Source organism: Vigna umbellata, chromosome 3 (assembly GCF_029865625.1).
Source record: "Vigna umbellata cultivar VRB3 chromosome 3, Vumbellata_1.0, whole genome shotgun sequence".
NCBI lineage: Eukaryota > Viridiplantae > Streptophyta > Magnoliopsida > Fabales > Fabaceae > Vigna > Vigna umbellata.
In genome coordinates, this window is record NC_142167.1 from 2,660,726 (window position 1) to 2,731,972 (window position 71,247).

Genomic DNA, 71,247 nt, shown 5'->3' on the forward strand with positions numbered 1-71,247 from the left:
AGCCATTGAAATTATAATGTATTAATTGATTCTTGAAATAATTACTATGTTAAAAACGATACTTAAGAAATTAGTCATGAGCATGATAAAAGATTTTGAATGGATAGGTAAGGAATTCAATTCATTTACAAATATATGTAATTAATAGGTAAAATAGGTTTAGTTTTACCTTATATTTGAATTTTTTTATAAAAGTTATTTTAAGTATTATTATAAAATTTATTTTATAAATTGATATTTCAAAGTACATCAACCATTTATTATTAAAAAAATATATAAAATATAGATTAAACCAAACAAGTTTGGATATAAAAGGGAGAAAACTTCCTAAAATGAAATTAAACACAATTGGTATCTATGAAAAAAATCAAAAAGTTATTTTAGATAACATATTTATGTTGATTCTTATTTTTTAGATGTATTAATCCTAATTTATTACAAAGTTACTTTAATCAAAATAATATTTGATAGTCTATCCCTCAAAGCTAGGTTTGACCTAAGTAAGAAGATGAAACTATGAAGGTGAAAGTGGTCTAGAAGTTATGGAGATGGTGGTGGTTGATCTCTGTTTGGAGGTTTAAGTGGTGGAATTGAGATGATTGATGGTATTCTTAAAGGGGTTGGACTAACTCTATATATGAGTGACTAGAATGACCTCATGGTATGCTGTAGCCATGACATATAGACAAGTTAAAAATGGCTCAATAATTTGGCAACATTTTATTACAAATCTCAAAATAGGTTTACAAGGAGAGATGTCTTTATTTATAGACAAAGGTGTCTCCAAAGTGTATCGAAACCTTAAAATGTTATCTTCCACCAATCCTAAAAATCTTATCTTGGTGAAGAAGAGCTTAGCATGTGACACTCTAACTTTTAGAAAAACTCACAACTCCTAGAGTGTCATATGAAAAGTCACTTTAACAAAAGTTTTTTCACTTGAAAAATGACACATGACCACACTACCTTTGTAAGAAAACTCTCCACTAAGACCTTACGATGTTGAAATCCACTTTAGCAAAAGTTCTCCGCTAGAAAAATGACACATGACTACTACTTTTGTAAGAAAACTCTTCACTAAAAGCTTTCCATGTGGCCACCATGTCTCATGTGGGACACCTCACTAGTGCAAAAATAGTGTATAACGTCGCGCGTTCAACGTCCAATCACTGAATAGCCAACGTTAAAAATGATCGATGACATTTTTGTAAATAAATGCAATTGTAGAACATCGAAGCCCCATTTAATTCGATGTTCAATGATGGTAATTATTTAAACCAGCACGTCATTCTCTTTCTTCTTCCTTTTAAACCACCTGTACGGTTCGACATAATATTTGTCAGTCAGAAGCCAAAGAGTCACCCTTTTTAATTCTTTTTTATTTTAAACAACAAATAATACGTTGAATTCTATAAGGGCTTCGACGTATTATTTGTCAGCCATAAGCCAAAAAGTAACATTCAATGTGTTATCATATAAGGAAAATTTTCAACAACTTCACATGAAAACAAACAATTGTAAGCAAATGTAATTTTTTTTTCTCACAGAAAAGATTAAGAATGAATATGATTTGTTTACTCCTGGTATAATAAAGTTTTTCTATTAATGGAACACTTTGATGAGTTTTTCAAAGAAAAAATAGATTTAGGACAAAAGAGTTGTGTCTATCAATATAAAGTAGTGAATGAATATATTTATTGAAAAATTTATTTTGTTCATAAAATTGTTTCAAATTATATTTAACCACAATTGTCTCTATTATTGAATGTCTAATTTTCTTATGTTTCACATGTCATTTGTTTCCAATGCCTTAGCTTTATAGTTGTCTCCACCTTCATCATTTCTACCTAACTCTTAGATAGTCATACATATATTTTTAATTGATTATATCTAACAAAATATGATGGCATATCATACAGTGATGACCCAAGCACATTTAAGAAGAATTAAAGTCATTTATGCAAAGTGGAATAAAACTCTTTCTCTTAGGTCATCATGGAGCACCTCTAGTAGATTAAGAATATTTAAACCTTGTATTAGGGGTCAAGTATTGCAGGATTTCTTTTTAGGCCTTGTATTACAGGTCAAGTAGTTAGAAATTTTGAACAATCTTACTTAAGTTGTAGGAAAATATTTGTGTCTAGCTTAAGCTAATCTTGGTGGAGGCCTCCACCAAAAGCCATGAAATTTTTGCTGGCCCCACTCATTTCCATTCCCTTTATAGGTTTTTCTTTTTCAGAATTGTAAAGATACAATAATACTAAATGTCACTAGACAACTTTGCATGATTAAATGAATCAGAGAAAAAATAGATACAATAAAATCAATGCATGGATGAATTTATTCATTTCTATTAGTTGTTTCTCAAAATATTTTCTTTAACTCGCGCATGAGCTAATTTTAAGAGTAATGATACCATAACACACTTTTACATTCATTTGACACAGAACACAAATCCTCATCATCAAATTATAAAGTCGAGAATGTTTCTGAAGAGCCCACTAACAAATCTCGTCCTCATTATCTTTCTCACCATTCCTCTTCCTAATGTAAATCTCCTTATAGACCAAGTCATATTAAATGCTTTAAATTCTTAGGACATGATTATATAACTTTTGCCTACCCGCAACAAAAAGACAATGTGCATTAGGGGTGAAGTAATTGTCAATAAAGAGTCTACCCTTTTTCTTTACCTTCACAAACTTATAACTTTTCTTTCTCGTCAAGTGACGCAAAAGAGAAGGTCGTGCTTAATTGTTTAAACGAGGACCTACAAGATAGAAAAGAAGAAAGAGTAAAAGAAGAAAATGAGAGAAAAAAAGAAAGAGTAAAAGAAGAAAATGAGAGAAAAGAAAGAAATGAAAGAGCAAAAGAAGAATATGAGAGAAAAGAAAGAGAGAAGAAAAAGTACATATTTTAAGGTAAAAAAAAAATTATATTCTTTTAGAGAGATTATGTGATTTAGATAATAAAATTCATTTATAATAATTTTATTTATATTTTAAATTTTTATTATTAAAATAATTAAGTTTGACCATTTAAGAATAAGATTCTGAAACATGATTTTTTAAGCTCTTACAACATACATTAAAAGAAGAAATTGTTTATTTATTTTACAAATAAATTGAGTTTTAAAATTATTTTTAGATATCTTGGATTAAATTGATTAACTAAATAGCTCTTTAGAGAGAGAAGGTTTTATATGACAATATAAACAATTTGTATGGTTAACAAATATATATTATTTTTAAAATAATATTATTTTAAAAAAAGAAATAAAATACATTTTTCCAAAATTTATTTTATTAAATGATGAAGTAATTAAAAATTATAAATAGATAAAACTAAAAGTAAAAATAATTTGTTAATAAATATGTATTATCTTCTTAAATAATATTGTTTTAAAAACTAAACACTAAAATTATAATGTATAAAATTTTATTAAATTATCAAGTGATTAGAAATCATAAAAGAATAAAATTAAAAATAAACAATATAAAAAAAGAATTAATATTTTAAATATAAGTTATTTTTTATAATTTATTAAAAGACAAATAATTAAAAGTTATAAAATTTAAAATTAAGAATAAAATATTATAGAAATATATTTATATTTTAAGTACAAATCAATTTAAAAATAAAAAATTACTAAAAGAAAAAATATTTTCTATGCACATGTGAAAATAAAATAAATAGAAATAAAAAATGACTACAAAAACAATTGTTAAGATACTTGTAAAAAGAAATAAATCTAAATAAATTAAAATAAATATAAACAAGAAAACAAATTACCAATATAAAATGACTAAAAAATTTATTTATGATAGGTGTGTGTTATTGTGAGCGTGCAGTTAGCATTTATGGAGATGTAAGAAGCAAAACTTCTATTTATATATTAAATAGTTCCGGCCCATATTAAAAGCCGACCATCATTTCTAAGTCCAAACCAACAGGTTCACATGTCCTTGAGCGCCAAGGAAAACCTAGTCACTCTGGTCGAGCTCGAATCATAAATTCCAAGACGAAGCAAGTGTTGTCGGAGCTTCCATTTTCGGATAACTGCATACAGAAAAAATTACGAGCTGAGAGAACCGCAACCAGAGAGTACGACGTACCACCACGCAGCGAAACGACGAGGAGTTTGGGGTGACCGGAGAAGAGAACGACACGTGGCGAGTAGAGACCAGAACAGCGAGTTGTAGGAGAAGAACGAAATTGCAGGTGAGCTTTTTTATTTCCGCACGAGAAACCACAACCAATGGCGTTCTTTTGGGTTAAAAAGAAAACCCCTATAGACTCTCCAACTCGATCGCAAGCTCGGGAGTTTAGCCGAGCTCACCGAGTTCACAGCGAGCCTACCAATCCTGCTCCAAAAATGAGTTTGCTTTTGAGTCAACTCGGATAATGGGTTTGCGAATGTAAACTAAACTGGAACGAGTTTACGAGTTAGCAAGCGAGTTTGATAATCACGATAGTGATCCATTATGTTGTTGCCTATGTGTTAATTGCTTTTGGAAATTGAAATCATGCAAAAGGAAAATTATATTGCTTCTTGTCTATTTTGAAAAGACTTTTAAGTATTTTTTTTCAGTAAATTCATCTTTAAGCTAATTCCCAATTCCGCAATCTACTCAATTTTCTTGCAAAAAAGAATGTGTGAAAAAAAGCTGTGCTTGTTGGGATTTGGTGCCTGAACTGAAGGTTGAACAATATATTCATAAATGCTACAAATCTAAAGGGTTTTCTGTGCACCATTTTTATATGTTAGAAAATTATACCCAAAAGCGTTGAACAATATTATTTTGGACACACTTGTAGTATTTAATTTTATTTATTAGAAAATAATAAATCTGCGTGAAGTATACATATTTTATCCCTCACCGGTGAGGGGTTGTGGTAGGATAAGACAATAGAGGATTAGATTCTGTCTAATGTATGTAATGTAATACATGTACATTTCAAGATGTACAAACATGATAGATTCTGATGCAGGTTTTTTGTTGTCCCGTGTTATATATACATGCAGATAGTTTAGTTGTCAAGTCACAAAACAGTTTCGCCACTTAAGATCCCATCGAAATCTGCCAAAATGTCGCGGAAGGGTTTGATGGAGCAAGACCTGAGTAAGTTGGATGTGACAAAGTTGCATCCACTTTCTGCCGAAGTCATATCTCGGCAAGCTACTATTAATATTGGTAATATTTTCGCACATTTTTGTGGTTTAGCGCATATAATGTAATTAAAATGCACTGATTGTGTGCAAGTTGTTAATATTATCCAATCATAGATTACCATGTAGATTAAAACTGTTCACTTTTGTTAAAAATGTATTTAAGGTAATACATAGGGTAATTTCTAATTGGTTGGCAGTGTAGAAATCTTTAAGCTGATGCCATGGAAATTAAACTGTACAAGATAAGTTGTGGTAAGCTTCTCTTTCCATCTGTGACTGTTGATATTGATGTATAGAATTGCATCCTGACAGGCACTATTGGTCATGTGGCACATGGCAAGTCAACAGTTGTGAAAGCAATATCAGGTGTCCAGGTATTCCTTTGTCTTGAAATATTGCTTATGGTCTCTAAATAATAATCGGTTCATGAAATATATGTCCTCAGTCACATTTATTTAATTAAATCATTTTATAATATGCTAATAAAATACGATGATCCTAACACATTTAATGATTTGTTATATATATGAATGAATGACCCAAAATTGCTAACATTATGGGGTTGTTTGCCTTTTGCTGTTCTTCTGTTTTAAAAAGCAGGTTTACCCGTAAAGATGCCATGTTTTATCATTAACATGCACCGTTTATCTTTAGACATTTAAACTATTTACCTATTGTTTCCATGAATGTTGTGCAGACTGTGCGTTTCAAAAATGAGTTGGAGCGTAACATCACAATCAAGCTTGGCTATGCAAATGCAAAAATATACAAGTGTGAAGATGAACGGTGTCCAAGGCCTATGTGCTACAAGTGGGTGCTTATTTTTACATTAGCCATTATGATATCAGGTTATTTTAACTTTTGGTGGACTGATTAATTGTTTCTTACAGGGCTTATGGAAGTGGGAAAGAAGATGGTCCTATGTGTGATGTTCCGGGGTTTGAAAACAGCAAGATGAAATTGCTGAGACATGTTTCATTTGTGGATTGTCCGGTAAAGTTCTGGACTCACATTATTATTTAGGACTGCATAATGCATATTTTTCATTAGATTTTAATTTAGCTATAATATTGGATATACCTGCACATTTGGTAAGATATAATATTGAGACATTTTACTTGTATACATCATCTCTCCTTAGCATATTTTCTGTCCTTAAATAGAAGGAATATATGAGATATCGTGTGTGTATGTGCATGATGTATGAATATACACACAAAATGAAAAATTCTTAGGTGCTCTTAATGAGCAATAGAGATCTCTTGCTCGTATAGATGTATTCCCCCATCTTAGTTAGTCATTACTGTATGTAGTTACTCTAGTACTGCTATAAAAGTGGTATAGTATACATTCAATCTTACATAGTAAGATAAATGTGATGCTCAAGGAGCATAATAGGTACTGGTTCAGAATATTGAAAATTTGTGTTTATTGAAGAAATATGAATGTGGCCACAAGAAGGGGATATTTTGGTATGGCTCATCAAGGAAAAATGACAACTTTTTTGTTATTAGAAGTACTGCTTATGAGAATAGATCATGTTGCATTCTTTTCTTTAGCCATGTGAAAAGAGGTATGAGGAGACCAAGGGCATTAATAAAATGATCTCATGGTGAATAGTTCCTTGAGAATATTGGTTTCTAATCGAGTCCAATGACAGTAGGCGATCTATGTGACTGATCTTACGTAGTGGGACAATTAATGCTGTCATTTGTTGATAGAAAACTGTTGTATTGGTGGCATTCAAGATTTATGTTTTGTTCCCTTTTTGAATTATTTTTCAAATCTAAATATATCCCTTGCTATTAAGGTTTCATTCTCTTATTCATATATCACCTTAATCTGCTCACTAACCTAGTAACTAAAGGTGCTGCAAAGAGCACCTAAGATTTCGTCATATATATTTTTTGCTTTTACTCTTGGGTATCTATAAGCAATGTAAGGACAGTTCTCCAATCAAATGGCTAAATCATTTAATATATATTTTAGTTTGCTTTTACATGTATGTGATATTTGTTTTTACTTTACCAATTTCCGTAGGGGCATGATATTCTCATGGCTACTATGCTTAATGGAGCAGCAATCATGGATGGAGCTTTATTACTCATAGCTGCTAATGAAAGCTGCCCACAACCACAAACCTCTGAGCACTTAGCTGCTGTGGAAATTATGCGTCTACAGCATATAATAATCCTTCAGAACAAGGTTGACTTGATTCAAGAAAATGTGGCAATCAATCAGCATGAAGCAATTTCAAAGTTTATACAGGTGAGTTTTCTTTAAATAGATTTCTTTTACACAAGTGAATTCCTTTTCAATAGCCTACATGAAAGTTTCCCCCTTTTTGTGACTTGCCAGGGAACTGTTGCCGATGGTGCACCAGTAGTACCCATTTCAGCACAGTTAAAGTATAATATTGATGTTGTGTGCGAGTATATTGTAAAGAAGATCCCAATCCCTGAGAGGAACTTTGTTTCTCCACCTAACATGATTGTAATCCGATCATTTGATGTCAATAAACCTGGTTTTGAGGTTGATGAAATAAAAGGAGGTGTAGCTGGTGGAAGCATTCTGAGGGTAAGTCTTATGGCCAATTTCCTATATGTCATGCTTGATTTGCGCTGTTGTCTTGACTTGCAGTTATTAAGTCAGTAACGATGTCTGGAATGCATAATTTATATAATGTTTGATACTTGCTATTTTTATTCCGAGATCAAGGAATGAAATAAACCTTGTGTGGTTTTATGTAACGTGGCTTAAAAGACTAAGGTCAGACTCACCCGACAAATTTTTCTTTACAGGGTGTTTTGAAGGTGAATCAATTCATTGAAGTTCGACCTGGGATTGTTGTTAAAGATGAGAGTGGAAATATCCGATGCACACCAATATACTCAAGAATAGTTTCATTGTATGCCGAACAAAATGAGCTTCAATTTGCTGTACCCGGAGGCCTAATTGGTGTTGGGACAACAATGGATCCCACACTGACACGTGCAGATAGGTTGGTAGGTCAAGTTCTAGGAGAGGTTGGATCACTACCTGAGGTTTTTGTTGAATTGGAGGCAAGTTATTCTTAATTATCCATTTGTGCTTGCTGCCAGTAATGAGTTATCAATGAAGTTTGATTTTTGCAATTGAAAAGATGAGATAAGATAGAGATGTTTGTAACACCTTTATTTCTTCTGAACCTTATTCTGTATTGATCGTGCAGGTAAACTTTTTCCTGCTTAGACGGCTTCTTGGGGTCCGAACAAAAGGGTCAGAGAGACAAGGGAAGGTATCGAAGCTGGCGAAGGGAGAGATGCTAATGTTGAACATAGGATCAATGTCAACGGGGGCTAGAGTAATTGCTGTGAGAAATGACTTGGCAAAGTTGCAACTTACATCCCCTGTCTGCACTAGCAAGGGTGAGAAGATAGCACTTAGTCGACGTGTTGAGAAGCATTGGCGTCTTATTGGATGGGGCCAAATCCAAGCAGGAATCACCCTTGACGTCCCTCCTGCCCCCCATTTCAGTTGAACGCAGACAAGGCACACCACAGGAAACAACAGCAGCAGCTTTAAAAACCCGACAACAATTTAGATATGTGGGAAGGGAGACAATTGTTAGGAACAATTTTTTTGAAGTGGCGAAGAAAACATTTTGATTGTTCTCTATTTTAGTTTTCACATCGTTGTTGTTTTATTTTGCCCATGTACCTATTATTGAAGTTCATACCTAGCCTTATCTAGGACATACCGGGATCTTTAGTTTGTTGTTATACTTGAGATATCAACATGCTACCATAAAGAGAAGATTGTTTCTCCTTACACCATTTTTTTAATGAATTTCGAAATTTAAAAAAAAAATTCTTTAATGAATTTTAAAATTTGTTAAAAGATTTTTGAAAGTTTTAGCGGATTTTGAAATTTGTTAAAAAAGTTATTTTTGAAACGTGGAAGTACAAAAACAAATGTGAGATGGTATAGAAAGAAACACTCTAAAAAAAATATAAATGGATTTATATATATCCCTCTTCAAGAGGAAGTTGCCCTAAAGGTCCAAATCGGGTAAGCCTCCTTAATGGCATTATGCTCACAACGGAGTCTTAACACTCAAATTTTGTCCGATGAATAAATTTCTAATTTTTTGTTTTTAAAAAGATAGTAAATAAAAATGGGTGAGAAGTGTTTTCTTTTCCCATTTTTGTTTTGATTCAAATTTTTTTAATATCTTCATCATCCATAATTTCTTTTTATATCATCTATTTTTTTTAATACTAACCTGTCTGTTTTTTATTAATTTCTATATCCATTTTCACACTTGCATATTGTTTTGTGTATAAATACAATTATTTATGACAACTTGAAAGACTTAAATTCTTCAAATTCTAAATATAAACAGTGGTGTTTGTTTGTCATGTAATTGGAGCTTAACAGAGTAGTCTAAAGTAGGGATGTAAAGGAATATGTTGAACTATTCTCGTTTGTGTCATTTGAAAAACCCAATCTTATCGGTTTGTTCCGTCTGAGCTGGAAACTGTGATATATGGATAAATTTGAAATTTTAAAAGTAACACGATGTTTTAACAAATTTTACTATTTTATCGGTTCGTATATTTAAAATGAACTAATCACAGACTATGTTGTTAGAAAATTATTAAAAAGAGTTATTAAAAAATCTATTTACATTTGGAGATTTTCCCTTATCTCCTAACATGGTTTTAAGGTTGTATCATAATTTTAGGAAGATGACCTCTCTCATCAACAATACCACGTTGTTGTAAAATTAAAGATATTAGATAAATCTATTAAGAAGACATTTTCATTTTTAAATAATTTAAAAATAAAACTTGTATATCATAATCATATATATAAATATATAACTAATGTTTATAGAAGGAGTTGGATACTAAAATTCTAATTCGCATAGTTGACCAAAAATAGTTAAACGGTTAATTCTTCTTTCTTTATTATCCATCTACTCAGCAAAAGCGTTTGAGATTGAAACACCAAGTAACGGAAACCCTACGCAAAACCTTTTAACGTTCTCAAACTCAATAATTTACGATATTTTTTTCTTATTGACAACAAATCTTTATAAAGTAACTAAATAAAAAAATAAATGAATTCAGTGTACAACATAAAAGAACGACATTCACCAAATGGATAAAAAATACATGTGTGTCCTGTAGAGGACAAAGATCCTTATTCTTACACTACAAAGAATACAATACAGGAAACTCGCAATGACTAAAAAAATGGTGCGATGATTGAATCAGAAGCAACAATCCAGGATCCAGCAGCAACATAAAGCAGCACAACTGCAAGTAAAGAAGGAAAAGATTAAAAGAAAAGTTTGATTTCATGAAAAAAAAATAATACTTTCACACAGTTTTAGTTTTGAACATTCATTTAACACCGTGTGAGACTATCTTCATTGAATTTTCAAATCATCACAATTGCTGAATTTTCAAATCAGCACAATGTATAATTTTAAAATTTAATGATACTTGATGGCGTAGTGATAGCATGACACACTTGTACATACACTTTTATATTCATTTGAAAGAAAATATAAAGATAAAATGATTATCACTTTTATATTCATTTGAAAGAAAATATAAAGATAAAATGATTATTTTATCAAGAAAGAAGAGAATAGAAAGTAAATCAAGATGGTGTCAAAAGTAAAAAATTTAAATGCGTTAAAAAAATCATTTTCTTATGTTAAATGAGTATTTGTGACACTTTGATATGTCAAGGTATTGCTACTCTTCATGAAAAGACAGAAGCAGTTAAAAAAATTTCAGTGATTTTAGCTATGATTGTATTATGATACAATTTTACGTTTATTTAACAAATAATATAGGATTAAAATGGTTATAAAAATATAATTTTTTTTGTATTTTTTTAAGAAAAAAAGAGAGAATAAAAAGTAAAAAAGATAGTATACATGAACGTAAAAAGCTTTGAAATATGTGAAAGAATATTTTTCAAGAACTTACCATCCTTTCCAAAACCCATCTCCTCTGGTCGTGGTTTCTTCTGGAACCCTCTGTTGAGGGTACCCCACAGCTGCAGGTTGATCCTTGGAAGGATATCCCATAGGTGGTGGGGCATTAACATATGGAGCTGAAGAATAGGCCTGAACCTGTGGTGGATATGATACTGCAGCATCATAATAGCATTCCCATTAAGAACGATCTTCAAGTTAAGCTTTATGTAAAAACTGAAAGGAAAACATAACATTATGCTGAATGATAGAATGAAAACATACCAGGGGCTTCTTGCTGATTGAAGTGATTCATGATGATCGAAGTTACTGTTTTGTTATAGTACGTAACGAAGGGTTTAAGAGGTTTTGAAGTTGGAAATATGGAATGAAATATGCATATGTAGTTGTAGTATATATAGATTTATCTGGGTATGTTGCTTAATGCAGTGGAAAACGAAATACGTGTGGGAAATATACAAACGCGTTGATGTTATTATCGTTACAGACAACAGAAGGAAGTCGGTGTTTGGATATGAAGCTTCTGTGGCAGATGGATTCTTCTCGAGTTGCCACGAATTTTGACATGTCTTTTTCATTCTAATGTTTTTCCGAAATCTCAACTTCCACGCGTATGGCTCATTCTTGACTGCGTCGTCATTGGTACGTGCCTTTTTTTTTCTTTGACCTACTTATGGGTACGTAACTTCTTTTTAAAATTTTCTTATAATTATTTTAAATAAATGGTATCACGATATATTGATACAGAGAATAAGATAAAATAATCTTAAAAATATAAACTTTCATATTTTTTTAAGAAAAAAAATAATATAAAAAATTCAAATGTATTAAAAAATATTTTTTATTATTTTATATTTAAATATGTTTGTCTAGATTCATAAGAGAAACATATAACAAAGTTTTTTTTATTGAAGACGATGGAAAGATGTTGAGAGAAAAAGTTATATTTATCGCAATCAGAATTGCGACATGATAACGAGCTGAAAAATAAATGAGTTTGAGGAAAAAGTTTTAGAGTCATTACCATAATTTATTATGTAAAAACTATGAAAAACAAAAGAATAAGACAATGAAAAGAAGTTGAGAGAAAAAGTTATACTTATAAAGAAAACTAATAGTTCTCTCTTATGTTTCTTTCAATTTATTCTGCTGGTTTGCTTTCGTTATTCACAAAAACATTACGGTTTGTGTAAAATTTTTTATACGAATACTGATTTATGGATTTAGTAAATTTGTAAATGTAAATTCAAGAGCTAAATGTATATAATATTGAAAATTATTAGAATTCACAAAATCAAAAGTAAAGTTTATTAAATATAACATGATATCGAATAAAAATGAAAAGTGTGTTGTTATTTTTTTTAAGCATGAATTCTTTCTTAAAAAGGATAAAGATAACATTAAAAATATTTCAATTTTTGTAATTACTTAGAATAGTTGAAGATAATTTATTGATATATAAACTTGAATTTATAACAATTTATCAATGGATATCATAATTTTAATTATTGACGCATATTTTTTTGTTAATAATAAATATGTGATAAAATTTGTCTAATAGTAAATTAGAATTTGTATTTTAGGTGAATATTTTCTTTTAAACGTATCCAATGACCAATTTCATCAATGACTTATAATTCTTATTACACTACAAAAAAAAATGAAATTATCAATTATTAGTATTTATCATCATTAAACAAAATTATATCGTTAATGAATGTTTTTTATGGATTATTAACGGACAAAAATCTTTCGATAGAAACATTGTCGAAAATATTTACTAACTAATCTAAACCGTTGATAACTACCGATGGATATTAATTGTCAGTAATTACTGACGATTAAGATATGTTGATAAATACTGACGACCACTACGGTCGATACAATTTATCGATAAATACGATAACAGATACAAGTGTAATGGACAATATTTTCTACTCCACCACAATCAAACTTGGACATAAAACCAAGCAAAAAATTCACTGAAAATCAAATCCATAACATTAATACGCATAGAAACATGTTTATGGTGTGATTAATACAAGCATAAAAGTTTTAAAGTAAATGTTTATAAACTAATAAAGTTCTAATAATCAACATAGTCATCCGAATCATTTTCTTCTTCTTCATTGTGTTGTTGCTATTGTTGCAGATGTGGCATAATTAGGGTGGGCTAGGCTAGAGAGGATCATTGTTGGGAAGATCTTTGGCAGAACTGAGGCAAGACTATCATGACCAGATTTTGGAGATATGTAAACTATTGTCTTAGATAATAATAATAGCAGAGTCATGTGCTTTAAATGCTTAAACGCTTGACTTAATAAATATGTATGAACAATATTTGATGTGTTATTCAAAATATGTACTGCAACATTTTGTAAGAACTTCCTTTATGAACAATAAATATTTTAGCTTGGAAGATTCTTATGTTTAGAAATTAAAGTGCAACTGCAGGTTTTTAGAAGAGGATCGTTTAGACAAAAGAAGACATAATTGATTGCTCAAGAGATTTTATATTGCTTCGTTCAAACTGAGCTACGTCTAGTCTCCTCCGTAGAGGATTCCATTATAATCTTCACACGATTACAAATGAGTATTAGCATCACTCCTGCTACTCAGCAACCATGCCGAGATTTCCATTGAGTATTTGCACCACTTCTGGTATTCAGCAACCCCGTCGACATTTCCTCTGAGTATTCGCACTACTCCTGGTACTTAGCAACCTTAGCCGATATTTTCTTTGAGTATTTGAATCACTCCTAGTACTTAGCAACCTTACCAAGATGCCTCAACTCAGACAGAGTTCAGTTGTAAACAAGTAGTTCAGACTATATCTCTCGCAAAGAGGATTTGATTACAATACAAATAAATCTAAACACTCGAAGGTGTTTCTCTCTTTTCTCTTACAACAGTAAGCAATATGACAGTGAAGTGTGATAGCATTTACTTTTCTCTTTTTCTCTTTTTTTCTCTTTTCTTCTCTTCTCTTTTCTTTGGCTCAGATGTATTCTTTTTCTTAAGCTCTTTTTCTTTTGTTTCTCAGGATGAATATTTTGTTGTAAGTTTTGCTTCACTATCCTCTTAAGCTATCCTCTTTATTTTCCTTTCAAGAGTTATTATACTTAAAGGCTTCATGGATATTTGTCCGTTAGACTGAGTTTGTAGTCTTTATACTCGTGCTTTCTTTTTCTTCTTTGAACAACGACCATTGGGTAAATCAACTTGTCAAAGCAGGCATGCTTTTCAAAACTTTTCTTGAAATAGGTTGTACGATCTTTTTAGGTATGACTTCAAGTGAAGAACATTCGGTGAATATCTCCATTGTCTCTAACATCCATTTTTTGATATATGATTTATAGCTTTGTAAATGCATGTAGAATAGCTTATCTGCAAGAATAGAGTAATTTGTGCATGCAGTAGATACGTCTTTTCTTATCATTTTTGTTATTTTTGAACATTGAGCATTTAATGTTTACTCAGAACAACGAAGTGGTTTTTGATTTTCTACCGTTAGGTAGCGTTTTACAAATGGGCTCTTTTCTCTTATACTAAGCGTAGTATAGATACTTCATCGTTAGATGAGGTATTGATTAAGCTCATGGTATCATTTAGTCAAGTAAACACTTCTTTTGATTTTGTCTATTTTTAGACATGTAGTGTTTAACTTGTTAAAACTTTCTTTTAATATTTTGATAATTTAAGTCTTTTAAGGTGTTTTCTCAGAGACATTGTCTCGACTGTTTTGCTTTCGAGAGTTATGTTGAATACCTTTTTCAGGTATGATAAGCATCAAACATTTAACTTCAACTATCTTAGATGCTTTGGGCACAACATCGTTTAGTCATGCGTCTAGGTGTTTTAACCTAATATTTTTTGATTTTCTAAGAACCTAAGTGTTTTCCTAAGTTTTTCTATGTTAGAGATTTTGTTTGTAGGTTTTGTGTGTTTGGGATTTAGATTTTAAGTCTTGTGTTTCCACCCTAAGTTATTTTCTTGTTATTATCCTGTTTTAATATTATTTGATTAAACTTCAAAACATGAGAGCGTTTATACGCATAGATGATTTTGTCTTAACATACTTCGGCCATTATCTCCTGAAAATATTCCCAAAAAAGCCTAGAAATGTCCTTTAATTCTAATTCTGCAGCTTTTGGTTCCTCCAATTTTCGTGACAATGCATCAACCACCTTGTTAGTGGCATTAGATATGTATTCAATCTCAAACTCGTAGCCCAAAAGCTTGGCCAACCAATTTTGTTGATTTTGAGTGGTTATACGTTATTCCAACAAGTACCTTAAATTTCTTTGATCTGTATGCATCAAAAAAATTTGCCCCAACAAATATGATCTATAGAAAGAACCAAAACCATAAATTCCTTCTCATATATAAATTTGGACAAGGAAGAATCATTTAAGGCTTGTCTAAAATAAGCAATAAATCTTCTATTATGTGATAAAAACCTTAGAGACATTATTTATTTCTTTACATTGAAATGACACGTAACAAAATATGTTTTAGACCTCCTCAGACAAGGTGGAATGTTAGCTTGAACTCCTAGACCTATATTTATGGCTCATTCTTTTTATCTTTCTGTTGACAATGGTGATGAACTCAATAACAAAGATTCTTCTATGTACAAAAGACTCACAAGATGACTCGTTTATCAACTAACACTTGTCCTAATATCTCCTACGTTGTTAACCAACTTAGTCAATTTATTTCTTCTCCTACAGTGATCACCAACAAGTTGTTTTATAATCTTAATATATTTGAAAGGAACTTTGAGAAATTACCTTTTTCTTAGCAATCAAAGCATTATTCAACTAAAAGTTTTTAATGACTCAAATTAGGCTAGTTGTCCGTAAACAAGATGGTTTATTACATGATATTCTATCTATCTTGGAGATTCCGGAAATCAAAGAAACAACCTTACTATATTCAAAAGTTAATTGTGTCATTGCTACTACATGTTATGATAACCAATCAACTATACAAATTACCTCTAATAAAATTCTCCATGAAATGAAAAAGTACATTAAAATCGACTATTATTTGATTGAGAAAATCAATGTTAGTTTAATGAAATATCTTCCCATTACTTCTTCACCAAATTTCTTCCTTTTGCTGCCTTTAAAGGAATGTGTTCCAAACTGAAAATGATGAATATGTATTTCCAGCTTGAGGTTGAGAGGGCGTGATGAAATCTTTATTTCCTGCACAAGCATTGTTGTTACCTTCTCTAGTTTTTCTATCTTCAGTCGTAAGCCCTTTTAGGGCTGACTTATGTTGTCTTATTATGGTTTCTATTTCAGTTTCTAGTTGTTAGAGCTTTGCATGTATAGATACTCTTTCTATAGTAAAATTCAGCGATCTTATCTGGTTATATCTCTTTGTTTCTCTTATCCTCCCTTCTTTTGTTTCTTGCTATGGAGAAAGACTTCACAAGGAAGTTATTTGTTGTACGCGTATCAAATATCATTCTATTATTTAGTTGCGATAAGTGAAGGTAATTTTTTGAATCCCAAATATAGAGATAAGTATTATCTTCTAGCCAATATATTGTTAATTGTACTCCCTCTCTTCTCTTTTTCTCTCTCTCTTTTGTCTCTTCCGTCTCTCTTTCTCTCTTTCTTTCGTCTCTTCTCTCTTTCTCTCCTTTATCTCTTCCTTCTCTCTTATCACTTTTCAATTTTAATCCAATTACACTGACATTACTCAACACAATCGGCGACTTACAGTACTAAAATTTAACGCCGGGTTTCCTTCAAAAAGTATAAATATTACCAATCTTAAATTTTCTTTTCTAAACTTGAAATTACACTACACATCTGTTTTTCTTTTTCAAACTTTAAATTGCAATACACATCTGTTAGCTTTATTACTTGTTTTCTCAAAATTCACCTTCACACATACATCGCGGTTGGAACTGACGTTAAATCGTAATTTTTGTATCAAGCTTGCCCCATATTTGCATGTCGTGCTAATGCTAGGAAACCAGATCACATTGAACATTTACTACTTTATTCGCATACTCAAATTTCTAAAGAAACTCAGTTACAAGGAATTCCAACAAATTTCTAGAGATCCCAACAGATTAAAGCAGACAGAACTATTATCTCCAGAGTTATTCAATTTTTTAGCAACGAAACAAACCAAACGAAAATTAACAGAACGATTAGTTTCCAAAACAATTGAGTGCTAATAATAAAAAATGCGTTAATAGACAACAAAAGTAAACATATCCCCAATCACATCAAGCTAGAACTCGGCTGGTACTACAGAATCTCGATAAATACACATCAACAGGAAGAGACAACAGATGTACATGAAATATCTATGGTTTGCGAGCTGGTGGTGGTGAACTGCTGCTGCTACTATTGCTACTGCCTCTTCCTCTCAAAGGCCTACCCATTATTAGTAAACATTTTTCCATCAGCAAATGGCCGAAATGAACTACTAAGATACAATTCAATACAACAACCAAAAAATTACAGAAAACATCACACCAATCACCTAAGCAGTTTCCAAGTTATTTAAAGCCGACGGTGCTTATCAATATCATTAAATGAAAATCTACAAATACCAAACTATTTTCACAATCCAAACAGTTTGCTATTGAGACATGTGCACTCGAATTAATTATCAGACCAAGGACGATATATCTTATTGCTGAAAAAATATATCAGACCGAGGAAGAGAAATTGATAAAATTTACGGAAATGATTAGTAGTCAATTCTATTTACGTGAAGCATATTTTCAGTGTTTGCTTAAGATAGCATCCATATGCCATTGGGGAAGAAGCATTGATGACAAGCAAGGAGGCAAATCAAGGCCTAAATACGGAGAAAACAATTGTCTGACAGGAATCCAAACCATATCAGTTAATCTGCTTCCATATTATCTTTTACACAATAAGTTTTGGCCTTTCAATGGAGTAGGTGATGTTTAATTTATATGATATTTCAATGCGTCTTTTTTGAAAAACAAACCGTTCGCTACACAATTTTTAAGAGGGTCACTAGTGAAAACCATTCAATTATTTTATCTTGCTTTAACCCATAAATGATTGTAAGAGGGTCACTAGTGAAAATCATTCAATTATTTTAATCTTGCTTTAACCCATAAATGATTGAACAAATTTGGACGCCGGTAAAAGAAGAAAAACACACCAAGCATGCAGTGAACAAAATATACATGAATCTTCCCAAGAAAATCCAATAGTACATGTTACTGACAGAGACAAGGAATCAAGATACTAAACAAGACAACATTATATCAAATAATATAATTACCTTCTTGGGCTGCGACTCTTTGATCTCCTGGAAACCTGCCAAAGTTATGAAGGACTAAGCCAGAGACTATTCCAAGTAAAAGATAACACCATATAAGCGAGAAGAAAAAAGCATACCTTGCGTGGACTTGGTGAATCTGAGTACGATGATGACCTCCCACGCCTTACAGGTGGCCTACCTCTATCAAGGAAATAAAGTTCAAAAAGTGCTCAAATATTTTTCAAATTGCATCAAAAAACGCAATAAAAAAGTAACTAAGAAACTTATAAAACTTCTCGTGTATTATTTTGCAAGCAGATGTTAGTTGTAAGAATATGAAGAACATTGACAATATTCTGTGAAATAACATTTTTCAACAAATACAAGTCTAAGAAGGGCCAAGTTAAATTTCATCAAGAGCGTGAATGATCTATTGAAAAGATCTTCATAACAAAAACCAAGTCCAAGCATTATATTTTCCATTATCCTTAAGAATTTCATGAACTTTTACTTCAATATAAACATCCAATAACGAAAAAAGCAAACAAACTGCAAAATCTAAGGCATGATACATGGAACAGAAATGTATACTAGCTCATTTTAACAACCTGACTACTGAAACATAAAAGCATGAACGAAAAATACCTGCGAGGTGAGAAAGACCTCGACCGTGAACGTGCTGACCTACGAATTGGAGAGCGAGTGCGTCTATGACCAATTGGAGACCTTCTAGGAGGACTGCGAGCACGTCTAGGTGGTGGTGATCTAGAGAAAAAAAATATCATTTTTTAAGGGAAAATATGTGCAGTCTACCAAAAAATGCAAATTAATAATTGAGGGAAATAATTATAAGAAAGGTACCGGCGCCGAGGAGGAGGAGGAGGAGGTGAACGTCGCCGCCCTGGGCTTCCACGCATCCTTCTAGGTGAGACCCTACAGCAGTTATATATGAATGAGTAGACCTATAGAAACAGTTACCCAAAGTATGTGTGTAACTTTGAAAGCCAACCTTGCAGGGGATCTAATGCGTCTTGGTGGAGATGGAGAACGACCTCTTCCAGGAGATACAGGCCGCCTCCTAGGAGGGGTATCTCCTCCACGACGATAAGGAGAGTCTAATCGACGACGAACAGGAGAATCTGCACGGCGGCGAGGAGAATCTGGTCGTCTTGGAGATCCAGCTCTTCGAGGTACAGGAGATCTCCTCCGTGGTGAGGGAGGCTTTCTTCGAGGTGCTGGAATTGACAAACTGAAGTTCAGTATATATAAAAATTGACCAATAATATAATTAGAAACCAAAAAAATGTCCAAAACATCACATATATACATTCTCTCTGACGCTTTGGCCCATCCTTGTCAACATCTGCACTAGCATTATCAGTCCTGGGGGTGTCTCTCTTTGGAGCAGCAACAGAAGCCTTTGGGGGTGGTGAAACTTTCTGTCTAGGAGGTAAAGTAAATCTTGCCTTGATGACATTGCCATCTATTTGGGCCTGCATTAAAAAATGAAGGCTTCAATTTACAAATGTAACAGCCAGTAGTAAGCTTGATCAGAAATCATTCCACACCAGTCACAGAAACCTACACCATCCATGTATAATAATGCTTTTTCAGCATCCTCTCTAGTCTTGAACTGCACATATGCATATCCCTTTGGAAGATTGACCTAGAAATGAGATGAAAGGAATGAAAATTCCATATCACACTAAATTGTCATAACTATGCTGCTAAAGTAAATAAAACTTACAGTTCGATCTATTGCCAACTCCACACTTACAACCTCACCAAAGTTACCTGAAAAATAATGCACAAGGCTGGATCACTAAAAGGTCAACAAAAGTGGATATGAGCACTTTAAGTTATAAAGATTACTTAAAGATTTCTTTGAATTACTGATAAGGTCACTAAAATATCTCATATGCAATAAGAGATCAAGCCAATTTGCCTTAACAGTTGATAATATTATTATTACAAATATTGAAGTCTCGATGATTGAAAGTAAGGTTTAATGAAGGAACATGAATAAAAATGAAACAAAAAGAGAGGTTGCACTGGGCTTAATTCATAGATGCTATCCCCGTATTGGATCTGACCAATTAGCTAACTGTGCATTGCCCAATAATAGCTATTCCCAAGTACTTGGCAAACATAAGTAGCCTATAACATATTGCATTCACAATGTAAAAACACCATAAAAGAAAAAGGTAGAGATAAGCAAACATGAATTGCCAATTAAATCTTTTCCCATGTATTTGATTATCGCAAATAGTATATTGCACTCACAATGTAAATGTAAGATAAAACTAGAAAGTAGAAATAAGTAAATATGCATTGTCAATTAATAACTCTCTTCCCAAGTATTTGGCAACCATAAGTACCCAATAACATATTGCATTCAAAATGTAAATCTAGGATAAAAGTAGAAGGTAGAATAAATTAAACATACTGAAAATTTCCTTCAAATGACTCTCATTGACATTTCTGCTGAGCTTTTCCACATGAAGAACTAGTGATTCCCGCACAGGAGAAGGTTTCCTGAGTTCAAACACAGGAAACAAGTCCATAAGCAAGAAGTTCAATTAACAAAACTGAATAAAGATGTGAACAGATTGACTTTAGAAGAATCACATCAAGAGAACCCAATAGAATTTAACATTATGAAGTGAAACACCAAAGTTTAAATATATTATCATTTCGATGATTTGAAGTATATAGACAAAAGGAACACTAGAGTGCTAATGCCAGAGACAACATAAAACTCGTCAACTTCGTTTTCCGAATACTAATTAATTTGCACCTTGCCGACTCGCTAAAACTCGTCAACTTCGTTTTCCGAATACTAATTAATTTGCACCTTGCCGACTCGCTATACGGTGTTAACTTTAACGAGGAACACATCCTAACTTCATCAATATTCACTATTGCACTAGCCTTCAAATTATACGTTGAAATAATAACTGGCAATACATCCAATAACTATAACAAGTAAGATAAAAATACCTTGGGGGAGGTGAAGCTCTCTTTGACTGAGGTGGAGGAGACCGACCACGCCTAGCTGCTGCTGCTGCTGCTTCAGCGGGACTGTAGTACAAAAAAAATTAAAACAGTAACACTATATCACAGCGCAACTCATAAAACACAAATAGAAAAAAAGAAAACCTAAGAGACCCTTAACAAAAGGTCCACAACCCCGCAAAAATAAAGAATTATACACACATACACGCATCGACCATAATTTAAAACATTCATCATTAATCCTCTCCCAAAAAAGGAAAACAGAATGAACAATAAACATTACCGCAAAACTCCATTAAACTCAATTTTCACATATCTTTCAATCACACAGCACACAAATTCAACAGCACAGGTGAATAAAAGATAACAATTAAGATCTAATAAGCAGTAAGCAGCTAAGAGAACAGCGCATGCGTCAGACACAAATTAAAGAATGTTGAGTTCTTTCGCCGCTCGCTCCGATGGAAGAAATCAACCGTACCTTCTGCGCCTCTGGGGCGGAGGGCTGCGGCTGCGGGAGCTGCGGGAGGGAGAGGAGGAGGATGAGAAAGATCTGGAGCGCGAGGGAGAGCGGGAGCGGGAGCGAGTGTGCGAGCCAGAGGAACGAGAAGAGGAGGGAGATGAGGAGCGAGAGGAAGAGCCGGAGACTGAACCGGAGGGAGAGCGACGACCTCGCCCAGGTTTCGCCATTGTTACAGAGAGGAAGGAGGAAACCCTCTATAAACCCTAGCTTCTCCAAAACTAGCTAAGGTGTGAATGAAAACTAGAAAGAAACGAAATATAAGAAGGGCACGAGTAAGACAGTGAACAATGAGTGTTTTACAACATGATATGCCTTGGACAATGGATTTTCTAGAATATATTATTTTAATTTCGGATTTATTTTTATGCAAACTACCTTTTTATTACTCGAAGCAACTGGTTTAATGAATATAAAAAACAATTAAATAAGTTAAAATAAATAAAATGCTTCATAAAATTATAAATAAGTTAAAATAAATAAAATGCTTCATAAAATTATAAATAAGTATTAGATTAATATAATTAATAATATATTTTATTATAAAATTATATAAATTTTATGAAAATTACAAAATTATATATAATTTTAAAAATATAATGTTGTATTAAATTCTAAATTTATACAAAATAATTAATATTATATAAATTATATTAATCGTATAGATTTATATTGCATTAAAAATTATAGAATTCAAATCATTAAAATTATAATATTATATTAAGTAAGGAAATTGTATTTTAATATTATATATTTTTTATAAAATTATATAAAATATGTACAATTATAAATAGGGTAAAATTATAAATTTCTATGGTTTAAGCAATCAAATTATTTAAAATATGTTATTTATATAATTCAAACTGTGAAAATATTTAAAGTATATTATTTAATAAGTTAATTTATCATTGACAGATATTAAATTTTATTTTATGTGGTTTTCTTACATAACATAATTTTAGTTAAATAATTTTACTGATTTTTTATTTTTTTTATGCTTTTTATTTATATTTTAATATAATTAGAGCATTTTCCAGAATAACAAAATATGTTTGTATTTTTTAGTAATTATAATTTTAAAATAAATATATTTCCATAAGACTCGGATTTTAAATCGTATATATTATCTATAAGTTTTATCCTAAATATTATTATTTTTAATATAAGTTAGTAATTTTCGATAAAATAATGAAAAGGAATAGGAAACAAAATTAAAGTTAAGAAATGTTCAAAGAGATGTCTAAACATGCAAATAAATATCATTTTTAATATATTTTTTATCCTATTTCTCCTTTTCTAAATATTAAAGTTTATATTCCTTCATCTTTACACCTTACCAAATAACCTAATAAATAGCGGATAGTTACTATATAATCTTTTACTTTAAAAAAAAAATACTCTATTTACCTTTTGATACTTTTGAGAAAACTACATACATATGAATATGATAAAGTCATCTTATTTATATTTCAGACAAAGAAATGAGAGATTGCTTATTTTCAACTACTTACTTTTAACATCAATAATTTTTTTATTGATAAGAGAAAAATAAATTCTAAAATGGATAACATCATGTCGTAAGAACAGTGGGTAGATTAATACATGTAAAAGCTATAAGTGAGGTATTGGATTTTTTTTAGGATAAGTGAGAGATTGGATTTTGTTTTAGCAATATAAAAGAAAGATATCATCATTCTACATACTCAACAAAATCTTATTAGTGAAAAACAAAATTACGATGATTTACTATGATAGGTGAAATTTACCGCGTTATATTTCACGCATTCTCTCTTCATGAATTCTCTCTTTCTTAGTTTATTGTTGTTCTTATCTTTTCTGATAATATCCTCTATTCTTCTTTTCACTTGTTAACATCCCTACATTGCATCGACGTCGTGGCCTTCCACTGTCGTTTCCACGTCGTCGTCCCTGAAACGCCTTCTTCAATTTGTGTACAATCAGGTTTTCTCTCTTTCTTCTTGATAGAGAGATAATATATATCTTCTTTTGTATTTCTTATTGTAATCGTTTATGTTTGTTTTGCTTTGTATATAACCCATGTTTTCTTTCGTTGTACACATTTATTCTATTTTCTTCAATAATAATGAAATATCTTCTCTTGAGCATTTTGTCAAGCATTATCATGGTATCAGATTGAATATCTCTTATCCTTTCATGGCCACTCTGATTTCATTCTCCTATCATCTTTTTAACCCTGCCCACCCTTTATTTCTTCGTCCCGAAGAAAACCCAACCCTAATTCTTGTTACCCCTCCTCTTTAGACACCAATTTTCAACAATTGAGGCATGATATGTTTGTGGCCCTTGAAAGCAAGAACAAAGAAAATTTGTTCTCAAATATGTAGTCATCGGAGTGGTTTTGGGAGTGGACAAAGAATAGATAATCGTGTGTGAACAAATTATGAGTTGTCAAGAGTATAAAGTGATTTGATTTGGTTGGCGGTAATTAAAGTTAGGGGCTCTCTTTCGCTTGGGCGATACAATAGAAAAGGCTTTTTGCGCCTGTTCGAGACAGGGAAAGAGGATGGGGTATGAGAAGAGTGGTAATGGTTCCCACGATCATTTTGAACTCAATGAGAGACTCACGAGGTTATACCTTTCCTCTTTCGAGAAGGTAGAAAAGGTAGTAGATGGTTATGGTTTGAGTATGTCTTCAAGTTATACTTCGTTAATCCGGGATTGTACCTTCTTTCGAGGGGGTAGAAAGGTACCTTTTCTCTTGCTATGGGATAAAAAGGTGGATCTCTTCGTCATTAAGAAATGGTGGAAGAGATGAGTCTCTTTGTCCATGAGGGACGGTAGAAAGGACTAATTTCTTAGTGTTGCCCTTTCCTCTTACGAGGGGGTAGAAAGGGGTGAATATCTTGCCCGTAGGGTTTTGGCTGATGTTGAGTTTATGGTTGATGTGAACAATTTTAGGAGCCGGGGAGATAAGTCCAATGTTGCGGTGGAAGACCACTCAAATTGTCTTGTTTTTGATAATCAGAAGGGTGGGATGAAGTATAGAAGATGACATACGTTTATAGCGATGATGGGTACTGACATGAGTTGCATTTAGTGAATAGGTTGAGTAGAGTTAAATGATGATCATGATGCCTTTTAAGGGAATGTAGGGTTTGTTATTGTATTGCTTGTCCTAGCCTTACTGTGTAATTTTATTTGTTGTGGTAGGAGTGTGGTAAGGACTTAATGATTGTGATATTACTATTGTATTAGTAATTGGTTGTTTATACTTTTAGCTCACTCATGCTTGTTTGTGTTTGTGTGTGGCGATGATACATTTGTGTTATATAAGAGCATATGCATGTATTACGGATGTTGAGTAGAGGTTCAAAAGATGAGAAAAAAATCATGGATTTTAATACAAGTTGTATTCTATTGAAACATAATTAAACAACTATGTATTGGTTTACTTTCGGATGTAAATGTTGGGTTCTATAAATGTTAACTTTTACTTGGTTTTTGTTACAACATCTTTAAGAAAAATTATTCTTGAATTTTAATGGTTAACCATTTTAATAATCAAAATACTTTTACAATTTTTTTATATTTTAATTTATTTTTGCATTCATCTCCTAAACAATATATTTTAAATTCTATAAAAATATAATTTTTCTTTTATAATTTATCGTCTAAATAAAACACACAAGTAATTATTGTAAAAAACTCTTTTTTTATAATCTAGATTAGGAAAATTGGTATATTTCAGATCCAGAGTGTTTATCCCTGTACTTTCAAAGGTTCTCCTTGCACCTTCAACTTTTCAAAAAAAATACCAAAATTAACCTTGGTTAAAAATATTTTGACTTAAATGCTTACTTTGTCCCCATGTTAAGAGGTGAATTTTTATTTAGTACCCAGTTTTAAAAATGAAGACATTGGGTCTCTATGTTATGAAAAATATATGAATAAGGTCCACAAAGAAAGAACAAGTTCAACAAATCATCAAAGAAAAAGCTGAACAAGAGAGAGAAAAAAGCTGGACAACAGAAGAGAGAAGAGAAAAAGTACGTCCACATCAGCATGGACTTAACGCCGTTGTTATCAACTTAACGGACATGACCTTATTCATACACTTTTCATAACATAGGGACTCAATGTCTTCATTTTTAAAACCGGGTACTAAACAGAAATTCACCTCTTAACATAACGGCGAAGTAAGCATTTAAGCCAAATATTTTTAACTTAGGTAAAAAATTTAACTTTTTCTTTGACCTAATAAACTCACACACCCACCCACTATGACATACACATTTCTTTTGCAAACCCTAGCCTTTTGCACCTTCAAAGGTTCTTCTACATTTTGACCACACACCCACCCACCACGACACATACACTTCTTCTTCTGCATTTTTTATTCCACTCCACCTATGAAGGTGATTATAACTTCTTTATGTTAAGTTGGGCCAAAACTAAGAGATGTGAATGGAGGGGTGTTTCCTTGGATGGATGGTGCAAAAATGTGGTGGTAAATGGTCCAATGATGATGAGTTAAGGTGTGGATGGTGTAGAAGCTCACAGTCTATTGAGATATGGAGGGTGATGGTGTAGTGTTTGGTGACTCCAAGAGAGGTGATGCCAACTCAAGGAGGAAGATGACTAGAGGGACCTCTAGGGTTACTTTAGTCTTGATTTAGGAAATGTATGGCCAAATTTGAGCAACATAACATTAATAAACTTCCAAGATGATTACAAGAGGGGAGACATCTCTATATATAGGCAAGGGTGTCTCTTAAAAACTCTAAATGCATGATCTCCCACATTTGCACTCATTGGCCGAAAATGAGACCTTTTACGGAGTAGACAAAAATGTCCACAAATCCTCTCCAATGAGGGAAGGACATGTGGTAATTCACAAAACACTATTTTTTTTATTCCTAGAGTGTCATGTGGTCACTACTAAAGCTAAATCCTCTCGAATGGAAGCATGACACATGACATGTACTTTCCACATATTTTGGATGTCTAACTTAAAAAAAACTATACTAATTAGGCCTTAATACAAGCCTTAAACAGATCTATACTATATGGCTAAATACAATGGCCTAAACAACTTACTATAAGCTATGCTCCATGATTGCTCTAAAGGTGGTCCACAAGGTAGAGTTGACTTTCACTCTTCTCGAAAGTGCTTGATCATGGACAGGAGATTTGCCATCAGAAAGTTGAAAGTTTGAAGGTTGCACAAGGTTGGTTAAACTTTAATCGTATTTCCAAATATGTTTAAGAGCTCAACAATTTTCGAAATTCATTTAAGACCTTAGACAAATTTTAGAATTTGGTTAAAGATTAAATTTATATCAAAATTCTTTAAACTCTTAAACAAATTTCAAATCCATCGAGTTCTTAAGCAGATAATCCATTTAAGGGTTTGATAAATTTTCAAAATCTATTTAAAGGTTTGACGGATTTCAAAATTTGTTTAACCCTTAGTGAAATTTACAAATTCATTAAAAAAAGATCTCTATCATTAAACCCTTAAACGAATTTCAAAATTTGTTAAGTTCTTTAACAAATTTTAAAATTCATTTAAATGTTTGATAAATTTTTAAAATTTGTTCAAAGGTTTGACAAATTTTAAAATATGTTTAATCCTTAATTAAATTTCAAAATTCATTAAAAGAATACCTTCGTCGACAAAGTCTAAAATAAATTTTAAAATTTGTCGAGATCTTCAACCGATTTTGAAACTCGATAACACCTCAAATTTTTGAATTAAAATTAACATTATTTCACTATTTTAACCTTTTTATTTTTAATATTTTCACTTTTTATTTTTATTTTTTTAAATGTCTTTTAATATTTTAGTTTAATAAATTATATTTTAAAATATTAAAATTTTAACATATATTAAATTATACTAAATATCTATTAAATTTTAAATTAAAAAAATAAAATTTAAAAGAATATGTTAAATGGATCTAGAAATCCGTTTAAGTTATTTTTAAAAATTTGTTTTTTAATTTAAAGTTTAATAAATATTTAATTTAATTTAATATTGTTATATAATTTAATATAAGTTAATATTTTAAAATATATTTTATTAAATTAAAACAATAAAAAGACATTTAAAAACATTAAAAACAAAAAAATGTAAAAAATAAAAATTAAAAATTAAAAAAATGGAATATGTTAATTGGATTTGGAAATTTATTAGGAGTGTTATGAAATTTATAATATTTTTTAATTTGATTTCGAAATCTGCTGACTTTTTTTCATCATATATTTTGAAATTCAATTAGTTTTTATGTTAATTTCATTTTTTTAACTGAATTTTAAAGATCTGTTAAATTTTTAATCTGATTTTAAAATTTGATTAAAGAAAAAGTTGATGGTAGATGAATGAAAGTAATTATAGAAGAAATTTTTTTTAAGGTACTTTAAATATTTTGGAGGTGCATAGAAACCTTGAAAATTCTGGAGAAACACCCTCTGATCCACATAGGAATAGCCCAATACATAAATCTGGACTTTGGAACAATATTTCGGCCCAATCCATTTCCTCATCCGCCAGTGCCACCGTGTCTCTTTCTCTCTCTATGTTTCAGTTTTTCCTGCAATTTCTGTTTAGGTTTTCCATTTTGAAGCTTCGTTCGAAGAACATTCATTCCCAAATTGGGCTTTCTGTGCGCGATTACTGCTTCCGAAACTGAACAAGTTGAATATTTGCAGAATGGTAAAGAAGGAAGACACAGCGAGGTAACATTTGGGTCATCACATAATTATACAATAAAGCTTTTACTTTCTTCTGACATTATTTTATTCAATATCTTGAAGCTTTAATTTTGTTTTTGGTCAATGTATAAGAGCCTCATTAATCTCCAATTTTACTGAAATTGATTCAATTTCAAATATTCATTGGGCTATTTTTGATATAGTCAAGTTCTTATGCTTATGCAGTGTGGGTATGATCATATTAGTGTCTCCTGTATTGTTAGTGAAGTAGAAGAGTTGGTAATTCGGGTCCCAGCTAGAGCTTTGAACCTGCTATTGTTATTTGCCTTTATGTGAACTCAATTTACTGTTGTCTGTTTGCATTGTTATTTGCATTGCACAAAACCGAGTTTGGCTCCCATTTTATCCTTAATTTCCCTTGATCATAAATTTTTTTGTGCTGTTGTTTTACTCAAGATTAAATTTCCAGATTGCACATGAATTTATCAATTTTTTTTTTCTATGCTGACAGTTTGCTTGGTTCTTCCTGTCTAGATTAAGGTAGCAGGCAGAGTAAGGCATTTCATGGCAGGCAGTGGCCTGCAAACTTTGGGTCGTGTGAAGCTTACTGATTTAGTCCCTTCTGACGGTTTACCGTCTGATTCTTATAAAATATCCGTTTCAATTTTGTCACAATCTCTGGCTCAGTTTTCTGCAGTCATCATCCAGTTTCCGGCAAGTGAAGGTGCCCTTCTGAGATCTGGTTTAGAATCTGCTCGCCTTTATTTTCATCAAAGGGGAACATACCCACCTGAAGATATAATCCATAATAGTGAATCTCGTGAGTGGTGCAAAACATCTGGTTATTACGCAGATCCTCATTTGTGGCAAGAAACTTATGACTATAGACCCGGATTGACTCCTTCAGAACCTAATAATTCCATTGAGTTACCCCCGCCAGGTTTGGCAGACACATTTGCCTTATTTGGAAAAGCAGCAAGGGATATTCTGGATGCAATTAGCTACCATTTGAATTTGCGCAGCTCTCCATTTGTAGAAATACTGGATAATGTTCCCCTGAGAAATAGGGAAATTTCATCTTCAGTCTTGTCTGTTTGCTGTCATGCAAGGCCATCATTTCAGGGGCCACAGCATCATAATATAACTGCTCAAGAGGATGGCCAATTGATTATGTATCCTGACCATGATCACCAGGTTGATAAAAGCTTGCTATCACTTGTCAAGTCTGACAGGGCAGGTCTACATGTAAGAGACTTTCAAGGCCGGTGGATTCTTGTGGATGGAGATCTGGGACCTCAAGAAGCTGTTGTTTATCCAGGGCTTGCTCTTTATCAAGCAACTGCAGGATATGTAAACCCTGCATTGCACAAAACCGAGATTAATGTGGAGGCTAATATGTATGGACGATGTTCTTTAGCCTTCAAGCTTTTGCCTAAATCAATGACCAGCTTGGACTGTTCTGAAATGCGAGCGGCAGGTTTTGGAATTGAAGCTCAGTTCCAGCTTCCTGTCCCAGTGGATGATTTTATGCAAAGATCTCATCCAATAGATCATCTCTTTAACCGGCCTAGTTTCCAGTGCTTCAATTTCCAACCAACTCATGATGGTATGTCATGTACTTTTCAGAACTTCATTTAGGAACATGCTTAATTTTGGATAATTCTTGGGTTAATTAGTGATATCTGTAAGCTTTCAAGAGTTCTGATAATAATTTGGAGAAAAGTTACCATTCCTTTTTCTATTATCAACTGGGATTGTGAGGAAACACGTTATATTCTGTTCTCTCCTAATCATTCAAGGAACTATAATGAATTTTAAAGCTTTCCTTTTCCCTGGGGGGGTGGGGAGTGAATGTCACAGCAAATTATTTGTCTGCTAGAAGAATGTGCAGAACATTTATCCTCTTTCTTATGTGAAGAATGTAGGTATCTTACACACCACACGAGTGCATGTTGGTTTCCTCAATTTTCCTTTAATTGAAAATCCCAATATTGCCTGATTCTTAGGAATATTAATCTATGAGAGAAAATAGGAAAATAAAATTAACAAGGTACAACTTCATTTTCTTTATATCATTGAGTATGACCAAGCCTCTCAAATATGACATTACTTTCTTTTGTTGTGTATCAGCTCCCGACACAAGTTAGGTGATGAGCTGGCAACATGTTCATTTGCTTTTGGGATAATGCTTATTTGCTTAAGAATAAGGAAAAAGTCCATAATTCATTAAGTTGGCACTTAGATTATTTATCTGGCAGAAGTGTACCTTTTTGGCATCCTGATTCTTTGAAGCATAAACAGAAATTTCAGTATTTGGTGTTTCATGAGAATTTTTCTTTTTCATGGGAATTTTTCCGTTTCATGAGTATGACTGTATTGTTGTGATTGAATCAGTGTCAATTCTACTTTGAGCTTTTGGGAAAATGCTTATTTGCTTATTAGTATGGAAAAGGTCAAGAATTCATAAAGTTTGTACTTAGATTATTTTTCTGGCAGAACTGTAGCTTTTCAGCTTCCTGATGGTTTGAGATTTAAACAAAAGTTTCCGTATTTAGTTTTTCTTGAGAATTTTTCTGTTTCATGAGTATGACTGTATTGAGATTGAGTTAGTGTCAATTCTACTTTGAGAGTAGTCCTTAGTGGAAAGTTTTTAACAGCAGGTCCTTGGGTCGATGAAATGCTGGTACAGGATCTTTGAAGACTTTGATGAGGAGAAGGAAGCAAACTCCCAAAAGCAAGCCTTTGCCACCTTCCAAGAGGTTAAGGCTTGAGGCGCAGAGAGTTTTGAAAGAAAGGGTCCAGGATATTGCAGATAAGAAAGGCATCAAGCTTCGGTTCTGTAATCTCAAGGAATGTGAAAGTCACGTTCACAGTGTAGACAGCCCATGTGCAAATATACGAATGGAGATAGGGTGGCCTCTTGGTGTTCCTTTTGTTCATCCCCATGATTTACCTAACAAAGCTAAGCTGGGTTTTCTTGAAGCATATGAACCTGGTTGGACAGAAGCCCATCTAAACTCAGACAGGCTAGTCAACACTCGGCTAACTTTAACTGTAACTCCTTTTGCAAGTTTCATGTCCATATGACTATTCATATTCTTCATTTCATCTAAAATTGTCTGGTAAAATAGTTGTAGTGTATCTAAAGCCTAAAATATGGTAATTTTTTCATGGTGATAAAATGATCAAGGTTAAGGAAAGTTGAACATAAAATAGTTGTAGTGTATCTAAAGCCTAAAAAATGGTTAAGGAAAGTTGAACATAAATGATTAATTTACATAATTATAGTTTATAGACAAAGTCTTCTCGTTACCCTATCAACGTGTTCAATGCTATGATTAGCAACATGAAGAATGTTAAGCTCTTTAAATTACATATTGAAAACCATGGAAATTGCTGATCCTTTGAAATATCCTTTTGTTGAAAGACTGCGAGCTGTGGTCCTTTACACTAAACATTCTTTTTTGTGTACTTAGTTACTAGACTTGGAGTGAACCAAATTGCCATATGTTACATAGCAATGTTTAAGACATAAAATACGTAGGCTATGTAATGTCAAAAATAAATAAAAAATAAAAAAACCTGAAGCTGAAGCTTGATGATGAGCACTTGAAATCTAGTTATATAATGATCAGTGGTTGAGAGAAGAGCCAGAAAAAATGTTGTGGTTGGGTAACTTAGATATAATGATATGCATTGCCTTGATTCTACGATTTTGTAGAGTAGTACTATTCTGATTCATATGTTTTAGGTAATAGGTCCTCTAGCATCTACGGAGTTCACTCTCTATGTTAATTTATGATTAATTTAACAAATTAAGTTTAATATGTTTATATTTTGGTGTCTGCAGGAATCAGTCCCCCTGATTTCCAACATATGGGCAACATATGACCAGGTTGTGAAGATAGGCCTATATAGTTCTCAAGAGGGCTCTGAACCTATTCGTAGCTAGGTTTTTAGAGTTTTATGCCTGCTGTCTATATATGCAACTTTTGAAACAGTTGAATGAAGGAAACGTGCTGTTTTGAATTTCATAGATGTTTGTTGTACATTTCTTAGACTCTTTGGATTATTAGACGCCAATCCAATCAAAATGAAGGGTAGACTAAAGCCGATGGAGGTGTTGCTGGCCACCATCGATCAACCATATATAAAATGAAGAATACAGTTTACAGGTCAATAGAACTATTTTAACCTGGAGGAATGCAATGGCTATCAAATCGCAACAAGTTAAGGCGTAACTTTCTGTCCTTGAGTTATCTCATGCTACCAGGAAGTGCAAATATGAGATAGCACTGTAGCCTTTTCTTTTCGTTGTGGAGCTGTATTTTGTCATTGTGCTATGTTCAGCTATAGCTTGACCTGGTTACTTATTTTGCACAATTATTATTGTGAAATTAGAGGCTGTGCATATCAAGAGGCATTATCTCTCATGGAGTGTATGAAAATAATATGATTTAGAAAATACAAAAGGTAAATAATTTGTTAAGATAAAATAGTTATCAAATCCTCAAAAGTGCATAATATCTGACATATATACCATTTTACATCATGCATAAAAGGAAAAAAAAAGTCCTACATGGCAAAATATCACCAACATATTTGTTTTGGAGAGCTTATCCCTGCACCTTGAACCATTTTTCCCTCACCTCCAACTTTTTAGAAAATGGCAAAAGTGACCTTGGGTGAATTTTTTTTAATTGAAAAGTAAATGTTTTATTACCATTTGACTGTTGACCATTTTATTACCATTTCTCCCATCTTCTTGCCTTTCCTCTTCATCTTATTTCGTTCATTCTCTTCTTTTTTTGTTCTTCGTCCCTTTCTACATAGATGCTATCCCTCTGCATAGATGCTGTGGACTTCATCCCTTTATTTTCCTTTCCTCTAAGCACTCCCGTTTCCTCCTTCATTACAGCACACCACATGTTCGATTTTTGTGTTTCTTTAAATATATTTGAGATTGTTTGTTGCGTTGTATTATATTTTTGTATTATGTTTAAAATGAGATGTGTTGCTAAACCAGTTTTGAAATGTTAAATGGATTTCATGAACCATTAAAGTCATTAGCGAAACTCGAAATATGTTGAAGGCCAAAATAGATATGAGTTGAAAGTCTTGTTGGATTTCGAAATCTTCTACTTCGATAAATTTACAGATTTTGAAATTCGTTTATTGCGTAATTTTTTAAATTATATTTTAGTATCTTTTTTAATGATTTAATAAGATTTTATAATTATATAATTTTATTAATTTATAGTGTTTTTTAATTTTTGATGAGTATTTATTATTTTATGAAAAAAATTTCAATAAATTTTATGTTAATGGTTGTTGTGTATGATAGAGAAAATATCAAGTTCATCTTCCATTGTAAAAATTAAATAAATTTAGATCATGTCACAAGGAGATTCAACAATTTTTCTGTTGAATTCTTGTTTAATGTCTTCCTCTAATATTTTGTACGACTATGCTGACAAAAGTTTGTTATTGGCGTTTGTTGAGAGATGACATTTTGAGACAAACATTTTCCATCTTCTGGTGTGGGTGAGATGTCCGTGATACTGGATGACTTATCATCGCTATTACACCTCCTTATAATAGGACAATTTTGTTATATCGAGGAGTTAAAACTTGAAGAAGCTTAGTCGACTATTATGGAGCTTTTGGGCGTGGACGTTATAAGGCATGTAAGACCGATCTCTATATGATTTTGCTGGGAGGTACCTATAATGGTTCAGAAGAATATCTCATTCATACGTTATTACTACTGCCGACCAAGACCAAACTAGTCATGCTCATCGACTCCGACGACATAATCCAGATAACATGCTTGTTGGTCGTAGATCACCCATAGATTCTGGTATGTTGATATGTTATCCTACATTCTTTATGTTATAAAGTTCATTTATGAATGTTTATTAATTTTTTGTCACCGTTAATACGAAGTTCTTTGAGACACATTACCAGAAATGATTTCTTGTCATGATGTGAACAATGGAATTATAACATGAGATTGTATAACTAGGCCTTGTTGTAACGCACAAATTCAAAGTGTCATGAGTTATTATAAAAATCAAACATTTCAAAATTTTCTTTTAACGCAAAAATTTATTTTTTTCAAAAGCCTCAGTATTTAAACATGCGAAATGACCAATATTGCATCATTCAAGATTAATTGAAATGACCAAAGAAATAAAAATGAATCCATTTACATTGATCCAACACTATAAACAAAAAAAACACTTAAAAAAAACCTTAAATATTTCTCATGTCTATAATGTTTATGGAATATCCGCAACATAATCTACTCACGTATAATAAGCAATTGATTGCTTGTTATAACAAACTAAAGATCCCGGTATGTCCGTGTTAAGGCTAGGTCTAGAGGAAAGGAATTGCATCCGTACACCTTCAGAGACCTATGCACCAATAATAAGCAATTGATTGCTTCGATATACGTGCTGGAGGACCAACAACTTATATTGAACTTCAATAATAGGTACATCGGAAAAATAAAACAACAACGATGTGAAAACTAAAATACAGAACAATCAAAATGTTTTCTTCGCCACCTCACAAAAATTGTTCCTAACAATTGTCTCCCTTCCCACATATCTAAATTGTTGTAGGGTTTTTAAAGCTGCTGCAGTTGTTTTCTGTGGTGTGCCTTGTCTGCGTTCAACTGAAATGGGGGGCAGGAGGGACGTCAAGGGTGATTCCTGCTTGGATTTGGCCCCATCCAATAAGACGCCAATGCTTCTCAACACGTCGACTAAGTGCTATCTTCTCACCCTTGCTAGTGCAGACAGGGGATGTAAGTTGCAACTTTGCCAAGTCATTTCTCACAGCAATTACTCTAGCCCCCGTTGACATTGATCCTATGTTCAACATTAGCATCTCTCCCTTCGCCAGCTTCGATACCTTCCCTTGTCTCTCTGACCCTTTTGTTCGGACCCCAAGAAGCCGTCTAAGCAGGAAAAAGTTTACCTGCACGATCAATACAGAATAAGGTTCAGAAGAAATAAAGGTGTTACAAACATCTCTATCTTATCTCATCTTTTCAATTGCAAAAATCATACTTGATTGATAACTCATTACTGGCAGCAAGCACAAATGGATAATTAAGAATAACTTGCCTCCAATTCAACAAAAACCTCAGGTAGTGATCCAACCTCTCCTAGAACTTGACCCACCAACCTATCGGCACGTGTCAGTGTGGGATCCATTGTTGTCCCAACACCAATTAGGCCTCCAGGTACAGCAAATTGAAGCTCATTTTGTTCGGCATACAATGAAACTATTCTTGAGTATATTGGTGTGCATCGGATATTTCCACTCTCATCTTTAACAACAATCCCAGGTCGAACTTCAATGAATTGATTCACCTTCAAAACACCCTGTAAGGAAAAATTTGTCGGGTGAGTCTGACCTTAGTCTTTTAAGCCACGTTACATAAATACCAGACAAGGTTTATTTCATTCTTTGATTTCGGAATAAAAATAGCAAGTATCAAAAATTATATAAATTATGCATTCCAGACATCATTACTGACTTAATAACTGCAATTCAAGACAACAGCGCAAATCAAGCATGACATATAGGAAATTGACCATAAGACTTACCCTCAGAATGCTTCCACCAGCTACACCTCCTTTTATTTCATCAACCTCAAAACCAGGTTTATTGACATCAAATGATCGGATTACAATCATGTTAGGTGGAGAAACAAAGTTCCTCTCAGGGATTGGAATCTTCTTCACAATATACTCGCACACAACATCAATATTATACTTTAACTGTGCTGAAATGGGTACTACTGGTGCACCATCGGCAACAGTTCCCTGGCAAGTCACAAAAAGGGGGAAACTTTCATGTAGGCTATTGAAAAGGAATTCACTTGTGTAAAAGAAATCTATTTAAAGAAAACTCACCTGTATAAATTTTGAAATTGCTTCATGCTGATTGATTGCCACATTTTCTTGAATCAAGTCAACCTTGTTCTGAAGGATTATTATATGCTGTAGACGCATAATTTCCACAGCAGCTAAGTGCTCAGAGGTTTGTGGTTGTGGGCAGCTTTCATTAGCAGCTATGAGTAATAAAGCTCCATCCATGATTGCTGCTCCATTAAGCATAGTAGCCATGAGAATATCATGTCCCTACGGAAATTGGTAAAGTAAAAACAAATGTCACATACATGTAAAAACAAACTAAAATATATATTAAATGATTTAGCCATTTGATTGGAGACCTGTCCTTACATTGCTTATAGATACCCAAAAGTAAAAGCAAAAAAAATATATGACGAAATATTAGGTGCTCTTTGCAGCACCTTTAGTTACTAGGTTAGTGGGCAGATTAAGGTAATATTGGATAAGATAATGAAACCTTAATAGCAAGGGATATATTTAGATTTGAAACATAATTCAGAAAGGGAACAAACCAGAAATCTTGAATGCCACCAATACAACAGTTTTCTATCAACAAATAACAGCATTAGTTGTGTCCCACTAAGTAAGATCAGTCACATAGATCACACTATGTCGTTGGACTCGGTTAGAAACCAAATTTCTCAAGGATACTAATCACCATGAGATTCTTTAATTAATGCCCTTGGTCTCCCCATACCTCTTTTCACATGGCTAAACAAAAGAATGCAACATGATCTATTCTCATAAGCACTACTTCTAATAACAAGTTGTCATTTTTCTTTGATGATATATAGACGGGTCAAAAACAATGGTGACAAAAAATGAGGTCAGAAGATACACCGGCGGAAGAAGCCGTGAATGAATAAGAGAGAGAAACCATAAAAAATCCAAAATTCTCCGGTCAAGACACCTGAAAAAGGAAAAAGAGCAACCTCGATCCTCTAAACAACTACCAAACATGCCACAATGCACGACGAAAAAGGGAGTCCATAACTTTAAAAGGAACTCCGATGAAGGCGTCGTTAAAGGCATGGTAGTCGCCTGGCCGAGACGATGAAAACAATGTGATCATCAGTCGAAACTAGAACTCCGGTAGTGACAGCGGTAAACGATGGCACCGCCAACAGCAGTAGATGGCACCGCCGACAGCAGTAGATGGCATCGCCGACAGCAGTAGATGGCGCCGCCGCCGGCAGTGGCGGATGTAGTGGCAGAGACACCAGAAACTTTTTCCTCAAAAGAGAACCTTAAGCTCTGATACCATATTGAATATAGTGAAAATTATATATGGGATTAATCTCCCTTGTGTTAAATACACACATAGGGTTCTCTATTTATAATAGAAGAAATATGGGCTAAGCACAAAATACAAATAAGAAATAATAACAAACTAACTAAAAGATAAAAGATAAAAGATAAAGATATAATATATCTAACAGATGAGTCATACCAAAATATCCCCTTCTTGTGGCCACATTCATATTTCTTCATTAAACACAAATTTTCAATATTCTGAACCAGTAACTATTATGCTCCTTGAGCATTACATTTATCTTATTATGTAAGATTGAACGTGTACTATACCACTTTTATAGCAGTACTAGAGTAACTACATACAGTAATGACTAACTAAGATGGGGGAATACAAATACGAGCAAGAGATCTCTATTGCTCATTAAGAGCACCTAAGAATTTTTCATTTTGTGTGTATATTCATACATCATGCGCATACACAAACGATATCTCATATATTCCTTTTATTTAAGGACAGAAAATATGCTAAGGAGAGATGATGTATACAAGTAAAATGTCTCAATATTATATCTTACCAAATGTGCAGGTATATCCAATATTATAGCTAAAATAAAATCTAATGAAAAATAAGCATTATGCAGTCCTAAATAATAATGTGAGTCCAGAACTTTACCGGACAATCCACAAATGAAACGTGTCTCAGCAATTTCATCTTGCTGTTTTCAAACCCCGGCACATCACACATAGGACCATCTTCTTTCCCACTTCCATAAGCCCTGTAAGAAACAATTAATCAGTCCACCAAAAGTTAAAATAACCAGATATCATAATGGCTAATGGAAAAATAAGCACCCACTTGTAGCACATAGGCCTTGGACACTGTTCATCTTCACACTTGTATATTTTTGCATTTGCATAGCCAAGCTTGATTGTGATGTTACGCTCCAATTCATTTTTGAAACGCACAGTCTGCACAACATTCATGGAAACAATAGGTCAATAGTTTAAATATCTAAAGATAAAAGGTAAGTGTTAATAATAAAACATGGCATCTTTATGTGTAATCCTGCTTTTTAAAACAGAACAGAAAAAAGCAAACAACCCCATAAAGCCTCCAGAAAGAGATAACAGCTTCCAATCAAGAGAACCCAATTCAGGTTTTCAAATACAAATAGAATTATCCATAATAAACTATAGATATTGAAAGAAACCCACTAGCCAGGTTTTACAAGCTGCATGTACCCACATACTCAGGCTGACTAAATAAAAGTCACCAGCGATAACCATATAAGATGACGAGTACATACTCTTCTCAAACCTCCACTCCACAACAAAAGAAGTGCATTGGACAAACCTAGGTCTCATAAAAATACAATAAATATGTATGTGTGTGTGTGTGTGTGTGAGGGGGGGTAGGGGGGTTGTCAGCAATTTTTCACCTTTTTAAGTCAATTTCACTCTTTATGTAGTGAGTGACCCTAAATAATGTAAGTCTTCAAGAATAATTGTTCTAAGAAATCTATCAAGAAGAGTGACCATAAAATACTAAATGATCTGTCAAGAAATCTATCAAGGAATCTATCAAGAAATCTATCAAGGAATAACATTTTTCTTAGGCATGGGCCACTCTCTTACAATATGAGCATTAAGGACGCCCATTTCGACCACCACATCCTCCTCAATTGCTCCTACCTCCTTTTCCTCGTGGTGCTACCATTAATGATGTTTCAATAATATCAATTGAATTCTCATATTTTACCGATGTAGGCACCTAAAGAAGTCTAGTAAATAAGCTATCCATTGACGAAATTTCAATAACTTATGGAGTTTTTTGTTAACATCTTCTAATGAATCAGCCACAAAGAAATTCTTTAATTCTTCTACTACAACTCGAGCCTTTCTTATATGAGAAACCATACCATGATTGATTTGCTTGAGTGCGGCTACTCTTAGAGTTGCCTGAAAGAGACATTGTTCGTCATTAGCAAAAATGTCTTGTGCCATTTTCCAAAAATGAGAAGCATGTCTTATAAGATCTCAAAATTTCTAAGATCTCTTGCTCAACATATTGTCATAAAACGACACATAACCGAAAATCCAATTTCTACCACTAAGGTTTTTCTTCACCTGGAAGTGTACAAACATCTTGTTCAAGATGATTATGGTATCCTTGACCAAGAAACCATAACTCTACAAAAGCGAAGCAAGATAAGTAATTTTTCCAATTGAGCTTTGTAGTGGTGATAGTAGGAGTATAGCATATAGAGAAGAAGTCATTCCAATAGGAGAAGCCATTCCATGTGTAAGCCACGACCAACAAAACAGAAGGACAAGGACAACAACACGTTTAGGAGGCTCTAGCCAGACAAACAGCAGCAACGTGGTGTGATTCCAGCATCGGGAAGGCAACGCATGACAAACACGCACTTGAAGCTGACCACAAAACAAAAGCACATGGTGTGCTTCTCAAGGCTCACCTAACCTTGACTTTGTCGGAGAAGATGCGATGACAAACAGTGAAGGCAATGGCAAACACCAGAGGCAACAACAGACAACAACAGCTAACGGTGCCCATGACAACCAGTGAAGATGAAATAATTTTGGCTCTTGATACCAAGTTGAAAATTTTGAATTAAGTAAAACAATGTATTTTTCTTACTACATTCTTACAATTTACTGTTATATTTAGAGTACAAAGGAGCAAAATACAAAGGTACTTCCTAAAACCCTAACTTGATGGGTTCCCCCATACATAAACAACAGTAATAAAGAAACATTGCATTTCAACATATATAAATCCGGCAATACTCACTTTATAAACCGGTTTGCAGTGTTCAATTAAACCTAAATCACGTTGTAAGAAAGAGAAACATTCCAAGACAAAGGAATACCTGGACACCTGATATTGCTTTCACAACTGTTGACTTGCCATGTGCCACATGACCAATAGTGCCTGTCAGGATGCAATTCTATACATCAATATCAACCGTCACAGATAGAAGAGAAGCTTACACAACTTATGTTGTACAGTTTAATTTTCATGAGGCATCAGTACATTTTAATTACATTATATGCGCTAAATCACAAAAACGTGCGAAAACATTACCAATATTAATAGTAGCTTGCCGAGATATGACTTCGGGAGAAAGTGGATGCAACTTTGTCACATCCAACTTACTCAGGTCTTGCTCCATCAAACCCTTCCGCGACATTTTGGCAGATTTCGATCTTAAGTGGCGAAACTGTTTTGTGACTTGACAACTAAACTATCTGCATGTATATATAACACGGGACAACAAAAAACCTGCATCAGAATCTATCATGTTTGTACACCTTGAAATGTACATGAATGTAATGTAATAACATTGGGCAGAATATAATCCTCTATTGTCTTATCCTACCACAACCCCTCACCGGTGAGGGATAAAATATGTATACTTCACGCAGATTTATTATTTTCTAATAAATAAAATTAAATACTACAAGTGTGTCCTAAATAATATTGTTCAACGCTTTTGGGTATAATTTTCTAACATATAAAAATGGTGCACAGAAAACCCTTTAGATTTGTAGCATTTATGAATATATTGTTCAACCTTCAGTCAGGCACCAAAGCCCAACAAGCACAGCCTTTTTTCACACATTCTTTTTTGCAAGAAACTTGAGTAGATTGCCGAATTGGGAATGAGTAAAGATGAATTACTTAAAAAATACTTTAAGTCTTTTCAAAGAAGACAATCGATATAATTTTCCTTTTGCATAATTTCAATTTCCAAAAGCAATTAACACATTGCCCAACAACATAGTTGATCACCATCATGATTATCAAATTCGCGTGTCGTTCGAGTTTAGTTTACGTTCCCACACCCATTATCCGAGTTCACTCAGAAGCAAACTCATTTTTGGAGCAGGATTGGTAGGCTCGCTGTGAACTCGGTGAGCTCGACGAAACTCCCGAGCTTGCAATCGAGTTGGAGAGTCCATAGGGGTTTTCTTTTTAGCCCAAAAAGAACGCCATTGATTGTCGTTTCTTGTGCGGAAATAAAAAAGCTCACCGCAATTTCGTTCTTCTCCTACAACTCGCTGTTCTGGTCTCTATTCGCCACGTGTCGTTCTCTTCTCCGGTAACCCCAAACTCCTCGTCGTTTCGCTGCGTGGTGGCACGTCGTGCTCTCTGGTTGCGATTCTCTCAGCTCGCGAATTTTCTGTTTGCAGTTCTCCGAAAATGGAAGCTCCGACAACACTTGGAATTTATGATTCGAGCTCGACGAGAGTGACTAGGTTTTCCTTGGCGCTCAAGGATATGTGAACCAATTGGCCTTGGGATTAGAAATGATTGTGGGCTTTTTTAATATGAGCCATAACTTAATGTACAATTAGAATTTTTGCTTCTTACACCCCCACAATTGCTAACTACACGACGACAGTGCTTTGACAATGCAGAGGCAGCAGTGCGTCGTGGTGCACAGTGGGCAGCGTCTTGCAAACCTACAAGGGAGGAGTCAACGTAAAATTATATTACGAGGGTATTTTGGTCTTTTGATTTTACGAAAGAGGTGTAGGTAGCGAATATATGAATGCAGGAAGCAAAAGCCTATTTAGAATATGTTTAATTGCTTCCTTTGTCCCCAGTTTGGTTGAATTGTGTCAAATTCATCCTCATTTTTAAAAAAGTTTCATTGTCGTCCTCACGTGGTATAAAAGTGTCAATTGAATCCAAACATAGAAAAAATTTGTGTCAAAGTAGTCATTTTTCCTATATCTCTGTGTCTTCCTTTCATATGTCACTTCTCTAGAGCTATGAAAAGCCTTAAATTGGATAAGGTAAAATGAATATCTGTACTTGATTGTATGAAAGGAAGACACAGATATATAGGAAAAATGACTACTTTGACACAAATTTTTTCTATGTTTGGATTCAATTGACATTTTTACACCACCTGAGGACGACAATGAAACTTTTACACCACGTGAGGATGACAATGAAACATTTTTAAAAATGAGGATGAATTTGACACAATTCAACCAAACTGGGGACAAAGGAAGCAATTAAACCTTTAGAATATTTAGAACTTGGATCTTTTGATCTTTCGGCCTTCTTTACTATGTCGTGCAGGTAGCAACTATGAGGTATGAGTGTTTCATCCTACACTTCCAAGATCTCATCCTGCACCTTCAAAAATTTCACTTTTAACCTTTTGACATCTCATCATCATCCTGCACCTCCAACTTTTTCAAAACTTTATTTTTAACTCTAATAAATATTTTTTCATTTTCTTTTCTTTTTTATTAAAAAAATCTTCACTACCTTAATAATAATTTAATTTAATTTATTTTAAAATTTAAATATTATTTAAAATAATTTTTTATTTTAATAATTATTAAAATATAATTTATATTATAATAATAATTATATTAAAAACATAAAAATAAATTAATAAAAATAATAATAATAATAATAATAATAATAATAATAAATAATAATAAAAATAAATTTGATTTAACATATTCAAATATATTAAATTATAATAAAATATTAAAATAAATTAAATAATTATTAAATTTTAAATAAAAATGAAAATTTTAAAAAGCTTATTTATATATTAAAATCTATAAAATATGTTAATACTTTTCTTTTTATTTAAAATTTAATAAATATTAAACTTAAATAAAAATTGTAATATGTACTTATTATATTTTTATATTTTAATAATTAATAAATATAATTTATATTTTTAAAATAGTTTTATTAAGAAAATTGAAAAATAATAACTAAAATAAAAATAAAAATAAAAATAAAAATAATATTTAAAATCATATTTAATATATTTAAATATATTAAATTATATTAAAATATTAAATTAAATTTAATAATTATTAAAATTTAAAAAAAACAAAATTTTGAAAATTTGTTAATCGGATATCGATATCCGATGAGTTATAAATCGGATATCATATCCGATAAAGAAGGGTTTTTAAAATTTTATTTTATATATAAATTTTAATAATTATTTAATTTAATTTAATATTTTAATATAATTTAGTATATTTAAATATTTTATTTAATATAATTTTATTTGTTATTTGATAAATAACTGTTTTAAAACTTTGTTTATTATTTAAATTTTAATAATTATTTAATTTAATTTAATATTTTAATATATTTAAGTATATTAAATATTTTATTTAATATAATTTAGTTTTTTGTTATTATTTTTATTTTTTATTATTTTATTATTTTATTTTTAATATAATTATTATTATAACATAAATTATATTTTAATAATTATTAAAATATAAAATTATATTAAATAATATTTAAATTTTAAATTTAATTATTATTAAGGTGATACAGAGTCTTTTTAACAAGGAAAAGAAGAAAATAAAAATATATTTATTAAAATTAAAAATAAATTTTCTATAAAATTAAAGGTGTAGGATAATGATGAGATGTCAGAAGGTTAAAAGTGGAATTTTTGGAGGTGCGGGATGAGATCTTGGAGGTGTAGGATGAAACACTCATGAGGTATAGCTAAAAATCAATCTAATCACTTCCTAGAGGATGAAAATACTGGATCGATTGTATATAGTGATATACTTTTGCTTCCAGTTACCCCATTATTAGTAAATGTACTCTACTCTCACTCTTGCAAAAAAAAGAAAAAGAAAGAAAACGCTGGAGTTTAAAAGAGATATTGTAACATCACAAACAGTTATAAAGCTATTAACATGTTTAAAACTCACCGCTGAGATGGAAAGAATTAAAATTTTATTATTCTTTTGTGTAGACAAACAATATAACAAATAGTCTTCAAATAAAATATGCAAGTTAAATTACATTGTCTTCAAATTTTATTCAAAAGTAAAAATAAATAAAATCATCGGGTTCTTTTTGTCCTCTCGCCACTTTATACCTTATTAGTTTGTATTATCACCTAATAGGAGTAAGCTAAGTCGAAAACTATTAACCAATAAAAAAAACTCAAAACAAAGCATTAATCATTATATTAGTGTCATAAATGAATTATTCAAACATGGTCATCACAACAATAATTTTAGCATGTTGTCTAAATTTCGTATCCTACCGTACAAATCAGTTCACCAAACACAAGGTGGTTTGAATCATCCTGTCATCACAACAAGGACTTGTCTTCTGTAAGAACTTATGAGTAACAACTTCGGTGCATCTCATACCAGATACTATACTCAGCAACGAGCCAGAACCGAAGGACAAAACATCCTTTCCCTCCCAATTGTCTCGCACATGCGAGATGGTGTAGCACTCAAACACATCCTCTTCCATTGCCTCACACAGGCAAAAGAGATTTCCTCGAATTTAGTAGGTACATCAAGAAGACACCATAATGAACTTGTCTTACATTCTTACATAGATAATTAAGCATGACAATCATAACAACCTCTCGACCAACACAAGCTAACCAAAAACAATAACAACACATGAGGACAAGAATTCATGCTTTTTAAATAAAGTACCATATTGATATGATCTGCACAGAAAAAAGAGTAATATAACATACATGCAATAGAGCGTTAGACGATCCTAACCGTTTAGGCATTATACGTGTATTATCGTTTAAGCGTTGTCTATTTGAGTAACTTATAGGGTTTATGTTATTTTTAATATATAAATTTTAGGGCTTTGTATTTAATATTCTAGACGCCTCACGTTGTTTAACCTTTTTTCGTTTAGACACTTTGTTAAACTTCAAAACTAGATATACTTAGACGATCTTATTTTAACACATAGTATTTAAATAATCTTGTCTTAACAAGTATATAAGATATTTCAATTTATACTTTCAATAACATTTATTCAAATGATAATATACATATAACCATATATTATATCAATTTATAACAAATGCAATATTAAATGTCTTTATTATTAAAACAATAATACTTAATATCTGTAGTTTTGCGTAATATTTACAACGTCACTTAGTTAATTCAAAAATAACTTAAAAATATAAAATATAGTAATTAATATTATAATTGTTATTTGAAAATAACTATATTTATATTTGCCGTGTAGCAAGTGTTAGAATTGAGTTCATCAATTCATTTTTAATTAATTTCCAAGATAGACTTTACATAAAGCTTAAGTTGAAGTTAGTTAAAATCCATGAGAATGGTGAATATAGGGTAGAGTGGAAATAGAGAAAGAGAGTAACAAAACTTGTTCTCTTAATTATTTTGCAAAGACAATAAAATCTTAACCAGTTTTCCAACCTTCACACACAAATGACCATATACATTGGGATCATTATAAAATATCCGGAAAAATACTTAACCTTTTACCTTTTAAGTCCACAGCAAATAGGAAAAGAAGAGAGCAAAAGGTTCCTTTGAATCATCATTTTCTTGTCCTCTTTCTCTTGTTTTAAATATGGAAGAAAAAGAATACATGATTTCACAAAACCCACCTAATTCAAACTAACGGAAATCGAATTTCAAGACGGACTTCAACAATTTGTCTCTATACCCATTTGCTAAAGATTTTTAATAGGAATTACCACTCTAATGTAAAGTCAGAAAAAGAGACTTCTGAATGCAATGAAATTGTGCCTTTTCGCTTCCCCATTGAGTGATTCTCCACTCCCATCCCAGCTAAAGGAAAGCTCAAATTCTCCTGCTGATAAGCATATTGGAAGGCCTACATCATACTCATGTAAACAAACCAAAGCTGGCAGTGATCGATAGACTTCTGAAAGCTGGTCATTATAAATGTCTTGATCATCTTGAATTTTTTCAATTGCCGGCAAACAAAAGGTGCTGTCAACTAAGAAATGGTGGTTGATTTTCAAAAGGAAGCTCTACTGGTGTTGCATTACCATAAAACTCTTCCAAATTGTAGAAAGTTCTCTGTGAGGGAAGGAAGATGTGAACAACAACATCACCTGTAACCAATAAACAATCACTAGAGCCACAAGGATCACACAGTACTCAACAAGATTACCAAACCAAGCCTAATCTAGAACCAGTGAAGCAACCGTTTCCATTAATTAACTAGAAGCATAGGCCAAGTGCACTCTTGATCTGTAAAATTATATAGGCGTTTTGGATGACACAATTTTTTGTTGATTGGCTAAAACGGCTCTGGTGGGATCAAAGAGGGTAGAATCTTCTGAGGTATGGTGTTGCATCATGTCAGAGTACAATGTATTTAACAAGTTTTGTCTTTGCAGGTGTATGTTTTATACATCTTGTTGGAGTGCAATGGCCAACTTCAAGGGATTTCTTCGGGTAAATGCAGACAATTAAAGGGCTTTACTGAATTGATGTACTCCTGCTCTCTGCAGCAGACTCTGTTCTTTGTTAATTTTCAGGTGGATATTTTATCCTTCAAGAAAATGCAGTTCCTCCCTTTCTAAAAGTTTTCTTCTTTTCTTTATAAAAGAAACTGGGCAGAAATTTAAGATATAAAACTTAAGAAACATGTTTTTTAGTAAGATGGCATCAATTTGAGTGGCAGTACTACATGGTACCTTTTAGAAGGGAGGTTGGAGTACGATGGCAATGGCATGTAAAGCTTTGTTCTTAAGTGATAACAAGATTTCTATTAGCAGGTTATGCTATTATAATTTAAAATCACTTACCGAAGTCCAACAGGGTCCATGAGTTAGGCTTTGTATCTCCTGTTGGAATTTTTCCATATTTCTTCTCAGCTCGATCTCTCATCCTGGACCTAAAATGCAATATCAACAAAAATGAAATCCTCAAAAGTTGCCTTCTCAATATAAAGATATCAGTGACAAAACCCTTACCCGATAGCATCAATCTGGGGACGAGAAAATGCTGTAGCTATGATAAAAAATCGGGTCCAGTAAACAAGTGGCTTCACAAACAAGACCTTTATATCTGCTGCCTTAACCTCACTTGCAACCGAAGCCAATTCCACAGCAACTACAAATATGACCCTTAGCAATTAGACAGTATTTGAGGATCGGTATATTTCTTCCTCTCTTGAATAGTTTTGTATAAGCAGAAAGTAACTCAACTAGTTTTTCGAACAGTTGAACACACTTGTATTCAGGGGAAATTAACATGATCTTACAGAAAGATTCCATGGTACAGAACAATTAAACAGAAAAGTAAAAACCAATGCACTCAACTGAGAAGACATATTTATAAACTAGGTGTTAGCAGAGAGGATTTTCTACTTAGAAACACACAAAGAAGATTCACTCAAGTACTTAATAAAATTATAATTGTCCCGCTACAATTTCTTTATGTTATAACAATAAACATGGAGATTAACTGTGTTCACACATATGTAGTAATATTCTTACAAACAGAATCTACTTACTCATCAATTAAGTCAGAATGACACAGAACTGAAAGCCTGGCCAAATCCAAGCACAACAGGCATATGGTGGAGAGTGGCCATGGAGGCACGTTAAGTAGCATGATTTTGTTCACAAGCACACATGAAAACAATTACATTTATCAGTTAAACAACCATATCGATAAAAATCTTTCACCAACAAATAGATAAGCTAACCAAAATATCAGACAGGCTGAGTCCAGTAAAAACATAGGAGCTTAGGTTATTTATTTAACTGAGGCTCCAATCACCCAACAAAGGTGAAGGAAGATCAGGGTATTTATGGGTATCCACTTCCCTTTACAGCCCCACGGCAGCAAGAATATTCCTTATTTTCTTCTGCATTAATTTATTTCAACTTTATTCTCCCAGAATTTATGTTTTATACCTGCATGCGTATCCATGTACATGGGGAACACACCCTAAAAGTCTAGGCTATTAAGGAGAAAGAATAATGCCCTTCAATACTTCATCAAACATCTATAATACCCAAGTTCCTATCATAGGATCACCACCCATAAGAGCTAATGTCTCACGGCTTTCATTCTAGGCACTTCATTTAACTCCGTGTTGTTCAGAACCCTTGCTGTAGTCCTTTATGACACACCAACAACTGGCTGTGATATAAACACTTGGAAATTCAACCTCAAAAGCTAGCCATCAAGTGGGGAAGAACAAAGCACTTAAATACTCCACTAAAGATTCCATGTTACTCAATGTGTGACTTAAGCACACCACAATAACCAAGTTCCTATCGCTCTAAAAATTGTATATATATTTTTAAATCTCTAAGTGATATACCTACCTAAAAACTATAGAAATTAACTCGCCTTTTTTTAATATTGTTATTACTAAATTGCTTTACAAGATTCTTATGTAATTTATCATCCTTCAGATAATCTGACAGACGAATCTTCTTAAAGAAACCTGATATAATCCAAAAGGTTGAAACAAGGTGGAAAAAAATTCTTTGACAAAACTTCCTTCCAGCTTACATGACAGGCTTTCAGCATCATCATCAATCTCTGCGCTAGCAGGCTTTTTGTCTTTTCTACTAAATACCACTTTTCCATAGTTATTAATCAAATCTTCATACATTTCATCTGTGTCTTCATTTACATCCTGCAAAGTACACAACTTTTGTTAATTACGTCCCCTTAATGCTGATCATCAACCGCAATTTAACATGACAAAGTTTACAGAAGTATCTAAATCTCATTAGAAAGGATGCCAGTTGAAATTTGATGTTCTAAATCCATGCAGCACCCAAACAAATAAAATGTGTAAAAGAGTCCTATAAAAGAGAATTGACCTATATTCTCATTTTGGCAGTTAACATCCAAGTGAGTTCATAAGGTACACTGTTTTCAAGACTAGAATAAATTGCGATGAACAACGAGGGGATTGGAAAAAGAAATGTGGCGAAGATGACAAGGTTCACTTGTTGTCACGAAGATAAAGGATATGAAAACTAATACTCTCTTTTTTCCTCAAAAAGCAGTCTTTTTCACCAAAATGAGGGTGAAATAGGGGAATTAAATTTGTAATTGAAAATTTAAAGCAAGTAATTGCATGCCTAAGTCAACATTTTATAAAAGTAAGCTTTCAAATTTTCAATTCCTCACCTTCTGGAAGACAAAACTTTGTTGTTCCTTAACTACTTATAATGTTTTCCAACCAAAATTGGAATTTCACATCAATAATTATCATAATAAAGGTTGGTAATCAATATATGTTAATAACGTAAAACTCCAATTCAAACAACAGAAGGATACTTGTATCCAAGTCTTTTACTCTCTTGGAACCCAAAATTCAAACTCAACCCAGAAGATTTATAAAGTGCTACAATGTTATCCAAACTGTAGCTGGACTTTAAACATGATATTATTCAGCTATATTAAATTAAATTAACCAACAATTTTAAAAAAGAAAAAGAAAAACCGAAAATTGCAAGGAGCAAGATTATATTTTACCGAGAAAAAGCTGTCTTCGGCTTTTCTACCGAATGCGAAGCTCGACAGTGTGTTTCGCTTCTTGGACTTGAAACCATTGATGGTGTGTTGCTGTAAAGAAAGATCCTTTATGCACCAACGGCTGAAAACCATTCTGGGTCTGGGAGAACACTTGGCTTCGAGATGAACCAGTTCGCCGGAAAAATTCACCGTCAGCACGATGCCGGCACCGGCGAGAGACAGGGCAGTGGATGATGGTAGCATTTGTCGCTGCGAAAAGAGATATTTAGGAAACAGAAAGATAGGGAAATGAAATGAGCACGGCTGTTCGCGATATTATTGTAATTTCGTTCATTTTATTATTATTATTATTATTAAACAAACACTTCAATGGATTCCATTTCTCTTATTTAAACATTTGTAAAAGAGTTTTTTTTTTACAAACTTAAATGAATCTAATTTGTAAAAAATATATATACCTTATAAAATTGTTAATTTTAATTTGTTAAAAATAATTTTAATTTTTGAAAAACCAAATTATATTTTTCTTTTGAATTTTTTATATATGATCGTCCACTCAATCACAACCAAAACAATAAATCATTGTTCGGATAGTCAATCCCTAGTTTGAGGAATAAATCAGCGAGTCACCAGAAAGACTATTCGTCCATATACTAGTTCAGATGATCAAGCACCAACTCGATAAGCAAACTAGTGAGCCCGGTTGTGTTCACTAAACATGTGGCTTGCCCATACACTAGCTCGAAGAGCCAACCATTGAATCTGATAAGTCACCAAACAGGTCGGCTGCCCATGCACCCACTCGAATGGTTCAACACTAACTTGGGAAGCAAACCCAACGACGGATCACCAAAAAGGTTAGCCAGTCATGCACCAATTGGATAACCAAACATTAAAGAGACCGTCAAACCTTGAATTGGACCAATCGGAATTAGCGGTATCTAAGTAGATTAAATTTAAAATTGATCAACTTAATTAAGGTGTAATTGCTTACAATTGAACTGTAATTTGGCCAACGGTAATTAAAAGTCTACCATAAAATCTATAAATAAAGGTTTGACCTAAGAAGGTAGGTTACATACATTAATTATTGCATTAATTGTTATCTGTCCAAGGCTAAACAGATTTTCACATCGAAATATCTTCTACATATATCATCTGATTAGTTTGGACGCATGAGAGACCGCTCATTAGCAACAATTGAATTTCGAATAATACAACAAAACTCGAACAATTGACCTTGTCCTCGCATCTGAAACAAAAAATAATTAGTATACTGTAAATATGATTTTTTTAATAATAAAAAATATAATGTAGAGCTCTTATGAAAAAATTATGATTTAAAACTACTTTTTATTTCATTTATTGTAAGAAAGAGAATATATTCTTCAAAACAAATATTCTCTTTCTAGATAAAACAATAATATAATCGTTTTTCAACTCCTTTTCATGCAATATCTTTATTATTTTGTGTTAAAATAATAAAAATCATAAATTAAAGTATTTATAACTTAAAATAAGGACAATAAGTTCTTTTTTACCTTACCAATAATTTACATGATTCTAATTAATCAAATCCTCAACTTGCAAGATATTCTATTTATACATAGAAATATTATAGTGATTATCAATATAAACTTAAATAGATAACTCAAAAGATACATACAATTAGAAAATGACTCACATATAATATATAATAGAAAAAGAATAAGAAAAAAAGGACTGAAACTGACAAAAAAAACTAATCGATCTAAATTGAAAAACTCACTACAAAAATCAATCATATAATATCAATTCTTCAATAAGATGAAAAAAAAAGAAAAACTTAACAAAAATAAAGAATTCTAAAAAATAATTGATAATATATTTTAAAATAATCATTAAAAGATATTTATATTAAAATCTTTTAATATTAAAATAATTAAATTTTACTATTTTTAAACTACCATTTTACATATTATTTTCTAAATCTTTATTAACTCTTATTATTTTTAAATTAATATCACTTTTTCATCTTTATAAATGAAACCCATCTCCTTTCATGAATAAAAAAAAGTCAAGGTGTAAGTAAATAAATTTTGGAGGGGTCCACTGCCACCTTTGTCATGATCCAAAACTTGCTAAAAGGTCAACAAGTACTTATCCACTCCATATTTCTATTATCTCAGGAAAAAAAAAACTAAAAAACTTTTATATTAATATCTAACTCTAAACTTTGACATTCATACCATCAATATATTCTTATTTTATAGAAGACTATTTCAATATTAACATTAAAAAGTTAACAAAATTTAATACATTTTAATTATTTTTTATTATATGTGAAGTTAATTTTCCTATGAATAAAGATGAAGTATATTTCCTGTTATAAAATTTTATGAACTAACTACATCAACCATTAACAATCTATCATCATTGAATTTTCAATTTGGTAAGTACAACAACCTTCCAATGAAATTCATCATTCATCTTATTGATTAACTTACTTTCCAAAGTATAACAACAACAACATCAACATACAAATTCCATTCACTTAAATACAATTTTGCTAACCCATAACACAAATATCCCCATTACACAAAAATATATAATTAATTTCTAAAGACAACAAAAGACAAAGACAGCACAATCTCAAATCCATGAAGAGAAGTGACATTCAATCAGAGGCAACAATCCAAAGCACAGCAACAGCACAATCCAGCACAACTGCAAGAAAAAGAAAGCAAATAACTTGAGAAATCAAAAACACATTTACACAGTAAGTGCTCTCATATATTAGTCAAGAAATTATGATCTTTTCTAACTAGTTTTTTTTTTTAAATTTTTATAACCATCATAACAAACCACTATAATTTAATAAAGTTGCTTATTAAAGACTCAACAATTAAATTGCTGAGATCAATTGTTAAGTTATGCATTGACAACTATAAAATTTCTAATATAATAAGCTTAATTAACACAAACTTTTAATTTATAAACTTTTTCCTTTATATCCTTAATATATTTCCTGTGAGCAATACCCTGATAAATAAAATAAAATATAATTTTAGGTATAAATATTAACTCACCATCCTTTCCAGAAACCATCACCCCTGGTAGTGGTTTTGACTGGAACAGTTTGTTGAACAGAATCATCATCTTTGGTAGGATAACCCACTGGTGGTGGTGGAGCTGCTAGGTTGCTCTGATCCACAGGGTATGCAGTCACTGATACCATCAAGAAAATATAATTAATAACATATAATTTAAGAAAAAAAAATCTTTTATATATAAATAAATCTTTTTTATTTTGATATAAAGCATGGACTTTTAATCAGACACACAAATATGATGATCGACCCATTCATAAATCATTTTTGACAAAAAAAATAAGGGAGATAATTTTTTTTGGCTAATATTGGAAAAACAATATTAACGTTAACAAAAACAAAGACATATGAAACACGTACCAGGAGTTTGTTGTTGGTTACTCATGGTTGGAACTTAGATGAAGTTGATCTTGACTTTCTTTTTTGAGTCGGAAAGAGAGAATGGTGACTGCGAGAAGGATTTGGAGATTATGTGTTTATAAATAGATTCTTCACACATAAAGAAAAGCGTGTTTTAGTTGCCAGCGAGAGACGACGACAAGAAATGGAATTAACATGCTTTCACACCTTAATAAATTTTATTTAATATGCTTTACACACACTTTAAGAAAAATAATAAATATACAACTTATTAAATAGTTTCCATTTTTTTAATAAATATACTTTTGCATCCATTATGAGTAAAAATAATAATACTCATTTCTGTGCACAAAAACTTTACAGCAAATTGATATTAAACTTTACTTAATATTTTTTTTTATAAATATTCTTCTTATAAAACAAAGATTACAGGTAATAATTGTGCAACATAGCTTAAAAATATCATTAATGAATTAAAATAGTTAAAATTTCTTATACCTTAGACAAAATATGCTTTCTACTTGTAAATGAAAACAGTATAATATTTAGAACTTATTTTGCCTATAACTATACATTAAATCATCATTTGAATTTATAGAAAAATATTCATTTACTAAGAAAGTTGATTTATTATACTTAAAATTTTTCAATAAATAATATATTTAATATAACATCTAATATGTAAGAAAACGTTTAATTATAAGGATTTTCAGAAAAAATAAATAAAAATCATTGATATTTTTTTTTACCAGTGACGTTTGTCCATAATAAGACAGTCAAATTTTCTTATTTAAATAATGAACTCAAAACTTAACTCAATAATGATAAAAGAAAAGTTATGTAAAAACTTACAGATTGATCAAAATTATATTTTATAATTTATTTTTTTATACATCATATTTTTATTTGAATTTTGAATTTAAGATAAAAAAATGTACAAAACTGAGTAAAATCACTTATTTAAATATATTACTATATGTTTAAAGTTAATTAACAGCTAATATATATATATATATAATTTAATTATATTTCATTATTATATATTTATATTTATAAAATAAGACGGGACTTGCATATAATATAAATAGTTTATGTATTTAATCAATAAAAAATTATATTTAGTATGTTTTTCAAATATTTTTTATTAAAATAAGAAAAACAATAAAATACATTACGGTTTTTCAATACTTAACTTATTTTTCTATTATAATAATAGTTTTATTAAAATTATATTTAACATGCAAATTATATAAAATATACACTAAAAATTTAATTAAATAAAATATAGGAAGAAAAAACTTGATGTGATATTAGTATACAAATAGAAAAGTTGTAGCAGCCCTTTGAAAGCAGGTCATATCTGGTTCTATAGGCACATCGTATTTTTGTCCTTCCGTCTGCGCTAGTTAAAGTTACAATCATGTCTTCAAATTTCTTTTTACCTCTAGTTGGTTCCTTTTTTTTCAATAGTTTTTCTTTGTTTCACAAAAATAATTTTTTAAAACTTCGGTCTTCACAAAAAATACTATTCTTTAATATTGTTAATTATTTTAAATAGTTTTTTCTTTCTTTATAAAAGTTGTTAGGGTGATTAAAATTAACATCTCAGTTGTAACTTCATCTTTGGTTTTCAATAACTTATTTTTTAATAAAGAATAATAAAGACTTATTGTCAGACCTCCTCGTAAATACGCATCCAAATCCATCAGTCAGCTCATTTAAAACGCGTCCAAATCCCTCTGCGCGGATGCCAGGTGTCAGGCAACGAGTATTCGAAAATCAGATAGTGGAAGACAAGTGTCAGCGAGTGAGCGGACGTTCGTTTGAACAAGAAAAGCAAAATCTAACTTTTTGAAACTCCCGTTTCACTCACTCTGCATGCACCCTTCTTCTTCCAAAAACTCTGATCTTCATTTCTCCTTCTTCTCTCTAAACAACTCTCCCTTCTCTCTACCAAAACTCACTCTTTCTTTGCTCCGATCATCCTTCAGGCACCAGTTCTACACTTCCGACGTAGAGGACGATCGTTTCAACCGATCCGTTTAAGATTCTGAACTGGTAAGTTCATCCTTTCTCCATTCGTGCCTTTTTCCGTAACATGCAAACCCAGATTCTTGGTTGCATGAGTTGAATCTATCATTCTGAGTAATTGTTTGGTCTATGTGGATTATAGTTTGTAGAACGTGTTGTAGAACGTTGAGACCTCTGTTAGAAGGAGAACCCTAGCCCATATCTGAGAACGTTCGACCATCTTTAAGAGGTAAGGGAAGCTTATCTAATTTAATTGTATTTTGTTTGCATGTTCGTTGATAATTATTGCATGCTGCTGAGTGATAGAATGTATATGAAGTATAAATGTTGAGATGATTGTTATGTGGAATATAATTTATTAATATGATATGGGTTGTACGAAGTATGCAAATTTATGTTGATATGAATTTTATAAAGTTATGAAGTTATGAAGTTATAAGTTAAGAAATGAGTTTGAATGTAATTGAATTCTGAATATGAAATTCCCCATGATACTGTACGTTCGTCATTGAACGGTCCTTGACCGTTCGGTGTTTCTAGTAAACTGGTTTGACATTGAATTCTTTCATTTGGAAAGAATTCTAGTTGAGGACGAGCGCCTTCTTGTAATAATGCTGTGCTTGAGCGTTCGGCCAAGCGTAGTTGCATCTGAGCATTCGGCCAAGCACAGTTGAGTATTACTGTTCGATTATAAATCTAAGTATATACGTAATTGTATATTTTATTGTTCGTAAATACTACTTAAATATTATTGTACTATATTTATCCAAGCCTTTTATGTTAAATTATTGGTGCTTGGTCTTACACCAGACACTCTTACTGAGTAGTGTTCGGTCTTACACCAAGCACTCGCTCCATCTCTTTAAGCTAAATTTCCTTATATGAGCGTTCGTTCGAGCCCTCTAGGGTTCGCTCACCATAGTGTATAGTCTTTGACTGTCACTTGGATTCTTGATACTATACTCAACTAAACTAAGTATTTATAAGAGTTCGGTTTCTCCATATGAGACAATTCTGAGTATTATTTTGCGTGCCTTTGAAATATTCTTAGTCATGGGTTTCACTCTGGAGTATTCGTTCGTGGTCTAGTCTTTTGAATGTTGATATAAAGTTCTCAAGAGTCGGTTCATTTAATTGGTTCAGCATTTAAATCAACGTTTGTTCCATTTGTTTCTTGGAATATATTCTTGTGCTCGCTATCTTTCTTAAAACCCGATGTCAACTCTTGACCTTAATTCATTATCAAATTTGAAGATCTCTCGGTCTCGCTCTATGTGTTCGGCCCAGTTTTAAGTTCGGGTTGAACGATCATTATTTTTAATCCTCATAAATCTTTGTACGAGGTGATTAAATGAGATATGTATTAGTGAAAGAGGAAGAAAATGTGATATGGAAATGTTGTGGTTTATAGACGAGCGTTCCAGGGAGGAACGACTCATGTATGATTATTTGAAATTGGTAAAGTATGACTATGGGTATGCTAAGCTGGCTGTTCATCCTGATGTTTCGTGAGTACTCGTCTTCACGTAGAAGAGGGTAGGTCATGTGTGGGAACGACAAGAGGTCCTAGTCCTTAGGGGTACTTTGGAAAGATAGGGCTAACCTCGGGTGGCAACTGTTGAGTGTATCCTAGTTACTACATCACCCGGGTGCACGAACGCCTGTAGCTACACAGATTCATACAGTCCGGACGGTCAGTCTAATGATATTCTTCATAATGATATATGTGTCGAAATGCTCTTGTGTGTTGGATTGTTTAACTTATATGTTGATGCATGAATTAAATTACATAAGCTTACCCTGTATTTTTCTTGTGTTGTCTTGTTGTACGTCCGTCCTTGTCATTGCAATGATCATCCGTGTGGATGTGAGCAGAAGGAGAAGCGCTACTGGAAGAGGCGCTGGAAGAAGATAACTTGGTAGACGTAGAGGTGAAAACCGAACAGTAGGACGTTCGGCTAATATTTTGGTTATTTGGTAAGGTGGTCGTTAGATCACCTTTTCCTTTCTTTTGTATGACCGTTCGGTGTTGGTTTTGTAAACTGTTCGGTCAAATTTCTTTTATCTTGTACAATTAAGATTGTAATTATATGTAAGGTCGTTCGGCCAAAACCGTACGTCCTTTTAAATGTTAAAACTGATTTGATTTATTATTAATTGTAATCATTCTACTATATAATATGTTGTTGTATTTTTGGGATGTTACACTTATAGTAGCAAAAATAGATCTTGTAAATGTTTTGATGAATCTATCATATATTAATACTTTTAATATAAAATATTCTTGAAAGGGACTTACTTATTTCTATCCAAGTTATTTCCTCTCCTTTTGAATAAATGTTAATATTAGTGCTATGATTTAAGTTAATATTGATTTCTTTATTTTTTAAGTGATTTAGTTATGTTTTAATTTAGATTTAATAATTACTTCTTCAGGTTCTATTTTTATTTTTGTTTTAATTACATCACAAATTTTAAAAAGTTAATTTAATTAAGTTATTTCTTTTAGTATTTTATAACAGTGTTAAAAATATAACATGTGTCAATTTATAATTTTTTTCATTTCTTAATCCTATTAAGTTTTTTAATTCATTTTATAAAATTATTTATTATTCAATATTATTTCTACGTGACTTCCAAATGAGGTCCAAAGGGAGATCTAATTAAGGCTCACATGTGTCTCTATAAAATAAAAAGAAAACTACTTGGCCTATGCATCTATTTGTAAAAAAAAGTACAAGTGAATATACATTTTATCTACAAGACTAAAAAGTATGGGAGAATCTAGTAGTCTACTCTCCAAAGGAGGAGAGTCTTTTCATATGTTTTTCTTCCTTAACCTCCTAGTCATGAACCATGCTAAATGCTTAATGTGTGCTTTCTTAAATGGTCCTCCATCATGTGTGAATCTTTATATCATTATATCTTCATGATATAATTGAACATAATGAAATTCTTTTTCAATGCTAAGTTTGAAATCCCATCAAATTATCCTCTTGCATTAAAAATTTTAAGCTTGCATGATTTTCAAAACAGTTTAGGAAAACTTGATATGTTATAAGCATTTTGTAAAATTCTTCACGATTCCATTTTATTATTTTAAGCACCATAAAAAAGGGGACATTATTAGAGTAATGTCTAACATACCTGTAATACTTTTGATTAAGTGTTGTTTAACAATAAAGTGTAATCATTGGCATGCTTCATTGTAAGATGAAAGTCAAACAAATAATGTAAGACGAAAGTGCACCATCTCACAAATGCTATATCACATTATGCTTTTTTATGTGAAAAGTGAAGTCTTAATCATACTATACATAAGATACATATATAACATTAAGTTAGCATGGTATTCCCAAAATTCTTTATAATTGTATTTTGTGTTGTAGGGAATGTTTGTTATTAAGAATATTAGTTAAAGTTCTTGTCTACACCAAATATCTCCTGAAAGACATGCTGAAGTTACTCTACGCCAACACACATCTTGAAACACTTCACTATCAACCATGCAAAGGTTATGTGTCGTGTACGATATTTTATTTTACACTTTGGGTAAAAGCACTACAATCTAGGTTTGATAAGGCATGATAGCTACTAGAATGTAACTTGAAAAATATATGAAATTTTAATGCGACATGGAAAGCAATTAATGAATCTCTACATCTTTGTGTTGATAGACATTAACTTAAAGATGAAGATCCAACACTACAAAACAAGTGTGTAAGTAGCAACATTTATTTTTATATTTGGTTTTATTTTTAACTGTCATTATTAAGTGGCAATTTCTAGAAACTCCATAAATCTTGCCACCACAAAATATAATATGGAGGTTTAAAATGAACAGTTGCAATAACCCCTATTTTATACCATGTATACAATGGAAGTTTAAAGAGGTAAATAACATAAGTTAAAGAAAAATGATAAAGAAGAATAAAGAAAGGAAGTAGATAAGCATCAAAGGGGGAGAAGTGAGACAAATTTTCACTTAGAGGCAACTGGCTTTGTAGAGCAAAAGAGGGCTTTTTTAAATTAATGAGAAACTTTTGTTGAGTTAAATCAAAGAAGAAGTTTTGGGATGCATAATATTCTATGTCGCGTGGGTGTCAAAATCGAAGTAGAGAATGAACATGTTGCAACTAGCTCAAAGCTTTTTGTGTCATAAGCTTCGGAAAACATTATCTGTGTTCTTAAAAAACTAAAAAAAGTATAAATCATGTATAATTATGTGATTTGTTAAATCATCCTCTGTAAAACTCTTTTTAGCCAAGATTCCAAACTATATTGTGGATTGTTAGCTAGGAATGAGTGAGTAATCAAATAATATACGGATTGTCTAGTTAGAAGTAACTGAATTGCAAATAATATTGTTATGCAATATATTTGTAAGTGTTATTTTTTCTAATGAGACTTACTCAATTAATAAAAAAATTATATGTAGTATACTTTTATAAACAAACTAATATAGAAATATACAACATAAACCCTTCTTTTCATGCTCAATTATATGGCTTATTATTAAATCTAAACTAACAAAAGAAGTACAACTTTTAAAAACTATGTTTTTTAAAAGATTTTGATAGTTGTGCATGAAGTTAAAGATATACGCTTGTCTGAACACCATGCAACTTTACTAAAAATTATAAAGAAATTGTTGATAAATAATTCAATGTATTTGACTTATTTTTGATAATGGTCAATTGGAAAATGAAAAAAAAAAAACTCAAATCAACTATGTCCAGAGCATAACTCTGATAAATATTAATCGAAATAATTGTTGTCAGAACACTGTAACATCCCAAAAATACAGTAATAAACCATATCATAGAATTAATTACATTTAATAATATATTAGTTCAGTCTTACACTAACAACGTACGTTTACGGCCGAACGACCTTACATAAGTTTTCCAACTAAACTGTACAAGATAAGAGAAAACATGACCGAACGGTTTACAAAAGCCAAATACCGAACGGTCAAATAACAACAAAAGAGAGGAGGTGACCGAACGATCACCTCATAATAAACTACTATCTACTAACCGAACATCCTACGGTTCGGCCTTTACTTCCACTTCGACCAAGTTTTCTTCTTCCAGCGCCTCTTCTAGCAGCGCGTCTCCTTCTGCTCACATCCACACGGATGATCATTGCAACGACAAGACGTGACAACACAGGGAAAACACTGGGTAAGCTTATGTAATTTAATTCATGCATCAACATATATGTTTAACAATCCAACACACAAGAGCGTTTCAACACATGTATCACTACGAAGCCTATCACTAGATTGACCGTCCGGACTGTATGAAATCTGTGTAGCTACAGGCGTTCGTGCACCCGGGTGATGTAGTAACTGGGATACACTCAACAGCTGCCACCCGAGGTTAGCCCTATCTGTCCAAAGTACCCCTAAGGACTAGGACCTCCTGCCGTTCCCACACATGATCTACCCTCCTCTACGTGAAGACGAGTACTCACGGAACATCAGGATGAACGACCAGCTTAGCATGCCCACAGTCATACTTTACCAAATCCAGTATTCATAAATGAGTCGTTCCTCCCTGGAACGCTCCTCCATAATCCACAACATTTCCATATCACATTTTCTTCATCTGACACTAATACATATTTCAGTGAATCACCTCGTACAAAGATTCATGAGAATTGCAAATAACGAACGTTCAACCCGAACTTAAAAACTGGGCCGAAGACATAGAACAAGATCGGGAGATCTTCAATTCCAGAATGGATTTAGAACAAGAAGTTTACTATCGGTTTGAGAAAGAAACCGAGTACAATCACACATCATGAGAAATGAGTAGAACGAACGTAAATTACGAAATGAGCCAATTAGATGAATTGACTCTTACGAACTCCAACTGAACATCAAAAAGACCATACTCCGCACTAAGGCACTAGGCCGGAACCAATGGACACAGACACTACAAGATATTCAAAGAATAATACGTACAAGAGTTACCATGAAGAAACCGAACGCTTATGGACACTTAGATTATTTAGATGTAGTATCAAGAAATACAATTTCCAGTTAAAGACTGAACACTATAGTGAGCGAACTCTAGAGGGCTTGAACGAGCGCTCATATAAGGAAATTTAGCTTAAGGAGATAGGGCGAGTGCCAGGTGTAAGACCAAACACGTGCTTAGGACGAACACTTGGTATAAGACCAGGTGCTACTAACGGATATAAAAGAAGCTGGATAATTATGCCAAGATACTATTTAAGTAGTGTTTAAGAATAACTAAAATATTTCATGACAGGATATCAAGACAGAACTATGCTCGGCCGAACGCTCAAGCACAGAAATTCGAAGTGTAGACGCTCGTCCTCAACTAGGATTCTTCCCAAATGAAAGAATCCACTACTAACCAAATTCACTATAAAACCGAATGGTTAAGGACCGTTCAATAACGAACGTACACTTTCTTAGGGGAAATCATATCAGGATCATTTATATTCCAACTCATTTATTTCATATAATTCCACAACTTTATACATTATATTTCATACCATCCAAACAGAGATTTCGTATATTTCATACATCATAACATAACTCAGTCATATTTCATTTGCGCTTATTGAATAAACGAACGTTCATGTACTACAATCATCTCAATCATCATGCATCCAATTCATTCAGTCAACTAACGAATGTCCATACATTACAACAGAATACAAATTAAATTAAATAAGCTTCCCTTACCTCTAGCGTGAACGATCGTTCAAGATATAGGATTGCGGTTTGCCTGACTAAGATTCTCCTACCCTCAACGTTCAATCAACTCTTCAAAGCAAAACAAACAACAAACAAATTGTTTCAAAAGAGTACTACGAACTCATGCAACCAGGAGTTGGTTTGCATGAGCCAGAAGACAAACGACTAAAGGATAAAAGACTTACCAGATCAGAAACCGAAACTGTTCGGTTCAGAATGAAGCTTAGGACGCCGGGAACGTTTCTACGGTGCCTGAACGTAGATCGGAGTAGAGAAATGGTGAGATTTCTTAGAGAGAAGAAAGAGTTTCTAGTGAGAAGGAGGAGAATGAGAAGTTCAGAGTTTTGGGAAGAAGGTTGCATGCAGAAGAGAGTGGGAAGGAGGTTTCAGAAAAATCATTTTTCTTCCTACGTCAAACGAGCGTCCGCTCTTCTGCTGGCACCTGCATCCCACTATCTGATTTCTAATCCTCGTTGCTTGACACCTGGCGTCCGTTCAGAGGGGTTTTTGAGTGCGTTTTAAATGAGGTCTGACAAACACCAATGTTGATTGATGTCAATTACAAAAATAGTGACAAATTTGACTAAAAAATGATGTAAAAAATCAATTAAAAATGATTAATAATTATTTCATATTAACATAATTTTTGAATTTACTAATAATTAAAATGTTCTATCGAGACAAATAAATTAAAATTCAATCAATTTAAATAACATAATAAATGTAAAATTCCTATCCAAATGTAAGTAAATGTCCTAAACTAAAAATTAGTTTCATTAGTAATTTAAATGACTGAAGCTTAAAAGAATGTTTAAATATATAAATAGATTCTTTCAAGGATATACATATGTGTTTATTTCACAAGATAAATTAAAAAAAAAAATCACATATCTTTAAAGTTAATGGTCAAATGCAATGTTCCATGCAGACAAGCCTAGAAGTGGTTTTGGCCCAGATAAGCCTTACCAGTTAGGGAAGGAGGCTATACAATTCTGTATATCAAATATATTTAACTCGTACATTGAAAAGGAATTGAATCAAACCTTTTCATTTTTTATTTTTTTGTCCAACATAAACCAACTCCTTTGACTTGTTCCTTTTTAGCATTTATTATTATTATAATAATAAAGTAGTCAATATTTGAGTGCTTAAATAGTGTTAGAATGCATTTTGGTTGAGTTGTCGGAATGATTGCGAAATAAACCTAAATCATTGTGACTTCTGAATCTAGAAGTTTAGTTGTCATATAATTGAAAAAAGTAATCCAGATAAGAGAATTAAATGTTATTCAATTTTATAACCTTCACAACAATGGTTATAACAAAATACTTTAATAATAATTATATTTATATGTTTCAACGATTGATATTTGCAATACTTTTAACCTTAAAATAATACTTAGCTTCTACAATTTTAACAAAGTGACATTCATTGGCCTTTACTTTATATGAAAAAAAAAATTTAAGGTTTAATACCCTATTTTGTCCTCAGTTTCGCTCGACAATGTCAAATTAGTCTATATCCTTTAAAACGTGAGTCAATTATGTCCTTAGTTAATAAAATTTATATCAATGAAATCTCTTCCGTTAAATCCGTACAAACGGCGTTAATAGAAGAGAGAGAAAAATAATTAATGTCGTTTGTACGGATTTAACGGAAGGGATTTCATTGATATAAATTTTATTAAGTAAGGACGTAATTGACGCACGTTTTAAAGGATGGACTAATTTGACATTTTCGAACGAAACTGGGAACAAAATAGGGTATTAAGCCAAAATTTAATTATGTTTTAAGTTCATGATAGATTTAGATACTTTCAATTCAAATTTTTAATAAATTTTTTATTGTTTATAAATTTATATTTTTAAATTGAATATTTTAAAATTAATAATGTATTTAAAATGGTAAAATTAAATTATTTTAATATTAAAAAATTTAAGTATAAATATAATTTTTGTAAATAAATAAGTTTTATTATTTAAAAACACATTATCTCTAAAAACTTTTCTTCTCTCCCGTAAATTTGTTAGGATTCGTTCATCTTTTTAAAATCCAGATTGAAATTATAGTGAAACACTAGGAAGAGAGAGGGTTAAATAGTGTTTATAATTTTTATTTGCAAACAAATGCTTAATTACTATTACAGGGTTTAGATGATTGCAATAGTTGTTGGACGTTTGTATTTTTAAGCAAACGTTTTAAGTAAATAAAGCACTAACACAAGTATTTAATATTGGTTCACTCAATCTTGAACTATGTCCAATCTCCCTCAAAAACTCTTAGAGAAAGTTTCACTAATCTTATCCAAGATATTACAACCGAGTGTAAACCACTTTTGGTATACACCAAATATTCTCACCACTCTTTGTCCCCTAGTCATTCTTGACTAGTTCGAGTTTAACCACTCCTAATTCGGTGGCTTCTTGTACGAAGATGAGTATTTTTCTGCGTCCTGGGAAGAGTAGCATTGATTTCACAGTTAGAGCTTGTACGACTAAGGTAGGAAGGTCTTCCTCTCTCACAACATATTTCTGATCCTCATATAGTGCTTTTTTAGTATATCTTAGTGTTGTCAATATCTACACAAATAAAGAGGGAAAAAGTAGAGCAGACAAGGTAAAATACGTACATGCATTTGATGATTTATAAGTTGATATAGTGCTGAAACACGCTTTGTACAATAAACGTTTAGTGCAATTTTGAGCTTTTTCAAGTACTAACCATTGATAAGAAAAATTGTTTAAGGTTTCTCTCTGATGACTTGGGCCCAAGCCCATCAATTAGTCAAGGACCCATTAACCGCGAAATAACTAAGAGGATCCAACTAAGTTGTGAAGATATATCTCAAGAAGCCCAAGTTGTGTTTATCCACTTCATATGGTACCTCTAGGAGTATCCAGCAAGCTCATCACAGCCATATCAAAACAAGGAGAAGGGTAGAAAGCTTCAAAGACCAAGGAAGCCCAAGCAGGGTAGCGTTGACCGCATACCCCAGGGCGCTCAACATGGGCATCTTGATCCAAGTTGTCCAACATGTGTTTCATATGCACATGAAGCTTTCAGCACCTGCTTTACACCCATCAACGTGGCAGGAGATCCATATAGTGCGCTGATGATCAAGCTTTGTAATCTTCTTCGATCAAGGGGGGTGTGAATCTTCTATAAATTCACCCGCGCTACATTGTATTGGGCACTTTTGGATAGAATAAAATTTGTTGCATTCTTTGCCAGCTATACTATGCCCGAAAGTCTTCTCTTGAGCTTCCTCTTTCAATCCTCTAGCTACCTTCCAGGGATGGAAGGTCGTTTGAGCTAGTTACCACCCCACCGATAACTCCTTCTCCACCAAACAATCCACTGATTTCATCTACTTTCGTTGCTGCTTGGACATCACCGAGCAACCTTCAATCCAATCCGCTGCTTCATGATCCACTACGGGTTGGAATAAATCTATCACTTTCACTAGACATGCTTTTTGAAAAATTTTGTTTATTCTTTTACACTTATCATGTCATGATTTGTTTTATAAGTGTCTAGCAATAATATTTTGATGTGCACATTGTCCAAACGTTATATGTGTTTAAACGATATTTCGTCGAATGTTGATTGTTAAACATTAAAACTCTAAGATGCTAGATAGTCTATTATCTTTAGACGATCTTGTCTTAACACAAAGACAATATGATTTCTCCTTTTAGTGAGCTCTTCAAGATCAAGCAATCGATTTCTTATTTGGGGTAAGTTAGTTTTTTACCATTTTTCCTTGTCTTCTCTGTTATCTAGATGCATTTAGGGTTTTCCTACTCGCAAGTGTCTTTGTGTTGTGTTTCTTGAATCTCTACTGATCAATGTCTTTATTAGCATGGTTAGATTGTTTGGGTGTTGTCTCTAGGTGTAGAAAGGAGAAACTTTATGCGTTAGAACAAAGTTTAGCTTGTTAAGTTGATAATCAGACTTTTCAAGGTAAGGGAAGCTAGTTGCTTTAGTGTGTGTGAGTTTTATAAATCTAATGTTTTTGCGTGATGATTGAATCTGATTGGTATGTATGCCTAAATTGAATTCTAAGGTTTAATTATTGAATTGGGTTTGATTGTTGTTTGGGTTTGGGCGGTAGTAGGGCACCGTTGAGCGCAATCTTATACTACAAGTTTGGAAGTAATTTAATTTCAGGATGTTAAGCGAAAGAAGGGTGTAGTTGAATGTGACTTTTTGCGAGAAGAATAGCGTTGGGTGCTAATACAGGCACTAAACGCTACCTTTGAGCATTTATTTGTATATTTAAATTGTTTTTCTTCTTTTTTGTTTGTGACTTATTTAAATGAATTTTAAGTATGTTTATGAGTATGCTCGCTTTATATATGGAGATAAGTGTTTTGTTGTAAAAATGTTTGGTAATATTGTTGAGAGAGCATGAATAAGAGAAAAGCAAAGAAGGTAAAGAGCATAGATGAATGTCAAAGAGCACAACAAAAATCCTAAGGGTGATGAAGAAAAGAAAGCATGAGATGTGTGTATGAGAATCATGTGTGCCACACGTTAATATTTTAAGCAGAAAGTCATAAACCATGTTTTTTTTTCTTATGTTGTTTTTTCCTTTTTCAAGTTAAACTTTTAATTACATTATATAATTTGAAATATGTAATTCATATTATAAATTATCATTTAAACTTTCATTATTAATTGTATTATTTGAAATGTAATTATAACTCAAAATATAATTTGTATTTTAAATTTATTTTCAAATTTATATTATAAATTATATAATTTAAAATATAATTTATATTACAAATTATACCGTTCAAAATGTAATTTTATACTATAGATTATACAATTTAAAATATTTAAGGACTGTATAATCTAAAACTATAATAACAACAGAAGTATAATTAAAATTTAAAAGAATATGAGGTGCGGGAACATAATATAGGCGTGCAGAAAGAAACCCCCAAACCACTAATTCGTATTTTGTGGCCCAATAAGAAAGAAAAATACAACGGATTTTAAGAGAAGATTTATTTAAAAAAAATCTGGTTATGATATTTTAAATGTCAACCAAATGCAGTCATGTTTGATGTAGTTTTAAAATTTATTGTCAAAATTAATAAATTTATAATACATACTAACCTGATATTAAATTATAATATAAAAGATTTGCGGTAGCAATTCATATTATATTTTCCTGATTTTTTTCTGTATGCAAAACAAATTGAAGTTGCTTTAGGATTTATTTGGAAGAGTTTATGCTGTCTGTACGCTTTATTAGAAGTATATGAAGAAAAATGAATGTGTGTTATTTTGTTAAAGGATTTGAAAGTAATTGATAGTAGATATGAAAGTAAACTTTGTCGAAGTTTTTGAGAGATTTGATTAATGTGGTAGATTAAAATAATATTTTAATAGATTAAAAAAAATATTTTAATAGATAAAAAATAAAAATTATCAAATTTTATTTAATGATAATTGTAGTATAAAATTGTATTTATGAATAATATATTTTTTGATAAAATTATTTGAAATAGTAGAACACAATAAAACACCTACAGCAGAAAAAAAAAGTTAAACGTAGTCATAGAATTGATTACACATTATATATATATTTTCTTTCATAATTAGTTACGTGTTCGTGAAATGGATATCAACTTTGTGGAATCGATTCTAATTGATTGATGACCATGGAAGTTACACTTCAAGAAACATTCGATTTCTTTTTCGTCTTCAACCTCATTTCTATGTTCATGAATATAGAAGATGTATTAAGTGTTCGCCTGCAAGTTGTGATTACATGTTTGTTCAAGGTAAAAAAGAGTTTTCAACGTAAATACTTTCAAGAAAAATTATTCTTTGACACACTTAAATCTTTTATATTCATTTGACACTACCTTGTTTACTTTTTATTTTTTTCTTTCTCAAAAAAATACAAAAGTTTACACTTTTATGACCATTTTATTCTTGTATTCTATGTCAAATGAATTTAAAAGTGTATTACGATGCCATTGTTCTACTTTCAAATCTAAGCATATCAAGAAAGATTGAGAAAATGATAAAACCCATAAACTTGTTTTGCTTAAGCCAATTACGGATATGGTTTATTTTTTTATGTTAACACTTTTTGAAGATGGAACTAAAAATGTATTTAAATTAAAATTGAATGTTAATTTTGACATTTTTCTGTAAATTTTAATATGTTTAAAAATTGTAAAAATAAAACTGCAGTTTTTGAATCAATAAATAATATTAATTAAAACATTGACAACCTCACCTAAATTTGAATTCTAGTTATTGTAGCTAATTAATCAATTAAATTTGCACTAGAACTTGCCTGACAAATCTAAATTCAACTTTGTATATCAAATGTCTGATCAAGTCTTACCTACCATGCTAACACCAATATGTTGGTTGAAACTTTTATTTCTTCTCACATGGTTGCACCATTGATATCCTCTTCACCTATCCAAATCATTTTTGAGTTATGCAAGAGTCTCCCTTTGCAATTATCAGTGTTATTGAAGGGTGAGTTTTCCCAATAAACCTAAAAGCAATTTAAGACAATAAATGTAGAGAATCTCACTCATAGACATGGTTTAAGAAAATGTAAAATATTATTTCACACATTTAAATTTTTTACATTTATTTTTTTAAAAAATACAAAAATTTATATTTTAAACTATTTTATCTTATACTTTGTGTTAAATAAACGTAAAAGTGTATCGTGATAATATTTCTCGTTATAAAAAAAACAGCAATCCCTCTTTCCCCTAATTGCAACTGCAAACTCATAACACTCACCACCAAATGTGGTTCCTCTAGAAAAAGGACATTTTCTTGAATACAATGTGTGAGAGTGGAAATATAAATGTGAAATGACCTGTCCTATGGTGTGAAGGAGAATCACATTAATGCACATGGAATTATGAAGTCTGACAAAAAAAATAAATAAATACAAGAAGAAAATTAGATCATGTGTTGGGAAATGTAGTGTTCAGTTTCAGGGAAGAGATTTGGCCAACTATATTTATTTATATACATGTATGAATGTATTCACATTGACCATGTCTAAGTCTCATTTCCCAAAATCTCTCACTTTCACTTTCATTCACACATCCCCATTATTCAATTTTGGTAGTTTTTCATTTCACGGGAATTGAATTCTGATAGTGAACTTACATGCTGCTCTGAAAAGGGAAGTGCCAGAGATAGAACAGGAGGATCATATTATATTAATTGAATAAAATGTCACATGTTTGATAATTTTCCAATTAATATAATAAATATATTCTTATGAAAATTATTCTTTTATACACTTAAATTTTTAACATTTATTTAATATTATTTTTTTTACTTTTTTTAAAATATATAAATTTATATTTTTATGATTTAGGTGTCAAATGAACCTTAAAAAGTATGTCGTAATATCGTTATTCTATTTCTAACGGGGTTGAGGAGTTAAGTTTTTTTTGTCTTTTTATCAAATTACTACTACTATTCAGAACTCGACAGAAATTAGAAACAAGCATGCAGTGTCTAAAAGAAAGGATTATTAAACAACTGTGTACTACATTGTAAGTAAAGATAGGAAAAGAATAAGTACTCCAACTTTGGCTAAAAGGGGTCCACACAAAGACCCATCTGATGAGTGCATGCAATTTCTCTGAAATTCACTCTTTCCAACCTAACGGTCAAATTTTTTTGGTGGCCATAGATAGATATAAAGCCAGCGTCTTTCAAGAATGCTGGGCACAAGTAAGGTATGTTTCCAATACAAGATATAGTGATAGCTCAACTCACACAGGCATTTCATCAAACACCATTCCTCCAGTTTGATACATACCACTTTTACTTTATGAGTCATAACAAACATGTACCGGTTAGTGAGTAATTCAATTCTTCATCATCATGTGATAAAAAGATTTTATTGAAAGTTTAATAAGTTTTTTTAATGGTTTATATCATAAAGATTGAGAAAAAGTTGGAGAACCCAATACAAAAGCAAAAGAAAAAGAAAGTGTTCTTTCAGTTCCACTTTGTCATGCAGAAGATCCTCCCTCATTAATTATCAACCTTTGTTTTTTCTTCTCTCTCCCTCACACACAAACTGACTGACAGAGAGAAAGTGAGAGATAGAGTCTTGACATGTTCAAAGATTAGTTTTATATGCTTGTATTGTGGAGGTGATAAATGAGATTCCCAAATAAAGAAAACAAAGGCATGGAGAGAGAAAGTGAGAGATTCTTTCTTAAGGGTATGAAGATCACATGTAGAATATAAAAAACTTTAGGTTGAATGGAGAAAAAAAAAGAAAGAGAGGATCCATATTAAAGAAACCATTTTCACAAGTCAAGATGCAAACGATTTTCCCTTAAAGAAGGGCAAGCACATACTAATCAAGATGTAGTTGTTTTGTGACTCCTCTTTTTTCTTCCCAACTTTTGATTACTTTTTCCTTCCTTTTCATATTCATTTCCTTGGTGGTTAAAATCAAGTAGGGTCAATGTGGTTGGCAGTATATAAGTGCAATAATGTGACTACAATGAAAGAGAAATTTTGTGAAGAGAGTTGACAAGGTGGAATCAATCTAGCAGCTACTTCTCATCTACTCATCTTGCAAGTGATTCTTTTTCTGTCTAATTCATCTCACTTTTTCAAGAAACTTGATAAGGTTGCCATTTGTTTAAACCTCAAATTCTTTGGTTAATTAATTGGGTTAAATTCAATGTTCTCTTACTTTCCGTCTTATTAATACCTATGGCCATACACATTAAAAAAAAATTAAAAGAAAAAGTTATAATTTTTATCATTTTGAGACATGGAAAAGATGGGCCTCCATATGCAATTATAATTTCTTTTTCCTACCAAGATC

General features: G+C 31.9%; 7 protein-coding genes across 9 annotated transcripts; 2 read left to right on the plus strand and 5 right to left on the minus strand.

Moving 5' to 3' along the window:
• Positions 1-3,958: 3,958 nt before the first annotated feature.
• On the plus strand, positions 3,959-8,983 carry LOC124846740 (eukaryotic translation initiation factor 2 subunit gamma-like). Its single transcript, XM_088110069.1, has 9 exons — positions 3,959-4,221; positions 5,027-5,195; positions 5,486-5,547; positions 5,871-5,983; positions 6,064-6,166; positions 7,214-7,441; positions 7,532-7,750; positions 7,975-8,235; positions 8,385-8,983. Exons 2-9 carry the CDS (start codon positions 5,090-5,092, stop codon positions 8,691-8,693), a joined length of 1,401 nt encoding a protein of 466 aa, XP_087966195.1. The 5' UTR covers positions 3,959-4,221; positions 5,027-5,089; the 3' UTR covers positions 8,694-8,983.
• Positions 8,984-10,289: 1,306 nt separating this feature from the next.
• On the minus strand, positions 10,290-11,580 carry LOC124846741 (protein CYSTEINE-RICH TRANSMEMBRANE MODULE 9-like). Its single transcript, XM_047324077.2, has 3 exons — positions 11,433-11,580; positions 11,161-11,323; positions 10,290-10,476 (listed from the first exon to the last, which is right to left on the minus strand). The coding sequence occupies exons 1-3, from the start codon at positions 11,461-11,463 to the stop codon at positions 10,431-10,433; spliced, it is 240 nt and encodes a 79-aa protein (XP_047180033.1). The 5' UTR covers positions 11,464-11,580; the 3' UTR covers positions 10,290-10,430.
• Positions 11,581-17,262: 5,682 nt separating this feature from the next.
• On the minus strand, positions 17,263-22,250 carry SR45 (arginine/serine-rich 45). The gene is made up of 12 exons (XM_088110665.1): positions 21,937-22,250; positions 21,441-21,521; positions 20,887-20,975; positions 20,188-20,234; positions 20,026-20,106; positions 19,768-19,933; positions 19,450-19,675; positions 19,302-19,373; positions 19,086-19,205; positions 18,578-18,641; positions 18,462-18,496; positions 17,263-17,572 (listed from the first exon to the last, which is right to left on the minus strand). The coding sequence occupies exons 1-12, from the start codon at positions 22,143-22,145 to the stop codon at positions 17,503-17,505; spliced, it is 1,260 nt and encodes a 419-aa protein (XP_087966791.1). The 5' UTR covers positions 22,146-22,250; the 3' UTR covers positions 17,263-17,502.
• Positions 22,251-28,504: 6,254 nt separating this feature from the next.
• Positions 28,505-33,102, plus strand: LOC124823018 (2-oxoglutarate (2OG) and Fe(II)-dependent oxygenase superfamily protein). 2 transcript variants are annotated; one of them, XM_047295136.2, is made up of 4 exons: positions 28,505-28,695; positions 29,206-30,277; positions 31,361-31,725; positions 32,522-33,102. In XM_047295136.2, the coding sequence occupies exons 2-4, from the start codon at positions 29,236-29,238 to the stop codon at positions 32,621-32,623; spliced, it is 1,509 nt and encodes a 502-aa protein (XP_047151092.2). In that variant the 5' UTR covers positions 28,505-28,695; positions 29,206-29,235; the 3' UTR covers positions 32,624-33,102. The 2 variants fall into 2 exon arrangements, with proteins under 2 accessions (XP_047151092.2, XP_047151093.2); XM_047295137.2 differs by having other exon boundaries at positions 28,506-28,695; positions 31,361-31,697; positions 32,522-32,709.
• A 2,013-nt stretch (positions 33,103-35,115) lies between these two features.
• Positions 35,116-42,152, minus strand: LOC148201401 (eukaryotic translation initiation factor 2 subunit gamma-like). The gene is made up of 9 exons (XM_088109319.1): positions 41,912-42,152; positions 40,963-41,126; positions 40,748-40,809; positions 38,713-38,825; positions 38,530-38,632; positions 36,603-36,830; positions 36,294-36,512; positions 35,808-36,068; positions 35,116-35,658 (listed from the first exon to the last, which is right to left on the minus strand). Exons 2-9 carry the CDS (start codon positions 41,066-41,068, stop codon positions 35,350-35,352), a joined length of 1,401 nt encoding a protein of 466 aa, XP_087965445.1. The 5' UTR covers positions 41,069-41,126; positions 41,912-42,152; the 3' UTR covers positions 35,116-35,349.
• A 4,044-nt stretch (positions 42,153-46,196) lies between these two features.
• Positions 46,197-50,479, minus strand: LOC124821037 (Lojap-related protein). Of its 2 annotated transcripts, none has more exons than XM_088110309.1 (5): positions 50,175-50,479; positions 49,197-49,323; positions 47,642-47,780; positions 47,474-47,562; positions 46,197-46,794 (listed from the first exon to the last, which is right to left on the minus strand). In XM_088110309.1, the coding sequence occupies exons 1-5, from the start codon at positions 50,415-50,417 to the stop codon at positions 46,691-46,693; spliced, it is 702 nt and encodes a 233-aa protein (XP_087966435.1). In that variant the 5' UTR covers positions 50,418-50,479; the 3' UTR covers positions 46,197-46,690. The 2 variants fall into 2 exon arrangements, with proteins under 2 accessions (XP_087966435.1, XP_087966434.1); XM_088110308.1 differs by having other exon boundaries at positions 46,197-46,774; positions 50,175-50,473.
• Positions 50,480-52,620: 2,141 nt separating this feature from the next.
• Positions 52,621-53,784, minus strand: LOC148201402 (protein CYSTEINE-RICH TRANSMEMBRANE MODULE 9-like). The gene is made up of 3 exons (XM_088110420.1): positions 53,624-53,784; positions 53,243-53,381; positions 52,621-52,880 (listed from the first exon to the last, which is right to left on the minus strand). The coding sequence occupies exons 1-3, from the start codon at positions 53,646-53,648 to the stop codon at positions 52,835-52,837; spliced, it is 210 nt and encodes a 69-aa protein (XP_087966546.1). The 5' UTR covers positions 53,649-53,784; the 3' UTR covers positions 52,621-52,834.
• Between the last annotated feature and the right edge of the window lie 17,463 nt (positions 53,785-71,247).

Excerpts from the sequence above, each read along its gene's own strand:
- LOC124846740 (XM_088110069.1), top strand. The coding sequence starts at position 5,090 with ATGTCGCGGAAGGGTTTGATGGAGCAAGACCTGAGTAAGTTGGATGTG. Across the intron at positions 7,751-7,974 it reads CTGGTGGAAGCATTCTGAGG|GGTGTTTTGAAGGTGAATCA; the intron begins GTAAGTCTTATG and ends TTTTCTTTACAG. Across the intron at positions 8,236-8,384 it reads AGGTTTTTGTTGAATTGGAG|GTAAACTTTTTCCTGCTTAG; the intron begins GCAAGTTATTCT and ends TTGATCGTGCAG.
- LOC124846741 (XM_047324077.2), bottom strand. The coding sequence starts at position 11,463 with ATGAATCACTTCAATCAGCAAGAAGCCCCTG. Across the intron at positions 11,324-11,432 it reads CAATCAGCAAGAAGCCCCTG|TATCATATCCACCACAGGTT; the intron begins GTATGTTTTCAT and ends ATGATGCTGCAG. Across the intron at positions 10,477-11,160 it reads GATGGGTTTTGGAAAGGATG|TTGTGCTGCTTTATGTTGCT; the intron begins GTAAGTTCTTGA and ends CTTTACTTGCAG.
- SR45 (XM_088110665.1), bottom strand. The coding sequence starts at position 22,145 with ATGGCGAAACCTGGGCGAGGTCGTCGCTCTCCCTCCGGTTCAGTCTCC. Across the intron at positions 20,976-21,440 it reads AGAGCTTCACCTCCCCCAAG|GAAACCTTCTCCTGTGCGGG; the intron begins GTATTTTTATCT and ends GTTTGAACTCAG. Across the intron at positions 20,235-20,886 it reads TCATTTGAAGGAAATTTTCA|GTAACTTTGGTGAGGTTGTA; the intron begins GTATGTTTAATT and ends ATTATTTTTCAG.
- LOC124823018 (XM_047295136.2), top strand. The coding sequence starts at position 29,236 with ATGGCAGGCAGTGGCCTGCAAACTTTGGGTCGTGTGAAGCTTACTGAT. Across the intron at positions 30,278-31,360 it reads TTTCCAACCAACTCATGATG|GATCTTTGAAGACTTTGATG; the intron begins GTATGTCATGTA and ends ATGCTGGTACAG. Across the intron at positions 31,726-32,521 it reads ACACTCGGCTAACTTTAACT|GAATCAGTCCCCCTGATTTC; the intron begins GTAACTCCTTTT and ends TGGTGTCTGCAG.
- LOC148201401 (XM_088109319.1), bottom strand. The coding sequence starts at position 41,068 with ATGTCGCGGAAGGGTTTGATGGAGCAAGACCTGAGTAAGTTGGATGTG. Across the intron at positions 40,810-40,962 it reads GCAAGCTACTATTAATATTG|GCACTATTGGTCATGTGGCA; the intron begins GTAATGTTTTCG and ends GCATCCTGACAG. Across the intron at positions 36,831-38,529 it reads TTTCATTTGTGGATTGTCCG|GGACATGATATTCTCATGGC; the intron begins GTAAAGTTCTGG and ends CAATTTCCGTAG.
- LOC124821037 (XM_088110308.1), bottom strand. The coding sequence starts at position 50,417 with ATGCTACCATCATCCACTGCCCTGTCTCTCGCCGGTGCCGGCATCGTG. Across the intron at positions 49,324-50,174 it reads CCGAAGACAGCTTTTTCTCG|GATGTAAATGAAGACACAGA; the intron begins GTAAAATATAAT and ends TGTACTTTGCAG. Across the intron at positions 46,775-47,473 it reads ATGGACCCTGTTGGACTTCG|GTGATGTTGTTGTTCACATC; the intron begins GTAAGTGATTTT and ends TATTGGTTACAG.
- LOC148201402 (XM_088110420.1), bottom strand. The coding sequence starts at position 53,648 with ATGAGTAACCAACAACAAACTCCTG. Across the intron at positions 53,382-53,623 it reads TAACCAACAACAAACTCCTG|TGACTGCATACCCTGTGGAT; the intron begins GTACGTGTTTCA and ends TGATGGTATCAG. Across the intron at positions 52,881-53,242 it reads GATGGTTTCTGGAAAGGATG|TTGTGCTGGATTGTGCTGTT; the intron begins GTGAGTTAATAT and ends TTTTTCTTGCAG.